The 72,089-nt window shown below is 37.1% G+C and overlaps 2 protein-coding genes across 12 annotated transcripts in view; both read right to left on the reverse strand.

Moving 5' to 3' along the window:
- The window catches only part of LOC145041229 (agamous-like MADS-box protein AGL70), a 13,624-nt gene extending 4,167 nt beyond the window's left edge, over nucleotides 1–9,457 (reverse strand). The window contains exon 1 of one of the 6 annotated variants that reach the window (XM_078989225.1): nucleotides 9,142–9,457. In XM_078989225.1, the coding sequence (XP_078845351.1) occupies nucleotides 9,142–9,338 (197 nt within the window). In that variant the 5' untranslated portion in view covers nucleotides 9,339–9,457. The remainder of the gene's footprint in view (nucleotides 1–9,141) is intronic. The other 5 variants (XM_078989226.1, XM_078989223.1, XM_078989224.1 and 2 more) reach the window with 5 other exon arrangements.
- Nucleotides 9,458–32,932: 23,475 nt separating this feature from the next.
- Nucleotides 32,933–46,599, reverse strand: LOC145041230 (agamous-like MADS-box protein AGL70). Of its 6 annotated transcripts, none has more exons than XM_078989232.1 (6): nucleotides 46,252–46,599; nucleotides 33,891–33,960; nucleotides 33,758–33,816; nucleotides 33,532–33,628; nucleotides 33,366–33,407; nucleotides 32,933–33,257 (listed from the first exon to the last, which is right to left on the reverse strand). In XM_078989232.1, exons 1-6 carry the CDS (start codon nucleotides 46,446–46,448, stop codon nucleotides 33,111–33,113), a joined length of 612 nt encoding a protein of 203 aa, XP_078845358.1. In that variant the 5' UTR covers nucleotides 46,449–46,599; the 3' UTR covers nucleotides 32,933–33,110. The 6 variants fall into 6 exon arrangements, with proteins under 6 accessions (XP_078845358.1, XP_078845359.1, XP_078845356.1 ...); XM_078989233.1 differs by having other exon boundaries at nucleotides 33,532–33,625; nucleotides 46,252–46,597; XM_078989230.1 differs by having other exon boundaries at nucleotides 33,366–33,449; nucleotides 33,891–33,939; nucleotides 46,252–46,596.
- Nucleotides 46,600–72,089: the final 25,490 nt, after the last annotated feature.

A 72,089-nucleotide genomic window follows, 5' to 3' on the forward strand; every position in this document is an offset into this window, starting at 1 on the left:
GCAAATTATGGAATAAGTGGATTTTTTTAACATAAAAGAATGACCAAGAACTTATAGGAATCATACTTTTAAGTTTTAACACATCATTTTTTATTTGTCCTCTGCGGAATCTAAACTTGATAGTACTTTGGTCTGAAGTTAGGCTTAGAGAAATATTAGGTTGTTCCCAATTGATCAAATAATTTCAAAATTAAAAGGATACTTGTTTTATCTCCATGACCTTGCTCAAAACTTGAAAACCAATGCATATTCATTAAGAATCAATCATATTTTGTTAGAATAAGATCATTCAACCATAGAGGTCCATCGATGGTTAATTTACCCTTATCATCTTTAAGTTGTTTCTACAACAATTGTAACTATGATCGTGCCATACAAGAAGGGGATTTGGAAGTTGGCTTGGAATCTAGTTCCAACTCGATCCACCTTCGGTCTTGTGGAAGCTTCTTAGGAAACTCCTTATGCCTCACATCCTTAAACTCACCATGAAGTTGCTTGATTTTCTTTAGGACTATTTATATTATCATAATTTTTCCTAACTCCTCCTTTATATCCACTAAATAAAAGGACTTGTTTCGAAGCCCTAACTAAATTGCATAATGTATACCATATTCATTTCGTTCTTAACAACCCTTTTCCTAAAAACCATGAAGATACTTATTGAGTTAGCAAAAGGCATTTGGAAATCACATACTTTGTGAAAAACTTTAACATAAGCACGAGTTAGAAGCCATCTATTGGAACCGCTAATAGGGTGATCATCTCTTCACACTCTCTAATCTTTGCACGTATATCGTGTGGCACCCCATAGTTAACTGTGTATTTGAGTTTGATCCTTTGTGAAGCAACTCCCTTCATGATATTGATACCCAACTGTTTTGCTTCGACAAGAGACACAAAATTGTTACACCACTATGGACAGTAACAAACCAGACTGCCTTAAATGGTCGATTCCACAAATTAAAGTCTTGTTTCTTACTTTTGGAGTCTCCATCTTGGCATTAATTCCATCAAGGATTCTCAATACTCCCATGGAAAAAAATATCAATTCATAATTGCGACTCTACAAAAATTTGTTGTTATTATGAAAAAATAAGATTAAAACACTTCACATTATAGTCATATATGAGTGTTAAATAATTTAGATAATATCTTGCCATTTCCATTTACCATTGTTAAATTGCCCCCCTAAGGCCAGATTAAGAATATATATATTGTAAGGGGGGGGGGGGGAGAGAGAGAGAGAGAGAGAGAGAGAGAGAGAGAGAAGTTAATATAATCTATGTAATATACAATAAAATTCCACCAAAACAACCTAATTGGTCTGAGAAACTAAGTCTGAGGGGTGTTTACTACCAAGTCCCCAAATCCAACTAGGTGGCGAGTTACGGACCTAATTCCTGCTACACTAGTCAATCAACACTAGCCAATCAGAACACCATGCGCAAGCAATGAGCTAAAATAAAAAAAAATAAACATTAAATCATAGAAGCATGTAAAATTGCAAAAGGATGCCATGAACATGTACTAAGAATACTATACTTATGTTTTATAACCTTTGAATTCCATGTTAAGTGACATGTTCATTAATAAATAGTAAACAAAATCATGGAAGCATGTAAAAGTGCAAACATAGGAAATAAGCATTTACTAAGAAATTATACTTGTGTCATAACCTTTGAATACTCATTTAGGTATAACCTTTGAATACTCAGTTACATATGGGCACATGTTTGTTAGTGTGCTTATGGGTAAAAGCAAAGCAAATAAGTTAAGTGGTATATTGAGAATATGTTTAACATTAAATCATTGAACAATGAAGTAGGTTATTGAATTGAGTAATTATAGACTATGGCTATGTTTGGCATACTAGCTGAAAAGTTGGTTGTTAGCTGAAAAGCTAGTTGATAGATGAAAAACTAGCTGTTAATAAAAAAGCTAGTTTATAGCTGAAAATCTAGCCGATAAAAAATGATGTTTGGTAAAACTAACTGAAAAGCTAGCTGAAGAATATGAAATAACATAGAAGGACATTTAAAAAATGTGTTTTTATAATTAATTAAGAGGTATATTTGGAAATTTAAAAAAAAAAAAAAAAAAAAAAAAAAAAAAAAAAAAAAACTCCTAAAAAGCTAGTCTAAGTAGCTTTTTAAAAAGCTAGCTTATAAGCTACGTTTTGGCTTGCCAAACATCAGAACTTAAAAAAACTCGAAAAATAAGCTAGCTTTTCAGCTAGTTGTGGCACACCAAACACAACCTATATAGGTTGTAAAATGCTTTTAATCCTTGTTACATAGAGCCTACCTTATAACAGGTAAGGAATAAACTGTGGAGGTTTGACTAGTTAATTTGACATGTTAATTTTGTGGCCAATTTGTTTGTGTTGTACTAAAGAGACCGGTCCCTTCAGAAAATCAAAAAAGCTACGTAAAAAAATACCATAACGTATAAAAGAAAGAAATGACAAATGTTTAAAAGAGAACCTAATAAAGTTGAAAATGGAAAATCTAAAAGAGTATTTGAGGCTATAGTTTGCAATAATTATGGTAAAAAAAGTACTATACAAATTATTGTTGGTCTAAAAGAAAGAATGATTATAAGAAAAAGATTTAAGAACTACAAATTGATGAAAATATAAAAAAGAAATTGAGAATTAATAGAAAACATTGATAATGAATCATTGGTAACCATATAGATAGTGAGAGTTCATATATGATCTCAAAAAGCTCATAAAATAGTACTGTAATAATAAGATTTTATTGTAGATATGAATGGTTTGAACATAAATGTATTCAATAATGAACAAAAGTTTATCCTATATTTAGTTGAACAAATAGAAGAACTTCAAAAATATGAGATGCTTTAAACAAAACTTATTGAACATGAAAAACAACAACAAAATAATAAATTAAAGAATAGAAAGACTTAATAATCTTTAGATGAAGTTCTAAACAAATTTCATGGTCAACCTACCAAAAATTCAACCATTAATGATTTGAGAAATGAAATAAATATACTAAAAGAATGAAGGATAGGAATCAAAACCAAACTTAATAAGATGGAAAAAAGAAAAAGAAATTATTATATAAGATCTTCTAAAGAATGGATTTTAAAAAACAAAATAGAAATCAATAACCTCCTTCTTTAAGAGATAAATTATCCAAAATGGTATATTAAAATTAACTTAGTTATAAATAAGGCATATAATTCAGAACTAATATATATGTTGATAGTGGTGTTGATATAAATTGTACAAAAGAATGGCTAATCCTAACTAAATATTTTGATAAGTTTATATAAAAAATAATATCACTATATATAGCTAACGAAAAAAAATGATATTATAATAAAATGTTTTTAATTTATTTTTTTGTAATGATGAAATATGTTTAACGAAAAATTTTACAATTATAAATAGATTATCGCAGGATTTAATTTTAGAAAATTCATTCCTACACCAAATTAAACCTATTGAAAGAATAAAGTCTAATTGAATACTTATAATTTTGTAAGAGAAGAAAATTTTATTTAAATTTATTATGAAACTTAGAACTAGTAGAATAAATGAATTAAAAGGGGAACTTGTTTTTTTAAAGAAAATCACATAAATTTTATAGAAGAAGTAATAAAGATTTGCAACCTAAAAACAAATTTATAAAACCCTTCTAATAAAGAAAAAAAAAATCAGAACTTTAGAAAATAGAATGACAGAACAAATTTGTAATGAAATTCCTTCAACATTCTCGAAGAGGAAAAAAAACATGTGGTTCGTCTACCATAAAAAAAAATTAATGAAAAATATATTTGCAAAAAAGCTCATCGTATACAAAAGAATAAAGTGATGATTTATTTTTGTAAAAAAGAAGTTCAAGGATTATTAGAAAATATTTAATAAGAAAAAGTAAATCTTCATGGAGTTGACATTTTATGTAAACAACAATTCTAAAAAAGAAAGATGGGTCCCAAGATTAGTGACAAACTATAAACCTTTTAATTAAATTAAAATGGATCTAATATCCTATTCCTAAAAAAAAGACCTTTTAAGTCTTTGGATGAGACTTTTATTTTATTTAAAATTTTGATCTAAAATCAAGATATTGGCAAATTCAAATTCATGAAAAAGAAAGACCACTTTTATGGTACCTTGAATGAAATGTTATGTCATTTGTACTAAAAAAATGTCTCTTTCAAAATATTATGAATGATATATCACATGTTTACTTGATTGTTTATATTGATAATACTATGATATTTTCTAAAAATAGTAATCAATCTTGTAAACATTTGAATATTTTCTTCTAAACTATCAAACATAATCTTTTGACTATTTCATGAAAGAAAATAAATTTTTTTTTTCAAAGAAACGTTTGTTTCCTTAGTCATGAAATTGAAGAAGGAAAAAAACTTCTCACTAACATATTTATAAACTTTGAAAATAAATTGTCTGATGAGATTAAAGATCAAACTTAATTACAAAGGTTTTTAAGAAACATAAATTATATTTTTGACTTTTATAAAGATCTTACTATAGATAGTGTCATTTATAAAAAAATCTTTCTTCTTGTGGAGAACATATGAAAGCTGTAAATTAAGTAAGTTTAAAGTAAAAAAAAATCTCATGCTTTTCGCCAATAATAATTCGGAAAATGTAGTAGAAATAGGTGCTTTTAATATCAGATGTGATGCAGATGCATTCTGAAACAAATAAATCCTCACAAAAATAAAGAGGAATTGATCCTATTCAATTCTGGTAAGTGGAATGATGCTCCCAAAAATATTCAACCATTAAAAAAAGATGCTCTCTATTATTGAATGTATATCCAAATTCCAAGAGGAGTTGCTAAATGAAGAATTCATATTAAGAACTGATTGGAAATCAACAAAATAAATTACAAAAAAGAGGTTAAAAACCTTGTCTCTAGATTGTTATGAATAGATTTTGAAAATGACATGATTCACGATTTGTCATCATAAAATAAAAATTATCTAGAGGTGTTAGGAAAAAATCGCCTCCAATAAGGCAAGAATAGAAAAATAAAAAAAATATAAAAAAAGCCCTTGAATGAATGAGGTACAAGCCCATACCAATTAAGGATTATAACAAGCGAAAATTTTGAAAACCAATGTAGTATTACATATTATAATTATATCAAAGCATGGAAGTATGTTTTTCGTCATCATAATTCAACAAGAAATCATAGCTTGTTCTTTATGTTTGTTAAAAACTTTGATTTTAACACATATTTTTCAAATTGATTCTTATCAACATGGGAGAGATTGTGCCATCTACAAGAAATTTTCCAAAAAGATCTAGAAAGGGAAAATATGTTCTTATTTTTAAACAAATTCGTGCTTTTGACTATCAAAATACGAGGTGTCATGGATAACGATCAATAGACTATATATTTTACAAAATTATGCAAATATTCTCTCTTTGAAGAGAACCTATTATGTCAAATGGTGGAAAAATTCAACCCTAAATATGTTATTGGCCAAGTCATGGTTGTTATCGTAGAGCACGATAATAATAAAAAATTAAAATCTTATGAGGTAGATAACTATGCGAAAACGAAGATAAGTTGTTATAGTCTATTACACGGAAAAAAATAATAAGAGAAAATCCAATCATTTCCCATGATGAATTAAATAAACTAATCCAAAAAAGAGAAAAAAAATGTTTATAGAATTCTGTATGGAAGATGATAATAATATGTCTTCACAGTGATATTTTTATAATGAGGATATGGATGGTATCAATCCTAGTTTGGAAGAACAAGGAGATTAACTAACAAATGAACTTGCAAGTATCAATTCCAAAGATGGTGCATTTAGCAAGAAGAACGAAAAAAATACGAAATCAATAAAAAAAATTCCAAATCCAGCCAAAGAATGTAGAATCTCTACAAATCAAGTGGAATCTTTACGGTCACTTTTTAGAGAATTTGATTGAGAAAATAAAGACAAATGATTCTTATGCTGAAAGAAAACATAAAAAACATTTTCCAGTAAAGAACCAAGTTGATGTCCGATTTTCAAGTCCTACGCTTGATTATAAATAGAGTCTTGCCTAGTTGAAGAAGGCATCCGTAAAATTTCATCTCTCTCTTTAAATTTCCTTAGTTTTGTATTTGAGTTTCAAGTTGTAGAAGTTTTTCAATTCCATAGAAGTGTGTAAGGATCTCATATCCATGGATCCATATTGTAAGTTTTCTTTTCTTTAATCTTGTAATCTTTTATGTATTATTTTTATGTTTTGTTAATTAATTTAATAAATTTTTATTGTTATTTAAATCTTTAGTCGACATTAGATTAAATTATATAAAAACAACACTTTTATTTAGTAAGTTTTCTATTTTGGGAAAACGACCCTAATGTATATTGGTAAAAAGCTATATAATGGGAAAAATCAGCTCATGTGGAACTCGTATGAGCAACTTACGGTTGTTAAAGTTAGACAAATTATTCTGAAAAATGTTAGAGACAACCCCAAAAGCTCATGTTTAGGGTTATGTAACTAAGTCATCCTAGAAAATTAAGGTAATTCAACAACCTAAAAAGTAGCCATAATAGAGAACTACATGTTGGAAAAAATAAGCTAATTCAAAGTTCGTATTAACAAGTTAAGGCTATTCAATGTTGGGTAAAAAATTATTCAAACAGTTGTAAACAACCCCCAACATCCTTAAAAACCTTTATTTAGCATTGTCTAACTCTGTAAAGTCTTAACTAATTAAGGTGATTCATAATATTATAATATATCATAGACATAGAACTGCATGTTGGGAAAAAAATCAGCTCATTCGGAATTTGTATGAACAAGTTATGATTGTTCAAAGTTAGGAAATCAATTCTGGTTCCAAACATGAAAAAATCGAGAAACGTGGGACCGAAATATAATTTTTATGAAAAATAGGAACTAAGAACCACACCATTTTTCATATTTGGTCTCGATTCGGTTCTTTTGAGTATTTTGCTCATCCCTACAAACATGGATCGATCGACATAATCGTGAGAATTTCTATACTCATGGATGCAACTACAAAGAACTCACAACTATTAGTCCTTCTAAGTTAGTAAGAAAAGGAGGACACATAGCCGCTATGAGTTGTCTTGATGGCATGGAAAGTTGTTTTTAAACCTACCAATGAACCCTCAATCAACGAGTATGGTTTGATTCAACTATGTTAAAGTTAAACGATCTCCATTGATTTAAAACTATTCCATTTAGTTATGGTATCATATAAGCAACACCAATTTCATTGTATTCATAGATAAGGTGGTCACATAACCTTGTAATGTAGTCTTTTTCTGCAAGGTTTAAGAATTTATTTACGAAATTTTGTCAATATATGTTGACCAAAACCTCTCAAGAAGTCATGTAATTAAAAATCTTTGTTCAGAAGCATGGTTAAGTACCAATCAATCGTCATCTAAATGAGAAAAGAAAGTTCGAATGGAGGAACTCTAGTCAAACATTCAAGAATCCATTAAATGAAGGCGTAAGTACACTTGATAAACCAAATTGTTCCAAATGTAATAAGAATCATGCTAAAAAATGCATGATAGAACATTTGCTATAAATATGGTCATCTTGTCCATATGATGAGTAATTGTCTTTACAAGAGAGTCTGTTATAACTAAGGTTCAATTCGACAACGTACAAACAACTACCCAAAGCCTATGAAATAAGGGTAGCTATCTACTTATAAATAACATATTGGACTTATATGTGATTTCTTTTAATAGTCTTTATGTAATGTAAAAACCCGAATTTATTATTTTATAGTTTCGTTGTAAGTATAACATTATATAATATGATTTGACATCTTTTTATAGTGTTAAAGTATATCACTTTGTATGAAAGATGTTTTAAAAATGATTTTATTTTTGTGTTTTGTGTTAAAATTGAGGTAACACCCGAAAGTTGAACAAAGTTTTTAAAGAAGTCCATTAAAAGATCAAAATTGGAAAGTCTCCTAATGCTCAGTCTACCCCTAAGCAAGGAGTAAAAGTGTTTAAACAAGCAACATTATGCTAATTTAGCATGAACCATGCCCTTTATCGCCAAAATATAGAACGAAAAATACACCACCCTTATGAGGTACTCAATAATTTTTCAAAAAACCAACTTAACAGCTGAGGGATTTTTTTTCATTTGGTGGGGGTCGGGGGAGGGGGATTAGTCATAGGCAACATGCAACTTTTGATTTGTTAATTTTTCATCAATTTTCTCCTTTAATTCATTAGTACAATCTATATTATTAGTTTAAGATGCGTAGCTAAACTTTTATTTCCAATAATGGGTTTAATTAGTGGTACTATTAGTTAATTAGGAATGAGTTGTGTTTGTTTTTATTAATTTCTATGAATAAAATCATTGCTTGAATGCTAACTTGTTTATATATTTTTAATCAAGCTTCAAGTTTGAAGAAAAAAAATAATTACTGTCAAATGATTTATGATAATTACTTAATTGATTAGGAATTAGTGATTGTGACAATTGGTTTGAGTGAAATACTTGATAGACTTTAATAGTTAAGAGAATTTGTAGTGGAACTTTTAGATAGTGAAGTTGGTTTTTTTTCAACATTAACCCTAATAAATAACATGATTAATAATTGTTAAGAGTAGAGTGTTTCTAATCAATGTGTAACCACTATCTACACCTCAGGTTCCTACTAACAACGTGCTCAAAACCATTGAACCAAAGTAACAACTAGTTAGTATACTATAAAACCTACAAGGACATATATATGTTGTTACTATCATGGAAAAAATGGAAACAGATACTAAGCAAACATGTACATTATTTTCACCACAAGTGGCTTTGAATCTCCACATGCCACCAAGAATAGGTGGTTAATTACTACTTGGATAGTCGGATGAATAAAATGGACCATAAGATCTACATGCATTTCTAATTATAAGAGTATGGCATTAAACATATCGTTAGTTCAGACAAAAAATCAGTTGTGAAAACCCTAGAAATGCCATCATGTAGTTCAGAGATCCCATATTTATATCTAAATTAGAACAGCATGTATAGAGAAAGATACAATAAAAACACATATGTAGGAACAGTTTTTCGGAAAGAAAATCAAAAAAATCATGCTGGATAATGTACAAAACAACGAAATGCACCTGTTACTATTATAGCCACCGCTGCAGAACTCATAGAGCTTGCCGCTATCGGAGATTACAAAAGCGGCGACATCAACATCACAGATCACGGACAGGTGTCGTGCTTTCTTAAATAATCCCGTTCTCCGCTTTGAAAATGTCACTAACCTGCTACTCTTATCTTGGATCCGCTTAATTTCGAGTTTCCTCCGCCCCATTTTCTCTCTCCCGGCCGATGGATGAATCAATCTTCTAACCCTAAGTTCTAACTTCTGATCACCGGCGTCTCTCACTAAAATACTATTTTTATCTCTCTGTTATATATATGTATAATCCGGTGCAAACTATTGTAAGCGATTGAAACGAATGCACCTTGTGAAAGATGACCTTAGTCCGTACTACTCCTTATTATTTATATAATTATTTCCCTAAAAGTCTTTGTCGTTTAATGTCGGCAACGAAAAAATAGACTTCTCCTGTTCAAGATTTGTATTATGTCTTTTCAAATGATGTTAGTTTTATCAATTTTTATGAAGTGAACCAGTAATATTGTTACATATATTTTTAGGGTTTAAGAGAAAAATCGTTGGCTACCTCTACATTTACATTTACAGATAATAATTAATATTGTTTAGTTTCTTTAAACGTTTTCTCCTAAACCTAATGCATGGTTATTAAAGGTAGATATTAATTTATTATAAGTTTGTAACTTGTTTCATACAAGTTATAATATATCAGTTAGCAACAGATACATTCAAATGAATGTTTACCAATTAGCCTGATTAAAACTTTGAACTTATTTTACAAAACATAAATTTGATCATTTCATCTCTAAAGTTCTTATATAATGCGAACATAATATCGAACGTATAAAAATTACTTTCATGATTGCTATATTTTTAACAGCCATGTATACAATTAAACTTCTTAAACCATCTAATCATAATTAATCAATTGTCAAAAAGTATAGAAACAAGTTACTGTTAAATGTGGAAAAAACCCCATTGATTATGGTTTAATATCACCACAAGGAATGAGGCCTATACCGACGACACTTTCAGCAACTATGTAACTGACATCTCGTCGGAAAAGCCTATACCGACAACTTGTCATCTGTACAAAGTCGTCGGTAAAAGTGGAAAATGTCCTTAGGATAAATGTCGTCGGTACACAGTCACTAATGCCGAAGACATGTCATCTTCAAAAGATTGTCGGGACTGACTTTTAAGGAAGAAAAAGTTTTATTATAAACCTATTCCGACAACATGTCATCGGTATAAAGGTCACAGTTACCGACGACATGTCGTTGAGACATGGTTAAGCAATACAAACGATATGTCGTCTGGAAAAGCAGTTGACAGACAACTTCCATTTTAGTAATAAAGACGGCATGCCATCGATAAAGGTGAAATAGTTATTACAGTTATAAAGCTATGTCGACAATATGTCGTTTGTATAACCTTTTTTAATATTTTCATAGATTTTGTTATATATACCAAACCTATTTTTTAAAACAAATCCAAACAGTATGTATGCAGAATAATATCAAACATTTAATAACCATAACACACCATTAAAACTTAAAAAAAAAAATCTACTACATAGCAAAAATAAATAAATAAATAAATAAATACAAGTCTTCAACAAACATTGTTCAAAAATAACATAAAAGATCAATTAGAATCTTCATTGTTCTCGTTCTCATTGTCGTCCTCGTTCTCCTTCTCCTCAAGCATGTTGGTCTGTGTATTGGGATTGCATTGGAATTGTAGCGTTGGTTGTGGTTGGAAGTTAGGATTGATGGACGTAAATGTGTTACTACACATTTGTTGTTGCATGTATTGCATTTGTTGAGTTAATACAGCAATTTGGGAATTATCTGAAGATTGGGATGTGGAAGTTTTGGAACGGTTGGAATGTTCATTTGGAAATACATTATTGTTGATGTTTAGTTTCCTTCCAACACTGCGAATATATTCGCGTCTCCTACCGAGGGCACGAGTGAGACAATGCTCTTCATTTAACTTTTCGTTATCCTTAAGCCCTTCTTGCATCAACATCTCCTCTCGTTGAATATTTTCCTAAAATAAAGAAAACAATAAACATACATTAATTAAAACAAATTACTAAATTTATACACTAAAATAATAATAATAATAATAATAATAATAATAATAATAACATGTTTATCAAATAACGTATTAACTTTGTTTATTACTTATCCAAGTTGTTTCTGCTTGCAGTGAACACCAACCCCGACTTTCTTTTATCTTTGGTTATGGTTGCTCAGTCATGGATGAGCTTGTTGGTTTTGAGGTATCGAGGGTTTTGCTCAAGGTCATGCATTCGAGCCGCAAGACTCAAGGATGACCATTATGATCAGTTTGGGAATTGCAGTTGGAAGTAGAACGGTTGATTGATGAGTTGGTATGTCATTATTAATAACAACAATTTTTCCCTTTCAGTCTTCCGGGTTTGGAGGAGGAGTAATCAGGCTTATAAATTTTGCGTGTTGGGATGTAACCCGGTATGGGGACTGTTGGTCGCGGTGTTTGGAGACCGACTGTCAGCGCGGTAGTGTCCATGTGGGTTGATGTGATATGGATGTTGGTGATGTGATCAAGGATCCGTGTTCTTAGGTGATATGTAGGCCAGGTACCGGTTTGGCGGTTGGAATTACAGGAAAAGAGTGTATGTGTTGGATCATAAGTCGGTATTGGGTTATGCTCTTGTAAGGGAACCTCAATGTTAAGTGGTCATGATTGGGAATTTCAAAGGCATTCAACTGAAATTCCAGATTCTCTTTGGATTTGTTTGATCCTTATCTGGAGGATCATCATGTGTGTATTATTCATTCTCGGGGGTCAGGGATGGTTGTACCCGGTTGAACCGGTTTGAGTTATGGTTTAGTTTCAACACCTGTGGGTGGTAATTCGAACCCTACGTATGGGAGAATTGGGTATTCTGTGTGACGACCGTAATTTCAAATCTTCTAAAAGTTAATCTTGGTCAACGAAAGTCAAACATATCAAATAAAGGTCAAACTTGTTTCTTAATTACCTTAATATGGTTAGATTAATGAGTTATAGGTGTATAAACCTTGTATCCAAAAGTGTTGTGTGTTTTGGAGGGAAAACACTTGGAACCGAGAACCTTCATCCGAGCCGCAAACCGTCGCATAGCTTGAGACTTCATACCGCAACGGTTCGCAACCGCAAACAGTTTGCAGCCACAAACGAGGTTCACGGTCGTAAACTTTGGTCTTATCCATTCGGTGTGGTAACCAACGAAGGTGTCCCATCATTTTTGACCCTATATAAGGGTTGGACCGTGAACACCTCCTCACTTCTTCTTTTCTAGCCGAAAAACACACCCTTCTCTCTCAAGAACACCAACCGAAAACCCTCATTCTCTCTCGACTATCATCCTTCAATCCTTTGAATCTTCTTATGATCTTGCTTGGTTCTTTAAGTGTTCTTAATTTCATCAAGAATGTCCAACCGTAAACCCTTAAATCTCCTTCATTTTTCAAGAACACCCAACCGCAAACCCAAGAACACCAAGATCTTCTTGGGCCGTAAATTCCAAGGTTGAGCCGTGAACTCCTAGCAGTCACCCATTTTGCTTCTAACACTCTTATTTGTAAGTTCAACTTACAAATTAGCCGATTTCCTTAACATGTCTATGATTGTATACACTAATTGTATACATATATATCACATGAAATGCATTTTAAGACTTTTTTTGTCTCGGGATATAACTCATGGAAATACCATCCTATATCGAACACCAAACCGAATAACTCACATAAGGTGAGTTCATACCCCTACAATTTACCTTTTTAAATGCTTTTAAGGGGGAATACAACTAGAACACAATTTAATTTTGTTAACATTTACATGTGAAAACAAACAAAGGATTTCTTATACTTTTAAAGGTTGTTAAAATCATTTCAAAAACTCTTTTAAACTATTTTAGATTGCTTTTTATTTATCAAAATCTTATTCGCTTATATATTCATGTATAAGTATGCTTTAACAGACTTAGGACTATTGCTAGATATCTTGACTCATGTTCCTTGTTTGGTTGTGGGCTTAGGGTAGGATCACTAGTCCGACTGTTGGATAAATCATAATTATGCATGCTAAATATATACATGAATATTAAATCTCATTTTCAAGGACATACTTAACTCATTTGTATATGCTTATCAAATGAGTCTTCACTCCAAATCATTTACAGTTCAAACAAACATACTAGTAAACTATAATAGGTATAGTTTAGAGATCAATACATACTATTTTCTAGAACAGAGAAACAATACATGAATCAATACATAGATACTATTACTATTCATTACAAAGTATACTATCCATTTACAAGAACAAAAAGGAACTTACATACTATAACAAGACCAAGATAACTAAAATGTGAGATACTACTTCATGGCATAACAATCTTCTTGCTATGTCAAGTTTTGTAACCAGAGTCTCCTGGAAGGAGAGCATGAGTTTGAGTATAGATCTATACGGGATTGACCATCCCACACATTGTTGCTAGCTACAGTATGACCTGCAGGTCCACGAAATGTCATATCATTTTTGACGCCTGAAGAACGTCGTGTTTTATACTAGTCAATGAAGCATGGTTATAACCTACTCACATTTAAAACCTTAAATAACCAGTTTGGTTACAAGGTAGTTAATGCATCGGTAGTATATTTTATACAATACTACTGTAAATCTTCATTTTCCATTACATTCATACAGTGATATTCTCACATAATAAATGTATATTATTTTTCTAGTAAAGATGGTTTACAAATATGGAAAACATACATTTTATACTATTTCAAGTACAAACATACATTTTATACTATTTCAAGTGCAAACTTACATTTTATACTATTTCAAGCACAAACATACTTTTTATACAAAACAAATACAAACATTTTTATGAAACAAACATAGACATTTGGCATTAAATACTTATGAACTCGTCAACTTAAATGTTGATACTCTCTTTCAAAATAACATGTATTCTAAGGGAAATAGTAGGCAGGTACATTGGCACAGGTTTTGGAGAAGACGAAGCATGTTCATACTCGTCTTTATATTTTGATATATTTTTTGTGTCTTACAATTATATAAAGAACACACATATATTAATTATTCTATTAATGCAATGGATGTTGTTGCTTGTTTTACTATTGTGCATTGTTATGATATTGTAAATAACGTCCTCCGACCCGAATGTTTCCGCCGTTCTGGTTTGGGGGTGTGACAGATTGGTATCAGAGCATTGTTTATAGTGAACTAAGTATGTCAACCCATAAAAGATATACAACTATAAACATAACGGAACTAAAACACTCTGACCAAGAGATTATACTTTTTAAATAATAAAATATTTTACTAATGTATATATACATGCGTTAATACTAGGAACAATGTCATACTAGAACATAGTAAGAGTATTGTGATTGTTGAACAGCACAAGTAAGCATGGGGACATATAATTAGGTTTGGGATTGATATAGCTTGATCAACTATATCTATTCGAGAAGTGATTAGCATGAGCCTAGGAATGGTTATGGTGTTGTAAAAAGTCTGAAACTTACCAACTCTACTACAATGAAACACTAGAACATAACATAAACCTAAACTACTATAAGAGTACTTTGTGGTACTATAATTAACTTATGTGAAAACTAAAAAGGTCTTTACTAGTAGGTCTATAGTTGCTGAGTGGATACACTAATGTTATATATAACTAAGATGATATAGACTTAGAATATATGATCTTTTCTTTACTTCCTGTTCCTTGTTTGGTTGTGGTCTTAAAGTTAGATCACTTATTCGAAGGTCTATTCAATCTTGGTTATATATAGTTGGTATGCACTACGTAAGTATAGAAGTATCTAGTAAGGATCATCCTATAAATATATTTAGTAATACATCTATTATATTTCTCTTACACCCTTTTTCTCGCTTAGATAACATGGCTGGATTTCATCTATCGGGAGACCCATACTTTCCTGATCAAGGGAACGGTGGATGGCTTGAAGTTGAACAGGAAGAAGATGACCCTAAAGTCCGAGTAGAAGAACACGGTAGCACCTGGTTCTTGGTACGTATTCCTTTATTTATATTTTTGCATTTTGGCCTTGGACTCGGCGAGTTGTAGGACCAACTCGCCGAGTAGAAGCGTGATGAGGTGCAAGGTTTAAGCAATGGACACGACGAGTCGGGTCCCGGACTCGGCGATTAGGCCTTGTCTGGACAAAAACCCTAACCCGAGGGTTTGCACCCTATTTAAACACCTTAACTCGGCCTCCTTCGTCCCATTTTCTCCCAGAAGACCCCCATAGCAAATCCTAATTGTTATTGAAGAAACCTAAGACATTTGGAGTGATTTTGGTGCTTTTGTGACCAAAGGAAGGAAGGAGAAGCTTGAAGGATCAAGAAGAGGCTAGAAGGATCCGAGTTTGAGCATCATTTGCAGTCTACAAAAGGTATAAAGTCTATACCTAGTTTGTTCTTTTGATAGATCCCATTTCGTGGAGTTTTAGGTCTTTTCTAAGCCATTTTGGTCACCAACCATGATGGAAAGCATGGTTTGGAGTTGATGTTTCGGATCTAGGTCTTTAGAGGGGTTACAAGGCAGAAAAGAGTGGCTCTTGCACTCAAAGAAGGCCCCATGCATTGAAATAGCTTGTTTAAGGACCTTTTGAGCTCAAAGTCCCATGCAAGCACGTAAAGGTTGTAACTTTACGTGCTAGATCGATTGTAGAAGCATAGATCTATCTTTTGATCAAGGGTTGTACATCAGAAATCGAAGATTTAGTGAGAGTATGTGACCAACTCGACAAGTCCATTCTTGGACTCGGTGAGTCCAAGGTTTCTGTCCCATATCAGTTGAGGTTCATAAGGACCCAGTTGAGTGTGGAAAGGTTTTAAGGGGGTCCCGGGGAGTGAACCAACGTTCTGGACTAAGCCATTGTTCTGGAAGTTCATGGGACTCGGCGAGTGCATGAGCAGACTCAACGAGTCCAAGGCAAACCTCTTAAGGATGAAAATGAACTCGACGAGTTGTTCATACAACTCGGCGAGTCAAGGATAGGACCTGTGTATCACTTGAAGATGAACTCGACAAGTTGTTCATACAACTCGACGAGTTGGATGAGGATTCAGTCGATGTTCATTTAGAAGGAAAACTCGTTGATTCATCGCCTAACTCGCTGAGTAGAGACGAGTATAAGGACAAATGGAAGGATAGGGACTCGGCGAGTCAAGTCACTAGAAGTTGACTTTGAATTTGATTTGGTCAGGGGTAAAATGGTTGTTTTACTCTAAGAAAAGTTAGCAGTGTATGACTAAGTGTTTTATGGGAATTATAGCCGGAGGATTTATGGAGCAGCAGCGATAGCCGTCAGAGGATTCCCGCACAGATCAGCAGCTACTACGAGGTGAGTTACCTTCTAGTAATGGTGGGTCTATGGCCGTAATGCCGGACCACCAGTTGGAGTGGTATGATTAGATGATTGTCTTTGTGATATCATCTAGGTTTGCTACTACTTGATATGTTATATGTTGGCATGATATGTTATATGTGATAGTAGTAGAGTTCGGTTGTTAGGACCGAAGGGTAGGTCAGACACCCCGGATATGTATGATAATATGTGCTGATATGTTTATATGATGGCATGATATGTTATATGTGATAGCGGTAGTAGGAGGGAAATAGTCCCCAAGTTCTGTTGTTAGGACCGAAGGGTAGTTCGGACACCCCAGATATTTCTGATAGTATGTTTATGTTATAATATATGTGATAGTAGCAGTAAGGGGTGGAATAGTCCCCGAGGGTCGGTTTTTAGGACCGACAGGTAGGTCAGCACCCTAGAATGGCTTGAAATGGGTAGGATGGTACCCCAGAATGGCCACATGGGTAGGACAGCACCCCATAATGGTCGCATGGGTAGGTCGGCACCCCAAAATGGCCGTACCAGGTAGGTCGGGCACCCCAAAATTGCCCGGCAGTATGTATGCTATGTGATTGTATAGTATGTGGTATGATGGGGGAACTCACTAAGCTTCGTGCTTACAGTTTACAGTTTTGGTTTCAGGTACCTCTACAACAAAGGGGAAGGAGCTGGCGCGGTAGCAGCACATCATACACACACTCTTTGTTTTCTACATTATGAGTTATTCTGGGATTTGTACTCTGACATTATTATATTTTTACAATTCGGTTTTCAGATACGAGACATGCTTTTATTAAATGACATGATCGGTTGATATTTTGATACAAATGTTGTGAAAATCACTTAATCAAAAATGAAATTTTTGGTCATGAAAATTGGGCCGTTACAAGTTGGTATCAGAGCCCTGTTTTGAGGGATTTGGACACACCTTCGGGGGTGTCTGGACTCAAACCAAGGGATTAAAAGATTTTTACAAGGAAAATGACTTTCTAAAAGCTAAGATGAAAGAGTTTTGAGAAGGAACAAGTGTGTGATGTGCACAACCGGACGAGCTCAAGTAAGTATTCCCCATAGTACCCATACCAGTTATCTTATGTTTATCAGTTTTAGTATAACAACATGCTAGAATAGGACTAAGGATCTAGGAATGATGCCTTATGTGCCTGCTTTATGTGCTTCAGCTTATGAGAATTCCATGCTAGTATTGAGTAGACAGTAGTAGGATAGCATGTTTAGGTTATGTCTGGTAGTATGAGCTCAACATTATATGCTAGTTCAACTTCTCATTGTGAGGAAAAATTTGCTTGAGTAGTTTTCCTGTGTCCGAATTCTGCTTGCTTTGTGCTTTGTGGGACTTTGAGTTATGGGAGTTAGCCATTAGGTGAATACGTCACGTCACATGTGATCAGGGTTGAATAATCTCAGAGTGTTGGATTTGGCCCTATTGCGCGGCTCTCGTTTGAGTCTAACCGTTGTAGGGATGAGTCTGTTACTCGAAGGATTATCTGAGCCTCATCACATGTGATGGTATTTAGGTAACGGCTAATTGGCATTACAAGGAGGCCTTCAGCAGCTGAGGACCGGTTTGTGTGGAGTTAGAGATTTTCCCTATGGTAAGCCTATGATGGGAATAACAGAGAATTAGCAGTGGTGAAAGGGACTTGGTGGAGTCAAGGCAGTCCTTGAGGAAGGTACAGATAGATGTGGAAGGAAGTATGGGCCCGTACTACTGAAATCAGAGGATCCGTACCTAAATTGAGGAAGGCTGAGACAAGACCAGGGAACTTGTAGTGGATGTGATCTCTCGAGATGTATCGGTATCACTAACGGTTGGTATTATGTTTTGCAGAATGGTAGTACTACGGAAGAGGCCAATAGTTGGCAGTTCAGGAGAGAGATTGGGTTCGGGATCAGGTTCAGAGCCAGTAGATGAGAGACTACATGAGTTCATCACGCTAGACATCACCGTAGGCATCCTTGAGTCGAACCCCATCATCTTCGGGTCGATCAAGGAAGCGATAGTCGAGCTGATGGAGGATCGCCTCAGGGCGTTCAGGAGCGACATGGCCTCTGGCCAATCAGGATCCCGCACGCTGTCCTTTAAGGAATTTAGGGGAAGTGGTGCACCAGATTTCCACGGGGCGAAGGACCCCATTTCTGCTAGACGATGGAATGCGGACATTGAGTCCACGTAGCTGACCAGCTTCTGCCCCGAGGGGTCGAAGGTACGATTTGTAGTAGGGTGTTTGAGGGAGCGGCCTAGGGATTGGAGGGAGTCGGTTGGTGACTCTCTGGGAGCCTCGGCTGTTGAGGCTATGGCATGGTCAGATTTTGTGACCTAGTTCCGAGTAGGGTTTGCGCTAGCTGTAGAGCTTCAGCATTTGGCCAGGGAGTTTTTGGACATGAGAAAGACTATAGAGACTGTGGCGGAGATCACCGCAAAGTTCCGGGAGAGGGCATTGCTGGTGCCCCAGTATGCGGGAGATGAGGATATGAGGAGGACCCGCTACCACGACATGCTACAAGCCGACATTCGAGAGCATGTTAGTTTTTCAGCGTGCCCTACCCTGGATTCCATGATTGCCAGGGCAAGGGAGAGGGAGATTGATCTGGAGCATGTTAGGAAAAGAAAGATAGAGGAGGGTCAGACGACTGGGGCTTCGGGGAAGATCCCAAGGGATCAGACGGCAGGCCGAAAGGCTAGTCAGGACCGGGCCGCTACAGGAAATGCGGCAGGCCACATGAGGGGGCATGTAGATTAGGATCGTCGGGCTGCTACAAGTACGGCAAGACGGGGCATTTCAGAAGGGATTGTACTGCCCCTGCACCGGTTATTCAGACGTCTGAGTTGCTATGTTTCCACTGTAACCAGAAGGGCCACAAGAAGGCCAAGTGCCCCCAGTTGACAACAGCATCAACACTAGTGAAGGCGCCAGCTCCAGCAACCCTGTGGATCACTGATGGCCAACAGGGCAAGGCAGAGGCTCCAATGGTGAGGAGCAGGGCATTCCAGTTGACTACCGAGGAGGCGCGCGCTGCACCCGATGTGGTGACGGGTATGATTTCTTATCATTATGCTTTATGATGTGCTGATGTGATTTTGATAGGTTATGTATGTGCTCTGTTTAGGATCGTTCCATGTGTACGGTATCCCAGTTCAGGTACTATTTGATTTGGGGGCTACCCGATCATTTGTCTTTCTTGCGCTTAGCAAGAAGTCTCCTGAGTCTTTGGGCATGTTGGATTTCCCTTTAGAGGTAGAGATTGCAGATGACCGATCGGTGCGAGCATCGACAATACTCCGAGACTGTATGCTGAGATTATTTGAGGAGTGTTATCTGGTGGACTTGGTTCATATTCCGTTGAGAGGGGACAAGGTGATTATAGGCATGCATTGGTTGAGCCCCAATAGGGCAGTGATAGATTGCGCGCAGCAGCTGGTTCGGATCAGGACCCCAAGTGGGGGAGAGTTGGTAGTTCAGGGCGAAAGGCCACAACAAGGACCAACGGTATGTTCAGCAACGAGAGATAGGCGTTACCTTCAGCAGGGTTGCGTAGGATATGTCGGTAATGTTATGGACATCCGGGAGGCGGGTAAGGTGACAGTGGGCGATGTGCTCGAAGTGCGAGAGTTTACGGATGTATTCCCCGAGGAGTTGCCAGGGATACCTCCGGAGAGGTAGGTGGAGTTCAGGATCGACCTAGTCCCTGGTGCGGCTCCGATAGCCAAGGCACTGTATCGATTGGCTCCTCCTGAGATGTAGGAGTTGTCTATACAGCTGCAGGAGCTGTTAGACAAGGGATTCATTAGACAGAGTAACTCTCCCTGGGGAGCCCCGATTCTGTTTGTTAGGAAGAAGGATGGGTTGCATCGAATGTGTATAGATTACCGGGAGCTGAACAAGGTAACGGTGAAGAACCGTTACCCACTCCCGAGGATTGATGACCTCTTTGACCAGCTACAGGGAGCATCTTGGTTCTCCAAGATTGATCTGCGTTTAGGATACCATCAGATGAGGGTCGGAGAGGAGGGTGTACAGAAGACTGCGTTTCAGACGCGTTATGGCCACTACGAGTTCATGGTGATGCCCTTCGGGCTCACCAATGCTCCTGCCGCGTTCATGAACCTCATGAACTACGTGTGTAGATCGATGTTAGACCGGTCTGTGATAGTGTTTATTGATGATATCTTGGTTTAGTCCAAGAAGTAGGAGGAGCATGAGGAGAATATGTGAGAAGTTCTAGGGACTTTGAGGAGGGAGAGCTTGTATGCTAAGTTCTCCAAGTGTGAGTTCTGGTTGTGCGAGGTGCAGTTCCTTAGGCATCTTGTCAACCAAGACGAGATCTTAGTGGACCCGGCCAAGGTGGAGGCCATGATGAGATGGGAGGTTCTGAAGTCTCCATCCGAGATTCGGAGTTTCCTAGGATTAGTCGGCTACTATCGGAGATTCATCCAGGATTTCTCCAAGATAGTCGTACCTCTGACCAGGCTAACAAGGAAGGTTGTGCTCTTTCATTGGGGGCCTGAGCAGCAGGTATTGTTCGAGACATTGAGACAGAGATTGTGCGAGGCACCAATCTTAGCCCTGCCAAAGGGCATGGAAGATTTTGTTGTGTACTGCGATGCATCCATCTCAGGTTTGGGCTCAGTATTGATGCAGAAAGGACATGTCATCGCCTACGCGTTGAGGCAGTTGAAGCCTCACGAGGCGAACTACCCGACGCATGATTTGGAGTTGGGGGTTGTTGTATTCGCCCTCAAGATTTGGCGTCATTACCTCTATGGGGTTCACTATACCATCTATATGAATCATAAGAGTTTGAGGTACCTCATGGATCAGCCAAATCTAAACATGAGGCAGCGTCGGTGGATGGACGTGGTAAAGGATTCGATTGCGAGATCCTTTATCACCCAGGTAAGGCCAATGTGTTGGCCAACGCGCTCAGCTGCAAGGCAGCGCCGATCAGGGATATCTGCCTGAGGATGAGTGTGGTGACTCCGCTGTTTGAGCGGATTCGGGAGGCCCAACAGGAGGCCATGAAGGAGGAACATCGGAAGAGAGAGCGAATCGTGGGGCAAGTTTCCTCCTTCGACTATGACAGCCGAGGATTACTGACACTACACCATAGGGTGTGGGTGCCATACCACGGGGGTGTGCGCCAGGTTCTGATGGAGGAGGTGCACAAATCTCGGTTCTCCATTCATCTCGGGGTGATGAAGATGTATAGGGATCTTCGTCTGGACTATTGGTGGCCCTGCATGAAGCGGGATGTGGCATGGTTCGTGGAGCGGTGCTTGAAATATAGGAAGGTCAAAGTTGAGCATCAGAGACCTAACGGCAAGATGCATTCGTTGGATATTCCGCTATGGAAGTGGGTCACGATGGATTTTAACACTAAGCTTCCCAAGACCGTGTGGGGAGTGGATTCGATCTGGGTTATCGTCGATCGATTGACCAAGAGCGCCGATTTTATCCCGATTCAGGAGAGCATCTTGGCCGAGAAGTTGGACGACATCTATATCCGGGAGGTGGTGGCGCGGCACGGTGTGCCAGTTTCTGTGATTTCAGACAGGGATGTGCGGTTCACTTCCAGGTTTTGGAGGAAGTTTCATGACGAGTTGGGTACTCGTCTGCATTTTAGCACCGCCTTTCACCCGCAGACGGATGGTCAGAGCAAGCAGACCATCTAGACCCTGGAGGATATGCTGCGGGCATGCGTATTAGACTTCACAGGTAGTTAGGATACCTACCTTCCATTGGTAGAGTTCTCCTATAACAATAGTTATCATGCAAGCATTGATCATCCTCCCTTCTAGATGCTATATGGGAGGAAGTGCAGGACCCCGATATGTTGGGGCGAGGTTGGACAGAGGGTAATGGGGAGCACTAAGGTAGTGCTCAAGGTAACAGAGAAGATTCAGCAGGTCCAGAGCAGGCTTCAGACTGCTCAGAGTCGGCAGAAGAGCTATGCTGATAAGCGTCGATCAGACCTGGAGTTCCAGGTCGGGGATACGGTTCTCCTGAAGGTGTCGCCTTGTAAAGGCGTTATACGATTCAGGAAGCAGGGCAAGTTGGGCCCCCGATACATTGGACCGTTCAGGGTTATAGCCTGGGTGGGCAAGGTGGCGTATAAGCTGGATTTGCTAGCTGAGCTCAGTCAGATACACAACACTTTCCATGTTTCCCAGCTATGAAAGTTCCTAGTGTACGCCTCATCAGTGGTACCCTTGGAGGACATTCAGTTTGATGACAGCCTGAACTACATTGAATGACCGGTGGCAATCCTCGACCGGAATTCGAAGGATTTGAGGAACAAAAGAGTGGAACTCGTGAAAGTGCAATGGCAACATCGGAAGGGGTCGAAGTGGACTTGGGAGTCGACAGACGAGATGATGGAACATTACCCTGAGCTGTTTCAGTATCGAGCAGCAGACTTCGAGGACGAAGTCTAAAATAAGTGGGGGAGATTTTTGTAACGCCCGTAGTCCGGGCTAGTCAATTTAGAGACAATAAGTGTCGAAAATGACTTTTTGAAAAAAGATTATTTATAATAAATAGTCTTAACCAAGTTGTAGGATATGTCTCAAGGTTTCTGTACATATAAAGAACGCCAAAATTCAAGTTATAACGAAAAAGTTATGGCTCGTCGAAGTTTTACGGCAAAACCGGCACGACACCGGGAAGCGTAAATATTAAATTTATGATGGAGCGATTTTAGCCTTAGTGATCTAAACAAAAGTCTTATAATATGTTAAACCAAGAAAATCCATAAAAAGAACGCCCAAATCTGACTTCGTATGAAGAAGTTATGATTTTTCTAAGATTCGGCTTAACAGTGCATGGCCCGAAACTCGAATTTTAGTTCGAGCAGGTTTTAGCTTACGCGACCTAAATGAGAGTTGAAGATCTCATTAATAGGAACTCAACGGTAAAAAGATAGACAAAAACGGAGTCCGTATGAAGGAGTTACGAATTCTTTGCGGTCATTTAACAATCTAAACACCTCCTACTGTTAAATTTAAGATCGGTCGAGAATTATCCGATGGAGTCTAAATAAAAGTCGTAGATCTTGATCTTACCTACGCGTGGATATAAAGAATGTTGAAAACATAGCTCGTATGCGAGATTTATGATTTTTCTAAGTTTGAAGGCTGATATGCAATAGGGGGTGACGTGGCACCACCAGAGGAGGACACATGGCACCACCAGAAGGGTGCCACATGCACCAACTCGGCGAGTCATGACTCATACTCGGCGAGTCCACCAGTCAGGCCTCCTATAAATAGAGGTGTTGGGCATTCACTTATCTTCACACCTCTCCAACATTCTTTCTCTCTCTAGTTTCTCTCTCTAGCCTCCCAAACCCCCCTAAAGCCTAGGTAAACCCCCTAGCACCCGAAGGAAGCCCCGAGGCTCCCAGAGTCCCGAGAAAAAGGGTATTTCGGCTCGGAAACGGAGCTCCAACGAAGCCCGACTTTCGAGAAAACCCGCTGTAAGTGAGCTACGTCTACCCTATCTTTAGCATAGCTTATGTTTCGATATAGTAATGTTATTAGGACCTTAAAATAATTATTTGAGCTATTATTATGAGTTATATTGAGTGTTATTTAACGCTTATATAATAGTAATAATATCTAGACTATTAAATAGTCGCGGTTAACGTTAGACTAAACTCTAATTGTAATGATACTAGGTTTTGTCCGAGGAAAATTGTTTTAACATTAACGAGGTGCTATCCGAGTACTGAGTCATCACCTACTCAGGTGAGTGCATAGTTACTTTCATCTTACACATAGATATGAAGTATTTTATATAAATTACATGCTATATGTGCATATTATCTGAGTACTTGCTATCTATGCTGGATGAACGTTTTTATACATGTTTTAAATGATTTTTAAACTGTATACGTTTTTATATATACAAATATGTTGGGGGATGACATGGGTAGATGAACGATGAGAGAGAAAAGATGATGTGAGTAAACATAAGCAGCTTAGTAAATAACACAGGCAGCTATGGACTTAGTGCCTATTGGACAAACACTGGTAGCTATGGACTTAGTACCTGATTGGAATTGGTAGCTATGGACTTAGTATCTATTCAATAAATGCTGGTAGCTATGGATTTAGTACATATTAGGAATTGGTAGCTATAGACTAAGTACCTATTAGATAAACACTGGTAGCTATGGATTTAGTACCCTATGAATAAACTATAGCAGCTATAGAATTAGTGCTTTACGAACGAGCATTGGTAGCTATAGATTTAGTGCCAGTCCTATAACCCTGGAAGTAAAGGACTTCGGAATAAACGATTGCAGGATAGATGACTCTTAGGATAAATCCTTAAGAGTAAAGAAGATAATGGGGATGGGTAATTAGGTTGATTGTTTGATTGTTTAAACATAATAATTATATTATTGTGGTTTGAAAACCCTATGTACTCACCAGGTTTCCCAACCTGACCCACTCAGTCTATTTATATCACAGGTATCGATACGAAGTGACATTACACTGAGAGATTAAAGAGATGTAGATCACTAGTGTAAATAAATGTAAGTTCCGTTTATGCTTATGTTCCTGTATTGACGATGACATCCCAAACGTTTTAAAATAAATAAAATATGTTTCTTCGAAAATGTTTTGATAATGTATTTATCGTATTTTTCTGGGAACAACTACTCTGATTTTTATAAATCATAAACAAAATCGGTCTTTTTTGGCCGTGAAAATGGGGATGTCACATATTTGTAGCACCTGGTTCTTGGTACATATTCTTTTATTTATATTTTTGCATTTTGGCCTTGGACTTGGTGAGTTGAAGGACCAACTCGCCGAGTAGAAGCGTGATGAGGTGCGGGGTTTAAGCAATGGACTCGACGAGTCGGGTCCCGTACTCGGCGAGTAGGCCCTGTCTGGACAAAAACCCTAACCCGAGCGTTTGCACCCTATTTAAACACCTTAACTCGGCCTCCTTCGTCCCATTTGCTCCCAGAAGACCCCCATAGAAAATCCTATCCGTTATTAAAGCAACCTAATACATTTGGAGTGATTTTGGTGCTTTTGTGACCCAAGGAAGGAAGGAGAAGCTTGAAGGATCAAGAGGAGGCTAGAAGGATCCGATTTTGAGCATCATTTGCACTCTACAGAAGGTATAAACTCTATATCTTGTTTGTTCTTTTGATAGATCCCATTTCGTGGAGTTTTAGGGCTTTTCTAAGCCATTTTGGTCACCAACCATGATTGCAAGCATGGTTTGGAGTTGATGTTTCGGATCTAGATCTTACGAGGGTTTACAAGGTAGAAAAGAGTGGCTCTTGCACTCAAAGAAGGCCTCATGCATTGAAATAGCTTGTTTAAGGACTTTTTGAGCTCAAAGTCCCATGCAAGCATGTAAAGGTTGTAACTTTACGTGCTAGATCGATTGTAGAAGCATAGATCTATCTATTGATCAAGGGTTGTACATTAGAAATCGAAGATTTAGTGAGAGTATGTGACTAACTCGGCGAGTCCAAGGTTTCTGTCCCATATCAGTTGAGGGTCATAAGGACCTAGTTGAGAGTGGAAAGGTTTTAAGGGGGTCCCGGGGAGTGACCCAACGTTCTGGACTAAGCCATTGTTCTGGAAGTTCATGGGACTCAGCGAGTGCATGAGCAGACTCGGCAAGTCCAAGGCAAACTTCTTAAGGATGAAAATGAACTCGATGAGTTGTTCATACAACTCGGCGAGTCAAGGACAGGACCTGTGTATCACTCGAAGATGAACTCGACGAGTTGTTCATACAACTCGGAGAGTCGGATGAGGATTCAGTCGATGTTCATTTAGAAGGAAAACTCATCGAGTCATCTCCTAAATCGACGAGTTGAGACCAGTATAAGGACAAATAGAAGGATAGAGACTCGGCGAGTTGGCGAGCCAACTCGGCAAGTTAGGTCACTAGAAGTTGACTTTGACTTTGATTTGGTCAAGGGTAAAATGGTCATTTTACTCTAACAATAGTTAGCAGTGTATGACTAAATGTTTTGTGGGAATTATAGCCAGAGGATTTCCGGAGCAGCAACGGCAGCAGTTAGAGGATTCCCGCACAGATCAACAGCTACTACGAGGTGAGTTACCTTCCAGTAGCGGTGGGTCTACGGCAACAATGTCGGCCCACCAGTAGGAGTTGTATGATTAGATGATTGTCTTTGTGATATCATCTAGGTTTGCTACTACCTGATATGTTATATGTTGGCATGATATGTTATATGAGATAGTAGTAGAGTTCGGTTGTTAGGACCGACGGGTAGGTCAGACACCCTGGATATGTATGATAATATGTGTTGATATGTTTATATGTTGGCATGATATGTTATATGTGATAGCGATAGTAGGAGGGGAATAGTCCCCAAGTTCTGTTGTTAGGACCGAAGGGTAGTTCGGGCACCCCATATATTCCTGATAGTATGTTTATGTGATAATATATGTGATAGTAGCAGTAATGGGTGGAATAGTCCCCGAGGGTCGGTTTTTAGGACCGACGGGAAGGTTAGCACCCTATAATGGCTTGACATGGGTAGGACGGCACCCCAGAATGGCCGCATGGGCAGGACGTCACCCCAGAAAGGTTGCATGGGTAGGTCGACACCCTAGAATGGTCGTACCGGGTTGGTCGGGCACCCCAAAATTACGTGGTAGTATGTATGCTATGTGATTGTATGGTATGTGGTATGATGGGGGAACTCACTAAGCTTCGTGCTTACAGTTTAAAGTTTTGGTTTCAGGTACATCTTCAGCAAAGGGAAGGAGCTGGCGCGGTAGCAGCACATCATACACACACTCTTTGTTTTCCACATTATGAGTTATTCTGGGATTTGTACTCTGACATTATTATGTTTTTACGATTCGGTTTTCAGATACGATACATGCTTTTATTAAATGATATGATCGGTTGATATTTTGATAAAAATGTTGTGCAAATCACTTAATCAAAAATGAAATTTTTGGTCATGAAAATTAGGCCATTACAAACAACCCAAGGAAAGTTCTGAGGAAGAGAACAAATAGGAGGTTCAAGAAGACTCTAACTCCGAACCCGAGGTCTATAATCCACCTCAAGTTGCCCAAAATCTTAACCCTCGACAAGATTTTCAAGGCCTGGTGCCTCTGTCGGCAGTGAACTTGCAACGGTGGAGCCACGATCAGGGACAACCACCTCCTCATAATGGAGACCGAAGCTTCTACAACTTGAGCGAGGGAGGCTTGATTGACAGAATCCTCCCTATCCTGGTTCGTAGTGTTGCTCGCAATGATTAACAAGGAAGAGCAACCATCGACCACGTCATGGAAATTAGGGCTAACTCAGGTTTCAACACAGTGCACCTCCACCATCTGACCGATGACCAGGACTTAACAAGGACTCACACTAATGCACTATAGATGGAACTGAATGCCAGCCGATCCGAAGTTAAATAACTTCGACAGATCCAAGTTATATTGGAAAGGCGTGTGTGGGAAACAGAACACCAGCTGACAAAATTCAGGGCAGGGTCTAGTACTAACCAGAACAACACTCCTCGCAAGTAGATCATACTCTACTCACTCTTTTGGATATAGCTTAGGTCTACTTTTAGACTCTAGTATTATTTTCCTGTTTATTTCTAGGCCTTGAACTTTCAATTCGTTAGGTCGTCAAGTAATGTTCCTAGAGAGAAAAACTCATATGTAAAGAAGTTAGTGGGAGTGGTATTTATCTTGAGAGTTTCAAGAGTCAATTGATAGTGATACTTTTAGTTATCACTCGCACGTAACCTGAGGTTGAAAACTTGTTGTGTTTAATGTGCACATTCTTATTTCTGTACACTCCTAGTTATGTTGGAAATGCTTGTGAGTTCTATATTTTCGTTTAACTGCAAAAGCAAAGCATGTTGGTAAGTGAAGGTACACTGATCAATATGGATGAACTATTAATAGCATGGAATCGTTGGTAGGCTTTTAAGCTGCCAGAAGGCAAGAGATCAAGAACAACAGAGTTCAGTTCATGATGGAAAATTGAGTTTGAATTTGGTTTGTCCTAAACCTTGTCTTATGATTGTAGGTTGGAAATGAAAAGTTCACACGGATTGGAATGTATGATCCTTCAAATCCAGCTGACAAAAAGTTTCACTCTGATTCATGAAAATGATTATGAGGAAACACATTTGCTGATAGTTTTTAAAGATCAATATGGATATTGGTTATATTAGTTGCATTCTCTTATTCACAATATGATTACAACATCCTTCTTCATATTTCGAATTATGAGGCATGGAAACGAATTGTTTGAACTTACTTAACGAAGCATCGCGTAACAAAAATATGCACTTATGTATGAAAGTTAAAGGGCATTGATTTATAGAAGTCTAGTTGATTTCTGGGTACATGTCAAAGCTAGTGGGAGCATAATTGTTTTGCTGAAATTGTATGAGGACAATATTTTTCATAGGAAACAACATCTATGGTTTGCAAATTGAAAATTTTGAGAAATGTTTCACTATGGTAGACTTGGGTAGAAGGAACTCATACTTCATTTCAAATGTAAAGGTTTAGATTGTATAATTTAATATAACTTAGTTAAAGACATATATGAATATCATGTTGAAATATTTCAACATAGGCGATTCGATATATGAAAATATTATAGTAAAAAATTGAACATATATTAAATCCTTGTACAGGTAATAATGAGTCGAGTGCCATATATTTTGGATATATGATCGATCACATATGCTATAATATTTGATTATTCTAATTTTTCAAATGCCTTTAGCTTTGTAAGAAAAAGATTAGAATTTTATGTGACTAAAGTTGTTAAACAACTGTCAAGAACATTCTTAGGTTTACCAAAGATTGGGTGATGGTGGATAGTTAGAAAATGATGTTATTTAGGACGAACCACAGTGACATGTTTTGGATTGCGATGATTGCTGGTCAGAATTGATGGGCATGTGGGAATATGGAAATGTTTCCATAATGGGAGATGGTTGTAAAGTCTACATGTAAGTTGGAAACTTTAATGCAAGAGAAATGTCCAAGGAATGTACCTTGATTTTGAAACTTCATAACCATGGAATTGTTTCAAATATCCAGTTCCAGTGAAACATTCTACATTATCGATAGCCCAGTCTATCTGACTTTGAAACCTCGACATCACAGAAGGTCCATGCATGTAAAGATGGAATTTGGCTACATCTTAAATAACAATAAGAATTGGGAATTGTGAAAATGAACATCGTTTAATTAAATTTATTATTTAATTAATTCAAATCTAGATTCATCTGCAAGTTATGCAAACTATAAATAGGACTCCATGGCTCTTAATTTTCATGGCTTTTACCTCACACAAAGGGGAGAATGAAATTTCTTCTTCTTTCCTCTCACCTATCTTCATTCTATGTTTTCTAGGGTTTTAGGAGTGAGTCATTAGAGGCATCATGCTTTGGTGCTTGCTTTCTAAGTTCAATGAATAATTCAGAGAATTGTTTACATTAACAATTCGAAAGGCATGTAACACTAATCTCATGAATTATAATTATGACCTAGTGTTCTAGTAGTTCATTGTATGTTTTTATTAATTTTAAGGACATAGATCCTTAGGTTGCATATATCCTTAAGTGTTCAGAGAATTTTTGCAAGTACATAGAATTTGTAACCTTAAAATTCCATCACATGCATACATATATACATAAAAAGTATAAAATAAATTAAAGAGAAAGAGTGAAAGTAATAACTCACCTTGTTAGTTGGTGAAGATTAATTGTTTCGTTCTCATCTACTCTGCCATTGATGCATTCTGTATCCATCTTCTTTCTTTTAGGCATAATCATACATATATAAAAGTTCTTATTACTTGTATTAGCTTATTAAGAGCTTAATGACTCTTAAGGTCAAAGTGACCACTTAATGGATCAAAACTCTATCTTTTCATTATCTATCTCTTAATCTCAATCAATTAATGAATTAAACATCATATTATACTTAATTCATTATAATCTACATCTAATACATCAATTAAACATAATCACTACTTAAGGTTTCAACCCAAACTTTTATTGGATTGATCCCATTCCTGGGATTACATAAAAAGCTTGTTTAAGGCATCTAAACATCGTCATTAACACTAGTAAAAAGCTTTCTAACTCTAATATAATATAGCTAGCTCAATTCATCAAAAAGACCATTAAAACCATACTATATTAAAATGGAGAAGATGATTACCTCATGAGCTTTTCATCTCTAATCCAAGCCTCAAACACCTTTAATAGCCTCTTAATCGTCTAGTTACCATGTCATGGTGACCACTTGAATCGCAGTGAAAGGCAGCTTACTTTGTGCCACCGTGCCATGGGGAACATATTGTCACGCCGCGATAAAGTTCAATCTATTTCTTTCTCTATCAGACGAACATGTTTGAATCCTTCATAATTCTTACCATACCGTGGTGATTTATTCACCACGCCGCAATGACTGCTTGAGTGTAGCTCTTTAGGCTGATTCAATACAAGCTTTGGGACAAATTTGTCCCAATTTCTAACATTCATAACTTCTTAGTTTCTTATTCGTTTTTTATGTTATTTATATCCACACGAAGGTGGGAACATATTCTACACATTTGTTAAGTCATATCTCACTGACTTAATACGGGTCTTAATCTGTTAAGTTACAAAGCTGTTCTAAAAAGTATAAAATTCTCATTGTACCATTTTGACCAAAAATGCATATTTTCATACATTCTTTCTCTTGAACTTACTCATCTACTCTCATATTAATGACTAAAACTCTTATTATCCATTTTCATAAAGTCACAACTTCATAATCTCATCTAATTCTCATTATTGGCCCTTTTGCCCTATTGGTTAATATGTGACTAAAAGTCAACTCTCTCTAAGTTTCAGATTATTACATATAGTGGATCTTTATATAGGAGGTCCCACGTTTTAATCCCCAAAGCGATGACTTTAACGAAAGCAAAAAGCAAAAAAAAAAAAAAAAAAAAAAAAAAAAGAAAAAAAAGACGTTTGTACATATTCATATTCATAGAAGATAATAAAACCATCTCCATGGTCGCTACTCTAAGCGGAAAACCTATTTTGAAAGTAATAAAAAACAAAAAACGTACTTAAAGTTGTTTGAGGTAGATTTACAGTTATATACAAAGCTTCTTATTTATTTATTTATTTATTTGCAAAAAGTTGAAAATCACAAGTGTTATAATATAATATCTATAATCAGATTTTAACATATTAAATGTCAAATAAATAAATAAATAAATAAAAAGTCGAGCTTTTTAATAACTTAACCAAAAGTAATTATTGAAACCAGGCATATATGCATTCATTTTGCTTTGAATGGGCTGCATAATCATGACCCATCTATTCTTTAGTAGCCTATTAACCCATTTAAACTATTTTCACATTCAAATACGAGGTTCTCATTAACAATGTTGTAATTATCTTGTCTATATCTTTCTTGTTCGTTTTTTTCCCGGAATTCGAAAAGAAAAGCGAAAGCCATACCGTTTTGTTTCTTTCATCTTAATTTTTTTATTGTTTCGGTTTTTTACTTTTCTATGCTTTTTGTAGGCGTCCTTATATGATATCCCTGATGATGTAGATTACATTTAAAAAAAATTAGAAAAAAAAAAATACATACTAAGTAAATAAGCTTCCAATCTGATACCAAAATCTGTTCAAATATGATATTACAAAAAAAAAAAATGATGTAATCACATGTGAGATAAGAGAAAACAAAAACAAAAAAAACAATTATGCCATACGCGATTTCATGTATGGACGAAATGACCATCCAACTTTTTTTTTTTTTTTTTTTTAATGGAAAATTTGAAATTGTAGATGGCTCGACGAAACCACATATGTGGTTTTTATGGCTAGTTTTTGAAAAAAACTTAATCTTTATCTATCTTATGGAAAATGATTAAAAAAGTGGCTACACTTTATAAATTCCTCTCCTGTAAAGGTTATGGGAACAATGAGATTAAAAGACAAACTCAGCCCATACAACTACAAGAATAACTTTGTTCTGATCTCAATCCGGCCTGGCCGTTTAACCAACAATGGGACATACACGAAACTACTCAAAACAAACCTTTCTTCCAGGTGAAGCTCTCCCATGCTAGTTGACCATTATGACTCTTTCCACTTACACATCATGACCACACTCCTTCTAATCATCTCCATGACACCCACCTTATATATTTAAACCACAAATAAATTATTATTTTATATGATAAACACCCAATACGAAGAAAATCGTCACATTTACAATGTGGAACTTGCATTTTCACATCATTAAACACAATACTAGCTCTCGATTAAGTTAATACCCATTCTCTCATACAACTTTTATAATAGGGACCAACCAAACCAAGGCATGCATAGAAATTGGAAGTAGAGGCTTTTTTTATTTTATATTTAATATCTCCTGGCTTTCTAAAGACATCATCTACATACAACAAAACATCATCTACTACTTGAAGAGAGGAAGTGTTAAAAGTGGTTGTGGTGGATATATATTGGTCTGGTCATAACTATGGCTATTTGCAGAGTGGTCAAGACCTTCACCACCATCATCAACATCATCTTTCTGGTTCTTCTTTGCTGATGCCACCTGTAACTGTAAGTCGACATCTCATCAATAATTCTTCCATGGCAACTCCACAACAAGATTGAGGTGAAACAATTGCAGTTTTCATGTTAATAAGATACGTATATATATATTTACCTGCTGTTTCAGTTCTTCCTTTTCCTCAGTTAATTTCCTTTCCTGTTCATGAAAGTTCGACATACGCTCCATCATCAATTGAGTCTGTGCAAACAATATTATAATTATTGTCAATTTACAGACTCAATGAGAGAGCAGAAAATCAGTTAGTTAGACAATGAATCACCTTTTTAGATCTTGTATGCAAAATTGCAGCATGAAGTTCCTCCTCTAACTTTGTCATGTCACCCACAGAGACTTCATTTGGTTCTTCGTCAACCCTGCTGTCAAGCTCTGGGATTATCTTTGAATTTTGAAACTACTTAATGATCCCTATATTACTACTTGATTGACCATACATCATATACAGACATATTTAGTGCTTCCATGATATGTGTATATATATAATATACCTTCTTACCAACTTTAGAAGCTCTTTGCATGTTCGGAATCTTGTGGACTTGTTAAATGCCTACAGATATCTTGCAAATTTAATGTTATATGGTGAGATCAAGTTATGAATAGACAATTATAGTCATTACTTACCATATCTTCACAAGCTCCTTCTTGGGTGGTTCTCTCTTCTGCCTGATACCTGGAAAGGATAAGCTCCACACTGAACAATAGCTGGTTAGATAGATAACATTTAAGTCTAATGATTACTTGTAACCTTAAAAATGGTAACCGTATTTGGTTGTGTTGCATAATTTAGTATTTGATTAGAATGGATTGCATTATAAATGGAATCAAAGGACAAAGGCCTTGCTTGATTAGCTATCTGTGGGCTTAGCCCTGAAAATACAAGGAATAATAAGCTCTACAACAACCATAGCCAGTTAGATAACATCCAAATCCAAAGATTAGATTACAACCTTTAACTACAAAGGATTGAAGTAATTGACACATTGTCATAATAAAATAGGGAGAATTCTGTATATTTCTTTATTAAACATCAAAATATCATACTTTCCTAACTTAATTTCTATATATCATGTTTACCCTTCATAAAATTTTAAAGTATTGTATATGTTTTTTTCTAATTATCAATATATATATATATATATATATATATATATATATATATATATATATATATATATCTTTTTTAAATATCAAAATATCATATATGTCCTTAAACATCAAAATATCAATGGATATCTATCTACATCATGACAATATTCACCAACAACAAAAATTAAACAATCAATACATATATTCCATGGAGAGGTCTAAAGATGAAGCATTTTGCTTGTCAAGAGAGCATGATTTCAACAATCTAAAAGTAATGTTTCATTATTATAGACGTAGGGATAATACAGTTAAAGTTTTTTTTTTTAATTATTATAATAATTCTAAAATATAAAAAATGATTATTAACTATTAAAAACATTGTAAAAAAAGATTTGGGGAAATATGATATTTTGAAGGTTTTTATAAAGGGTAAATATGATATTAAGTAACTACATTAGTCAAATATGATATTTTGATGTTTAAGAAGTACATATATGAAATTCTCTCAATAAAAAAATAGTCCAGAACCAAATTGTGGTGCATGAAGTATAAAGCTCCAAGTGTAAAGGATGAATGACCACCCTTGACCTTTACTAATAAAAATTATGCCGGTAAATAGTGTGTGTGTGTGTGTGAGAGAGAGAGAGAGAGAGAAGGATTATGTTCAAGCACCATCTAATGGACTTGTTCAAACTCACCATGCAACATTTAGTCCCCCAAACTCAGCCAACTATGGGTCATAAACACCAAATAAAGGAAACAAAGCCAAGTAGCCAAATGCTTGAATGACTTAGAGAACGAGTACAAACGAAATGGGGGAGCCTTATTATACTTGAGGCTTTTTGGAAAATATAAAGGAAAGCAATTAAAGCATGTTGCTTCTTGAAGACGATTATTCAATATCCTTCTACAAGCTCAATGTCTCCATCGTGCCTTCCTCCTTGTTTCCTTGTAGTTAGGTCCAAATAAATCTCCCCAACCTCTTGATTGAAAGAGGTCATTACTATCGTTGGTGCTTACTTAGACACTCCTCAATCGGGTCTTCCAAGTCTTTGTAATATGAATTGCAGATGTTCACATAGAAAACCGAGTGGCTCTTCAAATTAGGCGGGAGTTGGAGTTGGTATGAGATTTTCCAACTATCCTTATCATCGGGGAAAAGACATTCACATTGGCGCCCTAGGCTCTTGTGTACCACTCCTTTTCCGACTTATAAGAAGTCATTATATTCCGTTCATAAGGTGTGGCCAATCATATTGTTCCATTATTATGTCTAAAGTAAAACACTCACCATCTCTATTTTCCATAGGATAGAAGCTTATGAAAAAGTTTAGCTTTGTTCCTAGTTGTTTGAATAATTTTGTCTAAAACTACCCTTGAATCGTAGATCTCGACCATCTATGATAATCATCTATGGTATACCCCAATAGCCCTCTCATCAACAATGTAACTGACTGACGCTACAATAGAAGATGCATAGTATGATAATTGATCAATGCCCACAATGATGTTGATACATCCTTCCAAGGTTCGCAATCATGTGATATATTCCATAAGTATACTTTCCCATGGACCCGCGAATGTTGGTAATGATGCTAATAATACTTTTGGTTGGTATAGCATGACTTTGTCTTTGTGTTACACCAAACACGTTAACATCTACTTCTACATCATTCCATATGACAATAAGTATTAGATCAATGTTAATGATTGTCTTATCCATGCAAGTACAACACTTTTGGAATCAAAACTCTTTTGCAATGCTCCACGTAAGGTTATCATACTTAGGCATGAATAACCAATCTCCCTTGGTGAACATCATGTCACCCTTTTATCAAAAAACATCAAGTTTTCCTTTCTCGATCCATTTCCATTAGATTCTTAGCCAAATGATTTTGTGTTAATACTTCTTTAATTTGGTAATGTAGAAAGAATAAGGATTACATAACTATTGCAATCTCCACCTTACAACTTAGTGCATTTGTCACTATGTTTGTCTTTGTGGGGTTTCACTCTAGTAAGTAAGAAATTACAATAGAGAATCGTTTTTGAAGCTTGATTTGGACTCAACATTTTTTAGGTTTAGAAATAGCTCATGAAAATATTATACTTCTAGATCATAAACTTTTCCAGAGCAAATCATGCCTTAAATCCGCAAGGAATGTATAATCACATTTCATCTCTTTTCATTGAATGTTACAACACCACTCCAACTTATTCAACTTTCGATTTTCAAATGCAATTGAGTGTCTCATGCAATAGGACATACCCAAAGTCTGATGTATCTATATGTAAGTTGAATGATTGAGCCTTATCTAGTAGTCTCATCACTCGTTCTCACATTACGATACCCTTCAACTCTTGGATAGCTACTTAACAATTAGCATCCTACTCCCATACTTAATTATTTTTCAAGATATCCATAAAAGGATCTACCCGACTCAAGCATCATTGGATAGAATTCTATTAATGGTTCACATGCCAAAGAAAAATCGAAGTTACTCAACCTTTGTTGGACCCATCCAATATCCAATAACTTTCATTTTGGATTCACCCATTCTCGACCATAAATATTGATCTTGTATCCTAAGATTCCATCTGCTTCTACATACATAAGCATTTCAATTTCTCATAAAGCTCGTTATACAAATAAACATATAATACACGTGTCAAGTGAAAAACATGCTCCTATAAAGATGACTATAAACGTTGATTTTGTCCAAGTAAATCACCAAAAACTTGTCATGCAAATTATGGAATAAGTGGATTTTTTTAACATAAAAGAATGACCAAGAACTTATAGGAATCATACTTTTAAGTTTTAACACATCATTTTTTATTTGTCCTCTGCGGAATCTAAACTTGATAGTACTTTGGTCTGAAGTTAGGCTTAGAGAAATATTAGGTTGTTCCCAATTGATCAAATAATTTCAAAATTAAAAGGATACTTGTTTTATCTCCATGACCTTGCTCAAAACTTGAAAACCAATGCATATTCATTAAGAATCAATCATATTTTGTTAGAATAAGATCATTCAACCATAGAGGTCCATCGATGGTTAATTTACCCTTATCATCTTTAAGTTGTTTCTACAACAATTGTAACTATGATCGTGCCATACAAGAAGGGGATTTGGAAGTTGGCTTGGAATCTAGTTCCAACTCGATCCACCTTCGGTCTTGTGGAAGCTTCTTAGGAAACTCCTTATGCCTCACATCCTTAAACTCACCATGAAGTTGCTTGATTTTCTTTAGGACTATTTATATTATCATAATTTTTCCTAACTCCTCCTTTATATCCACTAAATAAAAGGACTTGTTTCGAAGCCCTAACTAAATTGCATAATGTATACCATATTCATTTCGTTCTTAACAACCTTTTTCCTAAAAACCATGAAGATACTTATTGAGTTAGCAAAAGGCATTTGGAAATCACATACTTTGTGAAAAACTTTAACATAAGCACGAGTTAGAAGCCATCTATTGGAACCGCTAATAGGGTGATCATCTCTTCACACTCTCTAATCTTTGCACGTATATCGTGTGGCACCCCATAGTTAACTGTGTATTTGAGTTTGATCCTTTGTGAAGCAACTCCCCTTCATGATATTGATACCCAACTGTTTTGCTTCGACAAGAGACACAAAATTGTTACACCACTATGGACAGTAACAAACCAGACTGCCTTAAATGGTCAATTCCACAAATTAAAGTCTTGTTTCTTACTTTTGGAGTCTCCATCTTGGCATTAATTCCATCAAGGATTCTCAATACTCCCATGGAAAAAAATATCAATTCATAATTGCGACTCTACAAAAATTTGTTGTTATTATGAAAAATAAGATTAAAACACTTCATATTATAGTCATATATGAGTGTTAAATAATTTAGATAATATCTTGCCATTTCCATTTACCATTGTTAAATTGCCCCCTAAGGCCAGATTGAGAATATATATTATAAGGGGGGGAGAGAGAGAGAGAGAGAGAGCGAGAAGTTAATATAATCTATGTAATATACAATAAAATTCCACCAAAACAACCTAATTGGTTTGAGAAACTATGTCTGAGGGGTGTTTACTGCCAAGTCCCCAAATCCAACTAGGTGGAGAGTTACCGACCCAATTCCTACTACACTAGTCAATCAACACTAGCCAATCAGAACACCATGCGCAAGCAATGAGCTAAAATAAAAAAAATAAACATTAAATCATAGAAGCATGTAAAATTGCAAAAGGATGCCATGAACATGTACTAAGAATACTATACTTATGTTTTATAACCTTTGAATTCCATGTTAAGTGACATGTTCATTAATAAATAGTAAACAAAATCATGGGAGAATGTAAAAGTGCAAACAGAGGAAATAAGCATTTACTAAGAAAATTATACTTGTGTCATAACCTTTGAATACTCATTTAGGTATAACCTTTGAATACTCAGTTACATATGGGCACATGTTTGTTAGTGTGCTTATGGGTAAAAGCAAAGCAAATAATTGATTAAGTGGTATATTAAGAATATGTTTAACATTAAATCATTGAACAATGAAGTAGGTTATTGAATTGAGTAATTATAGACTATGATTATGTTTGGCGTACTAGCTGAAAAACTGGCTGTTAGCTGAAAAGCTAGTTGATAGATGAAAAGCTAGCTGTTAAATAAAAAGCTAGTTTATAGTTGAAAATCTAGCTGATAAAAATGATGTTTGGTAAAACTAACTAAAAAGCTAGCTGAAAAATATGAAATAACATAAAAGGACATTTAAAATAATGTGCTTTTATAATTAATTAAGAGGTATATTTGGAAATTAAAAAAAAAAAAAAAAAAAAAAAAAAAAAAAAAACTCCTAAAAAACTAGTCTAAGTAGCTTTTTAAAAAACTAGCTTATAAGCTACTTTTTGGCTTGCCAAACATCAGAACTTAAAAAAGCTCGAAAAATAAGCTAGCTTTTCAGCTAGTTGTGGCACACCAAACACAGCCTATATAGGTTGTAAAATGCTTTTAATCCTTGTTACATAGAGCCTACCTTATAACGGTTAAGGAATAAACTATGGAGGTTTAACTAGTTAATTTGACATGTTAATTTTGTGGCCAATTTGTTTGTGTTGTACTAAAGAGACCGGTCCCTTCAGAAAATCAAAAAAACTACGTAAAAAAATACCATAACGTATAAAAGAAACAAATGACAAATGTTTAAAAGGGAACCTAATAAAGTTGAAAATGGAAAATCTAAAAGAGTATTTGAGACTATAGTTTGCAATAATCGTTGTAAAAAAAAGTACTATACAAATAATTGTTGGTCTAAAAGAAAGAATGATTATAAGAAAAAGATTGAAGAACGACAAATTGATGAAAATATAAAAAAGAAATTGAGAATTAATAGAAAACATTGATAATGAATCATTGGTAACCATATAGATAGTGAGAGTTCATATATGATCTCAAAAAGCTCATAAAATAGTACTGTAATAATAAGATTTTATTGTAGATATGAATGGTTTAAACATAAATGTATTCAATAATGAACAAAAGTTTATCCTATATTTAGTTGAACAAATAGAAGAACCTCAAAAATATGACATGCTTTAAAGAGACTTATTGAACATGAAAAACAAGAACAAAATAATAAATTAAAGAATAGAAAGACTTAATAATCTTTAGATGAAGTTCTAAACAAATTTCATGGTTAACCTACCAAAAATCCAACCATTAATGATTTGAGAAACGAAATAAATATACTAAAAGAATGAATGATAGGAATCAAAACCAAACTTAATAAGATGGAAAAAAGAAAAAGAAATTATTATATAAGATCTTCTAAAGAATGGACTTTAAAAAACAAAATAGAAATCAATAACCTCCTTTTTTAAGAGATAAATTATCCAAAATGGTATATTAAAATTAACTTAGTTATAAATGAGGCATATAGTCCAGAACTAATATATATGTTGATAGTGGTGTTGATATAACTTGTACAAAAGAATGGCTAATCCTAACTAAATATTTTGATAAGTTTATATAAAAAATAATATCACTATATATAGCTAACGAAAAAAAATGATATTATAATAAAATGTTTTTTTTTTATTTTTTTATTATTTTTTTTGTAATGATGAAATATGTTTAAAGAACGATTTTACAATGATAAATAGATTATCGCAGGATTTAATTTTAGAAAATTCATTCCTACACCAAATTAAACCTATTGAAAGAATAAAGTCTAATGGAATACTTATAATTTTGTAAGGGAATAAAATTTTATTTAAATTTGTTATGAAACTTATAACTAGTAGAATAAATGAATTAAAAGGGGAACTTGTTTTTTTTTAAAGAAAATCACATAAATTTTATAGAAGAAGAAATAAAGGTTTGCAACCTACAAACAAGTTTAGAAAACCCTTCTAATAAAGAAAAAAAAAATCAAAACTTTAGAAAATAAAATAACAGAACAAATTTGTAATGAAATTCCTTCAGCATTCTCGAAGAGGAAAAAAAACATGTGGTTCGTCTACTATAAAAAAATAATTTAATGGAAAAGATATTCGCAAAAAGGCTTATCCTATACAAAAGAATAAAGTGATGATTTATTTTTGTAAAAAAGAAGTTCAAGGATTATTAGAAAATATTTAATAAGAAAAAGTAAATCTTCATGGAGTTGACATTTTATGTAAACAACAATTCTAAAAAAGAAAGATGGGTCCCAAGATTAGTGACAAACTATAAACCTCTTAATTAAATTAAAATGGATCTAATATCCTAGTCCTAATAAAAAAAAGACCTTTTAAGTCTTTGGATGAGACTTTTATTTTATTTAAAATTTTGATCTAAAATCAAGATATTGGCAAATTCAAATTCATGAAAAAGAAAGACCACTTTTATGGTACCTTTTGGTCAATGTGAATGAAATGTTATGTCATTTGGACTAAAAAATGTCTCATTCAAAATTTCAAAATATTATGAATGATATATCCCATGTTTACTTGATTGTTTATATTGATAGTATTATGATATTTTCTAAAAATAGTAATCAATCTTGTAAACATTTGAATATTTTCTTCTAAGCTACCGAACATAATCTTTTGATTATTTCATGAAAGAAAATAATTTTTTTTCAAACAAAAGCTTGTTTCCTTAGTCATGAAATTGAAGAAGGAAAAAAAAAACTTCTCTCTAACATATTTATAAACTTTGAAAACAAATTATCTGATGAGATTAAAGATCAAACTCAATTACAAAGGTTTTTAAGAAACATAAATTATATTTTTGACTTTCATAAAGATCTTACTATAGATAGTGCTCCACTTTAAGATCATTTATAGAAAAATCTTTCTTCTTGGGGAGAACATATGAAAGCTGTAAATTAAGTAAGCTTAAAGTAAAAAAAAAAAAAACAAATCTCATGCTTTTCGCCAATAATAATTAGGAAAATGTAGTAGAAATAGGTGCTCTTAATATCAGATGTGATGCAGATGCATTCTGAAACAAATAAATCCTCACAAAAATAAAGAGGAATTGGCCCTATTCAATTCTGGTAAGTGGAATGATGCTCCCAAAAATATTCAACTATTAAAAAAAAGATGCTCTCTATTATTGAATGTATATCTAAATTCCAAGAGGAATTGCTAAATGAAGAATTCATATTAAGAACTGATTGGAAATCAACAAAATAAATTACAAAAAAGAGGTTAAAAACCTTGTCTCTAGATTGTTATGAATAGATTTTGAAAATGATATGATTCATGATTTGTCATCATAAAATAAAATTTATCTAGAGGGGTTAGGAAACAATGGCCTCCAATAAGGTAAGAATAGTAAAAATAAAAAAAAAATATAAAAAAAGCCCATGAATGAATGAGGTACAAGCCCATACCCATTAAGGATTATAACAAGCGAAAATTTCAAAAACCAATGTAGTATTACATATTAGAACTATATCAAAGCATGTAAGTATGTTTTTTGTCATCATAATTCAACAAGAAATCATAGCTTGTTCTTTATGTTTGTTAAAAACATTGATTTTAACACATATTTTTCAAATTGGTTCTTATCAACATGGGAGAGATTGTGCCATCTACAAGAAATTTTCCAAAAATATCTAGAAAGGGAAATATGCCCTTATTTTTAAACAAATTCGTGCTTTTGACTATCAAAATACGAGGTGTCATGGATAACGACCAATAGACTATATATTTTACAAAAATATGCAAATATTCTCTCTTTGAAGAGAACCTATTAGGTCAAATGGTGGAAAAATTCAATCCTAAATATGTTATTGGCCAAGTCATGGTTGTTATCGTAGAGCATGATAATAATCAAAAATTAAAATCTTATGAGGTAGATAACTATACCAAAAACGAAGATAAGTTGTTATAATCCATCACATGGAAAAAAAATAGTAAGAGAAAATCCAATCATTTCCTATGATGAATTAAATAAACTAATCCAAAAAAGAGAAAAAAAATGCTTATAGAATTTTGTATGGAAGATGATAATAATATGTCTTCACAATGATATTTTTATAATGAGGATATGGATGGTATCGATCTTAGTTTGGAAGAACAAGTAGATTAACTAACAAATGAAGTTGCAAGTATCAATTCCAAAGATGGTGCATTTAACAAGAAGAACAAAAAAAATATGAAATCAATAAAAAAAAATCCAAATCCAGCCAAAGAATGTAGAATCTCTACAAATCAAGTGGAATCTTTACGGTCACTTTTTAGAGAATTTGATTGAGAAAATAAAGACAAATGATTCTTATGCTGAAAGAAAACATAAAAAACATTTTCCAGTAAAGAACCAAGTTGATGTCCGATTTTCAAGTCCTACGCTTGATTATAAATAGAGTCTTGCCTAGTTGAAGAAGGCATCCGTAAAATTTCATCTCTCTCTTTAAATTTCCTTAGTTTTGTATTTGAGTTTCAAGTTGTAGAAGTTTTTCAATTCCATAGAAGTGTGTAAGGATCTCATATCCATGGATCCATATTGTAAGTTTTCTTTTCTTTAATCTTGTAATCTTTTATGTATTATTTTTATGTTTTGTTAATTAATTTAATAAATTTTTATTGTTATTTAAATCTTTAGTCGACATTAGATTAAATTATATAAAAACAACACTTTTATTTAGTAAGTTTTCTATTTTGGGAAAACGATCCTAATGTATATTGGTAAAAAGCTATATAATGGGAAAAAATCAGCTCATGTGGAACTCATATGAGCAACTTAAGGTTGTTAAAGTTAGACAAATTATTCTGCAAAATGTTAGAGACAACCCCAAAAGCCCATGTTTAGGGTTATGTAACTCAGTCGATCCTAGAAAATTAAGGTAATTCAACAACCTAAAAAGTAGCCATAATAGAGAACTACATGTTGGAAAATAATAAGCTAATTCGGAGTTCGTATGAACAAGTTAAGGCTATTCAATGTTGGGTAAAAAATTATTCACACAGTTGGAAACAACCCCGGACATCCTTAAAAACCTTTATTTAGCATTGTCTAACTCTGTAAAGTCTTAACTAATTAAGGTGATTCATAATATTATAATATATCATAGACATAGAACTACATGTTGGGAAAAAAAATCAGCTTATTCGGAGTTTATATGAACAAGTTATGATTGTTCAAAGTTAGGAAATCAATTCTGGTTCCAAACATGAAAAAATCGATAAACGTGGGACCAAAAATTGATTTTTATGAAAAAGAGGAACCAAGAACCACACCATTTTCATATTTGGTCTCGATTCGGTTCTTTTGAGTATTTTGCTCATCCCTACAAACATGGATGGATCGACATAATCGTGAGAATTTCTATACTCGTGGATGCAACTACAAAGAACTCACAACTATTAGTCCTTCTAAGTTAGTAAGAAAAGGAGGACACATAGCTACATGGAAAGTTGTTTTTAAACCTGCCAATGAACCCTCAATCAACGAGTATGGTTTGATTGAACTAAGTTAAAGTTAAACGCTCTCCACTGATTGAAACTATTCAGTTTAGTTATGGTATCATATAAGCAACACCAATGTCATTGTATTCATAGATAAGGTAGTCACATAACCTTGTAATGTAGTCTTTTTCTACAAGGTTTAAGAATTGATTTACGAAAGTTTGTTAATATGTCTTGACCAAAACCTCTCAAGAAGTCATGTAATTAAAAATCTTTGTTGAGAAGGATGGTTAAGTGCCAATCAATCATCATCTAAATGAGAAAAGAAAGTTCGAATGGAGGAACTCTAGTCAAACATTCAAGAATCCATTAAATGAATGCGCAAGTACACTTGATAAACCAAATTGTTCCATATGTAATAAGAATCATGCTAGAAAATGCATGATAGAACATTTGCTAGAAATATGGTCATCTTGTCCATATGATGAGTAATTGTCTTTACAAGAGAGTCTATTATAACTAAGGTTCAATTCGACATCGTACAAACAACTACCCAAATAGGGGCAGCTATCTACTTATAAATAACATAGTAGATTTATATGTGATTTCTTTTAGTGGTCTTTATGTAATGTAAAAACCAGAATTTATTATTTTATAGTTTCATTGTAAGTATAACATTATATAATATGATTTGACATCTTTTTATAGTGTTAAAGTATATCAATTTGTATGAAAGATGTTTTAAAAATGAATTTTATTTTAGTGTTTTGTGTTTAAATTGAGGTAACACTCCAAAGTTGAACAAAGTTTCTCAAAGAAATCCATTAAAAGATCAAAATTGGAAAGTGTTAAAAAATTGTCATAATCTCCTAATGCTCACCTATCCCTAAGCAAGGAGTAAAAGTGTTTAAACAAGCAACCTTTATAGCCAAAGTATAGAACGAAAAAATACACCACCCTTATGAGGTATTAAATAATTTTTAAAAAAACCAACTTAACAGCCGAGGGATTTTTTTTTCATTTGGTGGGGGTCAGGGGGAGGGGGATTTGTCATAGGCAACATGCAACTTTTGATTTGTTAATTTTTCATCATTTTTCTCCTTTAATTCATTAGTACAATCTATATTATTAGTTTAAGATGAGTAGCTAACTTTTATTTCCAATAATAGGTGTAATTAGTGGTACTATTAGTTAATTAGGAACGAGTTGTGTTTGTTTTTATTAATTTCTATGAATAAAATCATTGCTTGAATGCTAAATTGTTTATAAATTTTTAATCAAGCCTCAAGTTTGAAGAAAAAAATAATTATTGTCAAATGATTTATGATAATTACTTAATTGATTAGAAATTAGTGATTGTAACAATTGGTTTGAGTGAAATACTTGATAGACTTTAATAGTTAAGAGAATTTGTAGTGGATCTTTTAGATAGTGAAGTTGGTTTTTTTTTCAACATTAACCCTTATAAATAACATGATTAATAATTGTTTAGAGTAGAGTGTTTCTAATCAATGTGTAACCACTATCTACACCTCAGGTTCCTACTAACAACGTGCTCAAAACCATTGAACCAAAGTAACAACTAGTTAGTATACAATAAAACCTACAAGGACATATATATGTTGTTACTATCATGGAAAAAATGGAAACTGTTACTAAGCAAACATGTACATTATTTTCACCACAAGTGGCTTTGAATCTCCACATGCCACTAAGAATAGGTGCTTAATTACTACTTGGATAGTCGGATGAATAAAATGGACCATAAGATCTACATGCATTTCTAATTATAAGAGTATGGCATTAAACATATCGATAGTTCAGAGATGCCATCAGTTGTGAAAACCCTAGAAATGCCATCATGTAGTTCAGAGATCCCATATTTATATCTAAATTAGAACAGCATGTATAGAGAAAGATACAAGAAGAACACATATGTAGGAACAGTTTTTCGGAAAGAAAATCAAAAAAATCATGCTGGATAATGTACAAAACAACGAAACGCACCTGTTACTATTATAGCCACCGCTGCAGAACTCATAGAGCTTGCCGCTATCGGAGATTACAAAAGCGGCGACATCAACATCACAGATCACGGACAGGTGTCGTGCTTTCTTAAATAATCCCGTTCTCCGCTTTGAAAATGTCACTAACCTGCTACTCTTATCTTGGATCCGCTTAATTTCGAGTTTCCTCCGCCCCATTTTCTCTCTCCCGGCCGATGGATGAATCAATCTTCTAACCCTAAGTTCTAACTTCTGATCACCGGCGTCTCTCACTAAAATTCTATTTTTATCTCTCTATTATATATATAGGTATAATCCTGTCCAAACTATTGTAAGCGATTGAAACGAATGCACCTTGTGAAAGATGACCTTAGTCCGTACTACTACTTATTATTTATATAATTATTTTCCTAAAAGTCTTTGTCGTTTAATGTCGGCAACGAAAAAATAGACTTCTCCTGTTCAAGATTTGTATTATGTCTTTTCAAATGATGTTATTTTTATCAATTTTTATGAAGTGAACCAGTAATATTGTTACATATATTTTTAGGGTTTAAGAGAAAAATCGTTGGCTACCTCTACATTTTCAGATAATAATTAATATTGTTTAGTTGCTTTAAACGTTTTCTCCTAAACCTAATGCATGGTTATTAAAGGTAGATATTAATTTATTATAAGTTTGTAACTTGTTTCATACAAGTTATAATATTATCAGTTTAGCAACAGATACATTCAAATGAATGTTTACCAATTAGCCCGATTAAAACATTGAACTTATTTTACAAAACATAAATTTGATCATTTCATCTCTTAAGTTCTTATATAATGCGAACATAATATCGAACGTATAAAAATTACTTTCATGATTGCTATATTTTTAACAACCATGTATACAATTAAACTTCTTAACCCATCTGATCATAATTAATCAATTGTCAAAAAGTATATAAACAGGTTAATGTTAAATGTGGAAAAAACCCCATTGATTATGGTTTAATATCACCACAAGGAATGAGGCATATACCAACGACACTTTCAGCAACTATGTAAGCGATATCTCGTCGGAAAAGACTATACCTACGACTTGTCATCTGTACAAAGTCGTTGGTAAAAGTGGAAAATGTCCTTAGGATAAATGTCGTCGGTACAGAGCCATTAATGCCGAAGACATGTCATCTTCAAAGGGTTGTCGGGACTGATTTTTATGGAAGAAAATGTTTTATTATAGACCTATTCCGACGACATATCGTCGGTATAAAGGTCACATTTACCGATGACATGTCGTTGGGACACCATTAAGCAATACATACGATATGTCGTCCGGAAAAGCGGTTGACAGACAACTTCCATTTTAGTACTAGAGACGACATGTCTTCGGTAAGGTGAAACTATATCAACAATATGTCGTTTGTATAACATTTTTTTAATATTTTCATAGATTTTGTTATATATACCAAACCTGTTTTTTAAAAACAAATCCAAACAGTATATATGCAGAATAATATCAAACACTTAATAACCATAACACACCATTAAAACTTAAAATAACATAAAGGACAAGTCTTCAACAAGCATTGTTCAAAAATAACATAAAAGATCAATTAGAATCTTCATTGTTCTCGTTCTCATTGTCGTACTCGTTCTCCTTCTCCTCAAGCTTGTTGGTTTGTGTATTGGGATTGCATTGGAATTGTGGCATTGGTTATGGTTGGAAGTTAGAAATGATGGACGTAAATGTGTTATTATACATTTGTTGTTGCATGTATTGCATTTGTTGAGTTAATACAGCAACGTGGGAATTATCTGAATATTGATGTTTTGTTTCCTTCCAACACTGCGAACATATCCGCATCTCCCACCAAGGGCACGAGTGAGACAATGCTCTTCATTTAACTTTTCGTTCTCCCTAAGCCCTTCTTGCATCAACATCTTCTCTCGTTGAATATTTTCCGAAAATAAAGAAAACAATAAACATACATTAATTAAAACAAATAACTAAATTTATACACTAAAATAATAATAATATACATAATAATAATAATGATAATAATAATAATAATAATAATAATAATAATAATAACATGTTTATCAAATAACATATTAACTTTGTTTATTACTTATCCAAGTTGTTTCCGCTTGCGGTGAACACCAACCCCGATTTTCTTTTATCTTTGGTTATGGTTGCTCAGTCATGGATGAGCTTGTTGGTTTTGAGGTATCGAGGGTTTTGCTCAAGGTCGTGCATTCGAGCCGCAGTGTAACACCCCGAAATATCAAGAGTAGAGTTGAAGGGCTAAAAGTGTAAATCTTGAAGGGTAACTCGGCGAGTCCATGGATGGACTCGGTGAGTAGGGTCACGACTTTGGTCGCGTATCAAGTGGCCTGCTCGGCGAGTCCAAAGATGGACTTGGTGAGTAGGTGCTGAGTGGAGAAAACCATAAATCCGGGGAATGAGCCCTATTTAAAGAACATCACACCCTCTCCCCAACCTCTTTGATTCCCCTTGAAGTCCAGAAACCCTAGAAAGCGTGATTGTGGAAGATTGGAGTGCATTTGGAGCTTGGGGAGGTGTTTGTTGAAGAAATCTTGAAGGAGAAGAGGTTTGGATCAAAGGGCTTTGTTTAGATTCGGATCTCTTGCTGTTGGAGGCTTCATTTTGAGGTAATATCTCATTCTTGGGCTGTGTTCTTCTAGATTCTTCATTTTGGGGTTGTGTGGGAAGCTTAGATTATGGCATCTTGAGTTTGAAGGATAGATCTGAGGTTGCTACCTCAGATCTGGAGTGGAGAAGGTCTTAAGAGTAATAAAGTCCCTGTTCTTGTGTTGTTTATGGAGCTATCTTGTCCCAAACCCCAAACCCTAGAGTAAAAAATGCCTAGATCTCTTTGGATTCATGTAAAGTTTGCCACTTTACGTGATGGATGGGTTGTAGGAGGCTAGATCTATGTTTTGGATAAATTGCATGGCCTGGAAAGCTTCTGTATGGATTCAGACTGGTGGCACTCAACGAGTCACAAGGGTGGACTCGACGAGTTGCTTGAAGATGAATTGGAACTCGACGAGTTGGATGAACAACTCGGCGAGGAGGTTGAAGATAGCCTTAGACTCGGTGAGTCTATTCTTGGACTCGGCGAGTCTTGTCGAAGAGTCCTAATATTTCTGGTTGAGTCGAGAATCGGTGAGTCAAGGGATGACTCGGTGAGTTGGGTGCGAGTGGACTCAGAGTTGTTGGACTCGGTGAGTCTCGGGGTAACTCGACGAGTTAGGTCGCGGATTGAGGGAAGTTCTGAGCTTGGGGACTCGGCGAGTCATCGGGTTGACTCGGCGAGTAGAGTTAGTCAGGGGTTGACTATGACCTTGTCCAAGGGTTGACCAGTTGTCTTCCAGGGGTATTTTGGTAATTAAGGGTATTTATTGAGTTGAGTGTTTTGGTGTTCAGTGGAGAAGTTCGTGTCGGAATTTGGAGCAACGGGATCTTATCCTTTCTGCCGGCAGTTTCGAGGTGAGTTATCATCACTATATCAACAAGGTCTAAGGCACCATGGCCGGCCCTTTATCGGATTGAGATCCGTGTATTTGTTGTTATGTTATTGCTTTGATATGTATGAATCCGGGTAGTTAGGATGGTATTCGTTAGAGACCTGGTTAAGGTCGGTATCCTGGTATGTAGGGTGAGGCTATGCTAGTGACCGGTTAGGTCGGTATCCTGTTAGAGTATGTTGTGTTATGTGATCTGCTAAATCGGTTTGCCTGAATATGAATTGTTATGTGATTGTATGTTTATGTGCACATGGTTGTTTGGACTGGAGTTGGGTTGAGGCGGGTCCTGCTTCGTGCTGTAGGCCAAGATACCCAGGGCGGACCGGTTATTCCGAAGGCCCAACGAGCAGTCCGGATAGGCTGTAGGCCCCACGAGGGCGGACCAGACGTGCTGAGGCTCGGAGAGTGGACCAGGCCGACTGAAGGCCCGGGCGTGGGCGGACCAGTCATACTGTAGACTCAGAGAGTAGACCAGGTGAGTTGAAGGCCCAGTGCGGGCGGACCAACCACATTGTAGACTCGAGGGACATGATTGGACTCGAAGGGTGGACCCGGTGGACTGAAGGCCCAATAAGGCGGACCAGTCCCACAGTAGATCCGATATGCATGGTTGTTTTGTGATTCGTTATGAGATAGCATGATATGGGTATGGTATATGTGGTTGGTATTTTGGGGGTATCTCACTAAGCTTTCGGGCTTACAGTTGTCGTTTAATGTTTTTCAGGTTCTTCAGGAGACCGTGGCAAGGCAAAGGCGTGATCGTACTGATCCTCATGATTTTGTAGTAATGTGATTCTGGGAATACTCTAAATGATTTGTATTGAAAACTTTTTTGTAATAATTTAATGGAATCGGGTTGTTTTTGAAAAATTTAAATTGGTTGGATTTTTCGGTCGTTACAAGTTGGTATCTGAGCCTTGGTTTGAGTGAATTGGAGGAACAATCGTGTGACTCCAGTCTCAAATCGAGGAGGGTTTTCAAAAGAGAATTTAAAATGGTTTTCAATATAAGTAAAGGAGGACGCGGAGGTACGATCAGCTGGAGCCAGTAAGTAACCTCAAAATACCATACATGATATTTGTTTTATTGAGCTTTGATAGAACTGCATGCTAGAGTTAGGCTAGGGATCTTTAGGATTTCATGATGTGTTGCCTTATTTATGATGCCTGCTAGCCTAGGGTTTCCTTGTGAGAGATTTCTAGTGTTCCTCTAGTAGTGAGGATAGAGCGTTGTTATGTGTGTTTTCTCTAGGGTTTTGTGGTAGTACTTCATACAAATATGGGTAGGTGTGGAAGGTAGTATGGGCCCATACTACTGGAAGCATAGGACCCATACGCGTATCAGGGCAACCATGACCTCTGGGGTTGGGTTGAGAGTTGGTTCCCGGGTTAGTGGGAAGTGTCTGAGATTTTGGTGGCTTATTTTCAGTATGGAGATTTCAAGGCATGCTGGGAGTGGATCCGGGTCAGGATCAGGAGCAGGAAAGGGAGTTTCGGGCGGGTCCGTACCGCCCGAGGTTGTCAGTCAGATGAGTACGCGCGAGTTGGATGCGAGGATTCGTGAGATCCTGCATGATGAGGTTGCTGCATTATTTCGGGCCGAGCTGCCGGAATTGTTTGGGTCAATCAAGACCGCCATGGTGGAGTATTTTGATGAGCGCTATGTGGCTCTCGTGGACACGGCTGCCGCGGCAGCTACAGCGGCTGTAGCAGCGGCAGGGGGAGGAGCTAGTAGAGGTTTTCGGTATTGGGACTTCGATAATACGAAGCCTCCCACCTTTGATGGAGTTCAGGATCCGATCGTTGCTATGAGATGGTTATCAGACGTGGAAGGGTGTTTCTTCACATGTTCATGCCCTGCTGATCAGAGGATGAGGTGCGCTCTAAACCTGTTAAGGCTCGGGGCAAAGGATTGGTGGAGATTGACCATGGGGTCATACTCGGATGCGCAGAGGGCTGCGATTTCATGGGATCAGTTCAGAGAGATGTTCAGCACTCGTTATGTTCTGCAGGTCGAGAGGGAGAGGTTGGCTCAGGAGTTCCTTGAGCTGAAGCAGGATTCAGAGTCGGTGACGGAAATCACCAGGATGTTTACTGAGAGGGCGATGTTTTACCCTGAGTTCGCTTCGGAGCAGGCTCAGATGTCCCGATATCTGAGTATGCTAAAGAGAGACATCAGACAGTTTGTGTCCGCACAGAGGTGCGAGACCTTGTTGGAGTTGCAGGAGGCCGCCAGGCGGCGTGAGTTAGAGATTGAGTTGCAGTTGCGTGAGCTGAGGCAAGCTCCGGTTCAGTCGCAGCCGACGACACAACGGTCTAAGACCATTGATTCCAGGATGGGAGATCAGGGCAGCCACGTTTGTGGAAAGTGTGGAAGGGGTCACGTCGGAGTTTGTCGGTCCGGTGGTTCATGTCGCAAGTGCGGAAAGGAGGGACACTATGCGAGGGATTGTCAGCAGTAAGTGTCGGTTCGGGATTTGAGGATATGTTATCATTGTCATCAGGTTGGACACTTGAGGGTCAACTGTCCACAGCTTGCTGCAGGACCGGTGTAGGCTCCAGCACCAGCCACGTTGAGGATCACAGGTGCAGGTCAGGGTGGAGTGGAGCCCCCAAGGGCTTAAGGTCGCGCTTTACAGCTTTCAGCAGAGGAGGTCAGAGCAGTATCGGATGCAGCTGCGGGTATGTTTCTTTCTTGATGTAATGATTATTTATGATTATTGTGGAGTATCATTTATCTGCTAGTCTCGTTGGGTGGTTTTCGTTTTGGTATCCGTTGTTCCTTGAGGGTTTGGCATGGGTATGGGTTAGTATTTTGGGTTTTCGCTGGTTATCTTTTGTGAGGATTATTGGTGGATGCGGCGTTGGTTTGAATGTCGGGTAGCATCTGCAGTTTGAGGAATGGGTATTGAAGATTGGGTTCCTTTAGAGTGGGATGATCGGTGTGGAAATGTGTTTTTGCGAAGGTTGCTAGTGCTAGTGGGAATCAGTCTGAGTGTAAGTGTTGAGTTTTGTGCAGGGTTATCTTGGGAGGTCGGTGATAGCGACCGGTGGTTGGTAGTCAGTGCCCTAAGTGGGGGAGAATTGGAGAATTCTCCGAAGGATCGACGAGTATGAAAGGTTGTTTACCTGCATGGGATTCAGTAGTGTCTCGGTAAGCCAAGGGCATTGGTTGGTATGAGTAAATGGCAGGCGTGCGGGGTGGGATACAGACCAAGAGCTTGTTTGTGCAGGGCCTGGGATCAGGCCGGGATCGTGTATGTATGATGGAGATAGAGTTCGAAACCCCTAGGGGGATTGAACAGTATGCATGGGAGGATTTCCCGGAGAGGTAACTCGAAATGTTGGTTGCTAGTTGAGCGGTCCGGATAGACTGAAGGCCAATGGGCGTACCAGTCAGGCCGAAGGCTCGGTGAACAGTCCAGCTAGACTGAAGGGCCTGGAGGGCGGTCCAGGTTTGCTGAAGGTTATGAGAGTGGTCCAGTTGGCTGAAGGTCTGGTAAGGCGGTCCAGTCATGCTGAAGACTTTGTGGGTGTCGTTAGATTGGTGCGAGGTAATGAATTGAGTATGCTGCGATGTGTTAGCATCAAAAGGTCTGGCCCCGGGTATTGATCTTGATTAGTGGAGATGGTGCATGGACTCGAGAGTCCTTGCGAGCAGATTCAGGGCATGTGTGTTGCATGGATAGCGGTTATGCTATAAAGGGGTGGTGCAGCGTTGGGTGAGCACTGTGGCACTTGTCATGGTGACAAGGCAGCTAAGTGGATTTCCTTGGTAAGGAAAGAGGAAGAGAGGAGTGCAGCTCCGAGAGAAAGAGTAAATTTGCGGAAGTGGAAGCGGCAGTGTAGAGTTATGATCGGAGTGGTCTGACGGTGGTCATTGAGCAGCGTATGCAGCGGCGGTATGGCATGACATCATGAGGGGATGTCTGCTGAGGTCGCAGAAGGAAATTCCAAGGTTGTAAAGTCAAGAGGCTCGTAAGGGATGCATGTATGGAGTTTTGGATTCCCATCTTGTTTTCGGTGAAGGAATTGTGTAGCAGTGGTTCATCCTGAGGGATGTTTTGAAGGTCGTCAGTGTGATGGGTTTTCCTCACCCGAGGGTGCTAGAGCTAGTTCAGCATGTGCATGCGATTGCAAGAAGAGAACTCATGGGAGTTGCTCTGAAGAGTGTGTCTTTCTGTCAGCATGGAATGGATAGAGTGGGATTCGGATCAGGGATCCGGTGGTTCATGGTTTTCTAGCTCATATGGGTGGAGTGATTGTTGAGAATTGGAGCAGTAATGCATCATGGGAAGTACTCGGTTGTTGAGTACGATTATCAGAGGGTACAACCGGTGCCCGGTTTGAGACGATGGTCAGGACACCGCAAGGAAAGAGAAAGCGAGTTCGAGTTTCGATGGGTATGCCTTGAGGGACCCGGTCGGGTTACGGCCAGGTGGCATGTTGTGGGAGTATTTTTGGAGTTGAGTTGCCGTAGGCTTCGAGGATGAAGCCTAATTTAAGTGGGGGAGAATCGTAACACCCCAAAATATCAAGAGTAGAGTTGAAGGGCTAAAAGTGTAAATCTTGAAGGGCAACTCGGCGAGTCCATGGATGGACTCGGCGAGTAGGGTCACGACTTTGGTCGCGTGTCAAGTGGCCTACTCGGCGAGTCCAAAGATGGACTCGGCTAGTAGGTGCTGAGTGGAGAAAACCCTAAATCCGGGGAATGAGCCCTATTTAAAGAACATCACACCCTCTCCCCAACCTCTTTGATTCCCCTTGAAGTCCAGAAACCCTAGAAAGCGTGATTGCGGAAGATTGGAGTGCATTTGGAGCTTGGGAAGTTGTTTGTTGAAGAAATATTGAAGGAGAAGAGGCTTGGATCAAAGGGCTTTGTTTAGATTCGGATCTCTTGCTGTTGGAGGCTTCATTTTGAGGTAATATCTCGTTCTTGGGCTGTGTTCTTCTAGACTCTTCATTTTAGGGTTGTGTGGGAAGCTTAGATTGTGGCATCTTGAGTTTGAAGGATAGATCTGAGGTTGCTACCTCAGATCTGGAGTGGAGAAGGTCTTAAGAGTAATAAAGTCCCTGTTCTTGTGTTGTTTATGGAGCTATCTTGCCCCAAACCCCAAACCCTAGAGTAAAAAATGCCTAGATCTCTTTGGATTCATGTAAAGTTTGCCACTTTACGTGATGGATGGGTTGTAGGAGGCTAGATCTATGTTTTGGATAAATTGCATGGCCTGGAAAGCTTCTGTATGGATTCAGACTGGTGGCACTCAGCGAGTCACAAGGGTGGACTCGATGAGTTGCTTGAAGATGAGCTGGAACTCGACGAGTTGGATGAACAACTCGGCGAGTAGGTTGAAGATAGCCTTAGACTCGGCGAGTCTGTTCTTGGACTCGGCGAGTCTTGTCGAAGAGTCCCAATATTTATGGTTGAGTCGAGAATCGGTGAGTCAAGGGATGACTCGGTGAGTTTGGTGCGAGTGGAATTAGAGTTGTTGGACTCGGTGAGTCTCGGGGTGACTCGACGAGTTAGGTCGCGGATTGAGGGAAGTTCTGAGCTTGGGGACTCGGCGAGTCATCGGGTTGACTCGGCGAGTAGAGTCAGTTAGGGGTTGACTTTGACCTTGTCCAAGGGTTAACCAGTTGTCTTCCAGGGGTATTTTGGTAATTAAGGGTATTTATTAAGTTGAGTGTTTTGGTGTTCAGTGGAGGAGTTCGTGTCGGAGTTTGGAGCAGCGGGATCTTATCCTTTCAGCCGGCAGTTTCGAGGTGAGTTATCCTCACTATATCAATAGGGTCTAAGGCACCAAGGCCGGCCCTTTATCGGATTGAGATCCGTGTATTTGTTTTTATGTTATTGCTTTGATATGTATGAATCCGGGTAGTTAGGATGGTATTCGTTAGAGACCTGGTTAAGGTCAGTATCCTGGTATGTAGGGTGAGGCTATGCTAGTGACCAGTTAGGTCGGTATCCTGTTACGGTATGTTGTGTTATGTGATTTGCTAGATCGGTTTGCCTCAATATGAATTGTTATGTGATTGTATGTTTATGTGCACATGGTTGTTTGGACTGGAGTTGGGTTGAGGCGGGTCCTGCTTCGTGCTGTAGGCCAAGATACCCAGGGTGGACCGGTTATTCCGAAGGCCCAGCGAGCGGTCCGGATATGCTGTAGGCTCCACGAGGGCGCACCAGATGTGCCAAGGCTCAGAGAGTTGACCAGGCCGACTGAAGGCCCGAGCGCCGGCGGACCAGTCATACTGTAGACTCAGAGAGTGGACCAGGTGAGTTGAAGGCCCAGTACGGGCGGACTAACCACACTGTAGACTCGAGGGACATGATTGGACTCGGAGGGTGGACCCGGTGGACTGAAGGCCCAATAAGGCGGACCAGTCCCACAGTAGACCCAGTATGAATGGTTGTTCTGTGATTCGTTATGAGATAGCATGATATATGTATGGTATATGTGGTTGGTATTTTGGGGGTATCTCAATAAGATTTCGGGCTTACAGTTGTGGTTTAATGTTTTTTAGGTTCTTCAGGAGACTGTGGCAAGGCAAAGGCGTGATCGTACTGCTCCTCATGATTTTGTAGTAATGTGATTCTGGGAATACTCTAAATGATTTGTATTGAAAACCTTTTTGTAATAATTTAATGGAATCGGGTTGTTTTTGAAAATTTTAAATTGGTTGGATTTTTCGGTCGTTACGCGCAGGACTCAAGGATGACCATTATGATCAGTTTGGGGATTGCAGTTGGAAGTAGAATGGTTGATTGATGAGTTGGTATGTCATTATTAATAACAACAATTTTTCCCTTTCAGTCTTCCGGGTTTGGATGAGGAGTAATCAGGCTTATGAATTTTGCGTGTTGGGATGTAACCCGGTATGGGGACTGTTGGTTGCGGTGTTTGGAGACAGATTGTCAGCGCGGTAGTACGCATGTGGGTTGATGTGATATGGATGTTGGTGATGTGATCAAGGATCTATGGTCTTAGGTGATAGGCAGGCCAGGTACCGGTTTGGCAGATGGAATTTCAGGAAAATAATGTATGTGTTGGATCATAAATCGGTATTGGGTTATGCTCTTATAAGGGAACCTCAATGTTAAGTGGTCATGATTGGGAATTTCATAGGCTTTCAGCTGAAATTCCAGATTCTCTTTGGATTTGTTTGATCCTTATCTAGAAGATCATCATGTGTGTATTATTCATTCCCGGGGGTCAGGGATGATTGTACCTGGTTGAGCCGGTTTGAGTTATGGTTTAGTTTCAACACCTGTGGGTGGTAATTTGAACCCTAAGTAGGGGAGAATTGGGTATTCTGTGTGACAACCCGTAATTTCAAATCTTCTAAAAGTCAATCTTGGTCAACGAAAGTCAAACATATCAAATAAAGGTCAAACTTGTTTCTTTAATTACCTTAATATGGTTAGATTAATGAGTTATAGGTGTATAAACCTTGTATCCAAAAGTTTCGTGTGTTTTGGAAGGAAAACACTTGGAACCGAGAACCTTCATCCGAGCCACAAACCCTCACAACCGCAAACCCTCGCATAGCTTGAGACTTCAGACCGCAACGGTTCGCAACCGCAAGCGGTTTGCAGCCACAAACGAGGTTCACGGTCGTAAAATTCGGTCTTATCCATTCGATGTGGTAACCAACAAAGGTGTCCCATCATTTTTGACCCTATATAGGGGTTGGACCGTGAACACCTCCTTACTTCTTCTTTTCTAGCCGAAAACACACCCTTCTCTCTCAAGAACACCAACCGAAAACCCTCATTCTCTCTCAAATATCATCCTTCAATCCTTTGAATCTTCTTGGGATCTTACTTGGATCTTTAAGTGTTCTTCATTTCATTAAGAATGTCCAACTTTAAACACTTGAATCTCCTTCATTTCTTCAAGAACACCCAACCGCAAACCCAAGAACACCAAGATCTTTTTGGGCCGTAAACTCCAAGGCTGAGCCGTGAACTCCTAGTAGCCTCCCATTTTGCTTCTAACACTCTTATTTGTAAGTTAAACATACAAATTAGTCTATTTACTTAACATGTCTATGATTCTATACACTAATTGTATACATATATATCACGTGGAATGCATTTTAGGACTTGTTTTGTCTCAGGATCTAACTCGTGGAAATGGCGTCCTATATCAAACATCCAAACGAATTACTCACATAAGGTGAGTTCATACCCCTACAATTTACCTTTTTAAATGCTTTTAAGGGGGAATACAACTAGAACACAATTTAATTGTGTTAACATTTACATGTGAAAACAAACAAAGGATTTCTTATGCTTTTAAAGGTTGTTAAAATCATTTCAAAAACTCTTTTAAACTATTTTAGATTGTTGTTTATTTATCAAAATCGTATTCACTTATATATTTATGTATAAGTATGCTTTAACGGACTTAGGACTATTGCTAGATACCTTGACTCATGTTCCTTGTTTGGTTGTGGGTTTAGGGTAGGATCACTAGTCCGACTGTCGGTTAAATCATAATTATGCATGCTAAATATATACATGAATATTAAACCTCATTTTCAAGGACATACTTAACTCATTTGTATATGCTGTTCAAATAAGTCTTTACTCCAAATCGTTTACAGTTCAAACAAACATACTAGTAAACTATAATAGGTATAGTTTAGAGATCAATACATACTGTTTTCTAGAATAGAAAAACAATACATGAATCAATACATAGATACTATTACTATTCATTACAAAGTATAGTATTCATTTACAAGAACAAAAAGGAACTTATATACTATAACAAGAAAAGATAACTAAAATGTGAGATACTACTTCATGGCATAACAATATTCTTGCTATGTTACGTTTTGTAATCATAGTCTCCTGGAAGGAGAGCATGAGTTTGTGTATAGATCTATACGGGATTGACCATCCCACACCTTGTTGCTAGCTACAGTGGGACCTACAGGTCCATGAGTGACAAATGTCATATCATTTTCGATGCTTGAAGAACGTCGTGTTTTATACTAGTCAATCAAGCATGGTTATAACCTAATCACATTTAAAACCTTAAATAAATCACATTTAAAACCTTAAATAACCAGTTTGGTTACAAGGCAGTCAATGCATCGGTAGTATATTTTATACAATACTACTATAAATATTCATTTTCCATTATATTCAATCAGTGATATTCTCACATAATAAATTCATACTATTTTTCTAGTAAAAATGGTTTACGAATATGGAAAACATAAATTTTATACTATTTCAAGTGCAAACATACATTTTATACTATTTCAAGTACAAACATACTTTTTATACTATTACAAGAGAACAAACATACAAAACAGTCGCGTCTTAGGTAAAGGACTACTTTTCATTTTTAGAAGAAAATATGGAATTTTCTGGGAAGTATACAAACATTTTCACTAAACAAATACAAACATTTTCATGAAACAAACACATGCATTTGACATTAAATACTTATGAACTCACCAACTTAAATGTTGATACTCTCTTTCAAAATAACTTGTATTCCGAGGGAACCAGTAGGCAGGTACACTGGCACAGGTTTTTGAGAAGACAGAGCTGATGGGTTTTTAGCCATGAGAACTTTCCTATGTGCGCATGCAAAACCCTAATGCTTGGATCTAGGCTTTCTAATTAAACATGCTTTGAATCCAAGACTTCTAATGCCTAATTAGGTTAAATAACAACATTGAAATAGATCTAGAACCATACCTTTGAATTCCTTGATGATCTTGTAGTCTTGGAGCTTCTAGAGTCACAAATGTCACTCCTCTAATGGCTTACAAACACCAATAGCAAGGAAGATGATTTAGGAGAGGGGAGAGGGGAGGAAATCGGCCAGAGTTCTCTTACTTTAGATGAGATACCGATTTCCCTAACCCATAGGGTCTATTTATACTTGCAGACTCCTTAAGGGTTACAGTCTAAACCCTAATTGGATAATCTTCTCTTAAGGCTATCCAAATCCATTCCTAGATAACGTCATGGACGATTTTGAGCTATCCTTTAGCTCCTAGAATTCGTCCAATCCATATTTGTATGGACTTACAGTCTCAAGTTTAACTATCAAACAATTGACAGTTTATACCCTCTTATTTAATTAATCTCTTTAAGTCACCAAATTAATACTAATTAATCTATGACTTATATTAATCAAATAACTATATATTATTCCTTATAATATTTACTCTCTCTTAACAAATCATCCCATCAAGTTGCTATGGTGAAGGCAACCCAAAAGGACCATGCACAACCGGGTCAAATACTTGCATAATATAGTTGCAGCCTTAGACACTATTCCAACAGTCTCCCACTTGGATAAGTCTAGTAACTATACAAGTACAATTCGGTTTGCAATCGTAGCTCTCAAAGACGTTGTCAAACTCTGATCTAATCAATCTTGTCCTTTAGATAAGGGATCGTACAATCCTCTGTTAGCTATCATGCTGATAATCCTATGGAATGGTTAGTCTAGCATTTGATTTCTCGATCTTTGATTTATTCGACATAGAACTTAATCAAACACATCAATTTAGTTCTGACCGGGCCCGGCACATAAGTCAAATCAAATCATCGAGCGGCCGAGATATCGCTTTTACCTTTTTGATAAAAGTTACAGATAAACTTCGACTTATATGCATTTACTTATTCATTAACCAACTATACACAACAATGCGTTTTATAACATCGAGTTACTGATGCGTTTTCGCATTATCAATGTACAATCAATTAACAAATAATAAACCATATATCTAGGTTTTAAGACTATATGATATTATCGTCTTGCGATCACCTTTTATATCGTATTCCATAAAGTGATTCCAGCAAGCGCGGGTTTATTCCAATGCTCAAAACCAGTTCATAAGCACTCATGAACGTTGCAGCAACCCTTTGCTATGTCTAATACCATTTAGACAATCTACACACCAATTCATGGCAATCTTCATTCATATCTACTTCCAACATATGAACGATTGTGGACAATTTGAACAATTCGATTATTCCTAATAAATTCAATTATTCTGGAAGTCAAAACATGCAAAGTGAAACCATAGTTAAACGATTAACATAAGACAATAACATTACTCATAAATAAAACTCCTTTATTTAATCGCCAAATGTTAATTACATTTATCTATTACACGTTTCTAATACTATCTAATCTATACTAATATCATCCTTCAGCCCAATACTCCTAGCATGCTGCAAGTGCTTAACCCTACTCGGTCCCTTCGTAAGCGGATCTGTTGGGTTATCTTCTGATGATATCCTCTTAACTATGAGTTGTCCTTCTTCTACACGATGTCTAATGAAGTGATATTTTCTGTCGATATGTCTTGATCTACCATGATCCCTCGGTTCCTTGGTCAAGGCAACCGCACCTTCGTTATCACAGAAAATCTCCAAGGGCTCATTTATGGCAGGCACAACTCCAAGATCACCGATGAATTTCTTTAGCCATATTGCCTCCTTCGACACTTCGCTCGCTGCGATGTACTCTGATTCGCACGTTGAATCAGCTACGGTTTCTTGCTTGTAACTCCTCCAAGTTACTGCTCCTCCAGTTAGGGTAAAGACCAAGTCCGAATGCAAACGGTAGTTGTCCCTGTCGGTCTGAAAACTGGCGTCACTATACCCTCGCACCTTCAAGTCATCACTCCCTCCAAGGACTAAGAACCATTCCTTCGTCCTCCGAAGGTACTTAAGGATATTCTTCACCGCAATCCAATGTGCTTTGCCAGGGTTCCCTTGATATCTTCTAACCATGCTCAAAGCGAAGGCTACATCAAGGCGAGTACAAGTCATATCGTACATGATTGAGCCAACTACGGAAGCGTATGGTACTCGGCTCATTTCTGCTATTTCAGCTTTGGTACTCAGACTTTGAGTCTTACTCAACTTGGCATTACCTTGTATCGGCAGTTCTCCCTTCTTTGAGTTTTCCATACTAAAACGTTTTAGTACCTTCTCTAAGTAAGTATTCTGACTAAGTCCAATTAGTCTCTTACTTCTTTCTCTTACTATCCTTATTCCCAAAATGTAAGAAGCCTCTCCGAGGTCCTTCATAGCGAAACACTTCCCGAGCCAGGACTTGACTTCCTGCAGAGTCGGGATGTCGTTTCCTATGAGTAATATGTCATCGACATATAGAATGAGGAATCTTACTACACTCCCACTGGCTTTGACATATACACAAGATTCGTCTTCGCTTCGTACAAATCCAAACTCTTTGACTTTCTCATCAAATCAAAGATTCCATCTGCGAGACGCTTGCTTAAGTCCATAAATGGACTTCTCAAGCTTACACACTCTATTTGGATGCTTCGGATCCACAAACCCCTCTGGCTGAGCCATGTAAACATCCTCAGCCAACTTTCCGTTAAGGAAGGCGGTCTTGACATCCATTTGCCAAATTTCATAATCATGAAATGCGGCAATTGCTAGCATCACTCTAATAGAGGGCACATAATCAACCAAATTCCAAACTTGGTTATCGTACATGGATTGGATCTTGCTATCCATTGCCTCTTTCCATTTTGCAGACTCCGGGCCTGCCATGGCTTTCTTATAGCTATTAGGTTCATAAAGATTTACTAGTGTACCATCACTAATATACGTGTCCCCTTCGGTAGTAATATGAAAATCATAAAACTGGGGATGAACTCTAACTCTATCGGAACGTCTAAGAGGTAAGGACTCGTCAATCGGTTCAACCGGAGTTTCCTCCTCGGGTTGAGTGCCAGCGGTAGAGGTTCCTTCATCTATCGACTCTTGAATCTCTTCAAGTTCGATTTGCCTCCCACTGTCTCCTTGGCTTATGAGTTCTCGCTCTCAGAAAACTCCTCTCCTCGCAACAAAGACAACGTTGTCCTTCGGTCTATAGAAGAGATATCCAAAGGATGTCTGCGGGTAGCCGATAAAAATACATCGCTCACTTCGAGATTCAAGCTTGTCGTGAGTATCTCGTCTTACGAAAGCCTCGCAACCCGAAACCTTGATGTGTGCCAACGAGGGAGCTTTCCCTGTCCACATCTCGTGAGGTGTTTTGGCAACCTTCTTAGTAGGGACTCGGTTAAGGATATGGGCGGCAGTCTCTAAGGCATACCCCAAAAGAAGATAGGTAGTGAAGCACGACTCATCATAGAGCGAACCATATCCAATAAGGTTCGATTACGCCTTTCTACCACACCATTCAACTGCGGTGGCCTAGGAGGCGTCAATTGCGAAACTATTCCACACTCCTTGAGATAATCGTGGAATTCAAGACTTAGGTACTCTCCTCCTCGATCGGATCAAAGCATCTTGATTTTCCTGCCCAATTGATTCTCCACTTCATTCTTGAACTCTTTGAACCTTTCAAAGGTTTCTAACTTTTGCTTGATTAAATAGATATACCCATATCTACTATAATCATCGGTAAAAGTCACATAGAAGCGGTTCCCGTCCTTCGTGGTTGATCTAAAGGGTCCACATACATCGGTATGTATTAGGTCCAATAGTCCATCACCCCTTTCACAAGTACTCGTGAAGGGTGACTTAGTCATCTTTCCAAGTAAACAAGAATCGAATGTGTCATCTTCCCTAAGGTCGAATGACTCCAACACTCCATCCTTTTGGAGTTGGGCTATGCGTTTCTTGTTGACATGTCCAAGACGACAATGCCACAAGGATGCTTTATCCATACTAGTGGAAGAATCAATATTCAAAACATCATTTCCTAAGTTATCAACAATCATATCAGTTTCATATATTCCATTACATGGTACAGCTTCAAAGTAAAAGACACCATTTAGATAAGCCAAAATAGAACCATTCTCATTATTAAAAGAAAATCTAAATCCTTGTCTATATAAACCATGAAATGAAATGATGTTTCTAGCCATTTCTGGCGAATAGCAACAATTGTTCAAATCTAAACATAAATTATTCCTAAGCACTAAAGAATACACTCCAATCTTGTTCACAGGCGACGATCTTCTGTTCCCCATGATTAGATTGATCCTTCCTTGCTCCACATCCCTACTTCTTCTTAGTCCCAGCACATTAGAACAAACGTGATAACCACAACCGGTGTCAAGAACCCAAGAAATAGCATGATTAGAATCGTTAGATTTAATTGTGTATATACCTGCGAAAGATGGCTTGATCTTTCCTTCTTTGATTGCTTGCAGGTATTCTGGGCAGCTTCTCTTCCAATGTCCTATCTTGTGGCAGTGGTGGCACTCTGCCTCTTTCGGGTTAGGATAGGGCTTAGTGGGATCAACTTTGGTCCCACTAGAAGAGGCACCATCTCGGGCTTTAACCTTGCGATAGTTCTTCGATGAAGCCTTCCTCTTCTTTCCCTTTCCTTGACCAATTGCCAAGACAGGAGCAGCAGGCGGATTGGGAGTAGGTGCAACAGACTTGTCTTTGAAGTTGCTCTCATCGACCCTCAAGAGACCTTGGAGTTTGCTTAGGGTGACCTCCTCTTTGTTCATGTGGTAGGTCATCCTAAATTGGTTGTACATCGGAGGCAAAGAGTGAAGCACCATGTCGATCACCAAGTCTTCCCCAAAGTCAACATTTAACTTGCGAAAGCGGTCGACATACCTTTGCATCTTTTGCAGGTGCACGGTAACAGATTCTCCATGACCCATCTTAGTGGAAATCATGTTAGTGAAAATCTCATAACGCTCTTGTCTCGCGTTTTGGTGGTATCTCTCCAATAAGTCTTGATGCATCTCGTACGGGTACATGTCCTCGTAGGACTTTTGGAATTCGGAGTTCATGGTGGCAATCATGATGCAATGTACCTTCATTGCATCTCGCTCATGAGTCTCAAAAGCGGGGATTTCGGCCAGAGTAGCGATTACGGGGTTGATCTTTTCAAGCTTTTCATCGAGGACATACTCCTTATCCTCATAGCGAGCAATGGTGCGAATGTATCTTATCCATTCGCTAAAGTTCATTCCATCGAAGGTGACCTTTTGGCAAAGGCTCATCAACGTGAAAGAACTAGCAGCAGTGTTGTTTGCGTTCGACATCTATAGAAAGGACAAAGATAGATTAGAATACGAATCCCTAATTATCACCCAATAAGAAAAATTAGGGTTAGGATCCAACAATAACATTTACATACTAGAAAAGGGATTCCGTAATCTAACATGTAAATAAATTGAAGGTAAGTGAATGACGATTCACTAATTCTCAATCACAAAACCTAAACTATTTGTCCTAAGTGTATTGAGAATTCCTAGGTTCGGATGAGATTCATTGAAATTAATCAATGGCATGTTTAAATCTCGATATGCCCCTCTTCTTTGTGACTGGGATACCGAGGATCACAAAGCGGGTGTGAATTACCATGCAAATTCACATGGTGCCTTCATTGTAACGATCACCTATTCGATGTGCCGGTAAACCACACACGCTCCATCGAACTATGATAAACAATGAATCACCCTTTGCCACCTTCGCTTAGAACCAATTAGTGTGCCGGTAAACCACACACGCTCCACTAACTTCTTAGCAAGGTGCAAAGTGTAATTTTATGGGATTGCATCAATTCACTTTTCCTAAAGTAACTAAGATTGGGAAATTTTAAAACGTGTAGTTACTTTGTATTACTTATTATACTTTTAATGAGAGGATGAGGTTGCCCTATCCTACCCGTTCGGCTAACGACCCTCCACCAATCAAGCAAGCGGTGGGTGTGAGTGTACACCCATTAAGCGCCATTTTATAGGCCGCAACCTTATACCCACCTTATAGATCGGCTTCGTGAATGAGGCCTACTAACGGTAAGACTAGCGTTTAGTTATACATATATATATATTATTCTAGTAATATCATATTAGTATAGGGTTGTGTTTTAAACCTTTTAAAACGTACGGTTTGAAATTTAAGCTGTCTAAATTAAAACTTTTAATCACAAATATAAATTTCAAAACGTGAGGGCAAGTTTTAAACATTTAAAACATGGAGGATCAAATAACAAATAATTCCAATTAACAATTAATATCCTAATTATCTATATTTGATTTATCCAAGATTTCTTTTAAGATAATTACCAAAATAATTAATTAATTATCATATAAGGAAATTAAATATTTTATTAGATGATAAATATCTTTAATTAGATCAAGATTATAGTCATATATATCAAAAAAAACGGATTAGGGTTGATCTAATATGATTAAGGTAAGTTTTCTTAAGATAAACATGAAAAATCCCGGTTTTGGCTAATCCTGACGCCCGGACTCGCCGAGTACACAAAGGGACTCGCCGAGTCAGGCCTACTCGCCGAGTCCACTTTGGTACTCGCCGAGTCCATGACTCAGAACCCAAAAAATCGAATTTTGCAGGTTTGTTTCAGTTAATCAAGCAACAATTTAAAGAAAACCAACCTGGCTCTGATACCGCTGATGGTTTTTTAGCCATAAGAACTTTCCTATGTGCGCATGCAAAACCCTAATGCTCGGATCTAGGCTTTCTAATTAAAAATCCTTTGAATCCAAGACTTCTAATGCCTAATTAGGTTAAATAACAACATTGAAATAGATCTAGAACCATACCTTTGAATTCCTTGAAGATCTTGTAGTCTTGGAGCTTCTAGAGTCACAAATGTCACTCCTCTAATGGCTTACAAACACCAATAGCAAGGAAGATGATTTAGGAGAGAGGAGAGGGGAGGAAATCGGCCAGAGTTCTCTTACTTTAGATGAGATACCGATTTCCCTAACCCATAGGGTCTATTTATACTTGCGGACTCCTTAAGGGTTACAATCTAAACCCTAATTGGATAATCTTCTCTTAAGGCTATCCAAATCCATTCCTAGATAACATCATGGACGATTTTGAGCTATCCTTTAGCTCCTAGAATTCGTCCAATCCATATCTGTATGGACTTACAGTCTCAAGTTTAACTATCAAACAATTGACAGTTTATACCCTCTTATTTAATTAATCTCTTTAAGTCACCAAATTAATACTAATTAATCTATGACTTATATTAATCAAATAACTATATATTATTCCTTATAATATTTACTCTCTCTTAACAAATCATCCCATCAAGTTGCTATGGTGAAGGCAACCCAAAAGGACCATGCACAACCGGGTCAAATACTTGCATAATATAGTTGCAGCCTTAGACACTATTCCAACAAGAGCATGTTCATATTCGTCTTTTATTTTAGTATATTTTTGGTGTCTTACAATTATACAAAGAACACACATGTATTAACTATTCTATTAATGCAATGGATGTTGTTGCTTGTTTTACTATTGTGCATTGTTATGATATTGTAAATGACATCCTCCGCCCCCGAATGTTTCCGTCGTTCTGGTTTGGGGGTGTGACAGATTGGTATTAGAGCATTGTTTATAGTGAACTAAGTATGTCAACCCATAAAAGATATACAACTATAAACATAAAGGGAATAAAACACTCTGACCAAGATATTATACTTTTTAAATAATAAAAATATTTTACTAATGTATACATGCATGCGTTCATACTAAGAACATTGTCATACTAGAAAATAGTAAAAGTATTGTGATTGTTGAACAGCACAAGTAAGCTTGTGGACATTTAATCATGTATGGGATTGATATAGCTCGATCAACTATATATATTCGAGAAGTGATTAGCATGTGCCTAGGAATGGTTGTGGTGTTGTAAAAGTCTGAAACTTACCAACTCTACTACAATGAAACAGTAGAACATAACATAAACTTAAAATACTATAGGAGTATTTTGTGGTACTATAATTAACTTATGTGAAAACTAAAAAGGTCTTTACTAGTAGGTCTATAGTTGCTGAGTGGATACACTAAGGTTATATGTGACTAAGATGATATAGACTTAGAATCTGTGATCTTTTCTTTACTCCATGTTCCTTGTTTGGTCGTGGTCTTAAATTTGGATCACTTATTCAAAGGTCTATTCTATCTTGGTTATATATAGTTGGTATGCACTAAGTAAGTATAGAAGTATCTGGTAAGGATCATCCTATAAATATATTTAGTAATACATCTATTATATGTCTCTTACACCCTTTTTCTCGCATAGATAGAATGGCTGGATTTCATCTATCGGGAGACTCGTACTTTCCTGATCAAGGGAACGGTGGATGGATTGAAGCTAAACAAGAAGAAGATGACCCTATAGTCCCAGTATAAGAATACCCCAAGGAAAGTTCTGAGGAAGAGAACGAAGAGGATATTCAAGAAGATTCTAACTCCGAACCCGAGTTCTATAATCCAACTCAAGTTGCCCAAAATCCTAACCCTTGATAAGATTTTCAAGGCCCGATGCCTCTGTGGGCAGCGAAATTGGGATGGTGGAGCCACGAACAGGGACAACCACCTCCTCATAATGGAGAACGAAGCTTCTACAACTTGAGCGAGGGAGGCTCGGTTGATAGAATCCTCCCTATCTTGGTTCATCATGTTGCTCGCAATGCTAAACAAGGAAGAGCAACCATCGACCAAGTCATGGAAATTAGGGTTAACTCAGGAGTCAACACAATGCGCCTCCACCATCTGACCGATGACAGGACTTAACAAGGACTCACACTAATGCACTACAAATGGAACTGAATGTTAGCCGATCCGAAGTTAAAAACGTCGACAAATCCATGTTATATTGGAAAGGCGTGTGCGGGAAAGTGAACACCAGGTGACTGAATTCAGGGCAGTGTCTAGTACTAACCAGAACAACACTCCTCGCGAGCAGAGCATACTCTACTCACTCTTTTGGATATAGCTTAGGTCTACTTTTAGACTCTAGTATTATTTTCCTGTTTATTTCTAGGCCTTGAACTTTCAGTTCGTTAGGTCGTTGTGCAGTCAAAGTTTTCTCTATATTGGTATGTTGTAGACCTATTATAAGGTTAAGTTTTCCCAAACTCTAAACATCTACAATACCAATGATATTGACATGCACCCAATCCTCTTGGAAAATCTCTATCCAAATAATTTCATCTTTCTAATGTAGTTCTCTGTAGAAAACACTCAAACAATTACAGGTTGAACTATGGTGAATTAGTTCAAGGAACACTCTCATTATTCTCACCTTTGAATACTTACCATTATCTTCATTTTTATAAACTTATAGTTGAAATATGCCTCCTCGTAGATCGAGCAAACACAATCCACCAATAACTCCAACTCAACCACCACCTCCTCTACAATACGATCCTGCAGTTTTCCAAGCTGCAGTGACTGCGGCTGTAACATCAGCCTTAACTCAGATTAACGCTAGCGGTACTAGCAGAGGTGGAACGGGTGTTAACTCTACCCAAGGTGATAGTCACGGGCACCCTAGGGAGTGTTCGTACAAAGAATTCACCAACTGTAAACCCAAATCTTGTATCGGTAGTGGTGGAATCATTGCTCTATCGTAAAGGATAGAGAAGACTGAATTCTATCTTTGCGATTTACTCCTGCCCAGATGGAAGCAAAGTAAAATTTGTTGCCTGCACCTTCTCAAACAGGGCCCTCACATGGTGGAATGTCCATGTCAAGTCATTTACTCTCATAGTGGCTAACTCGATGGGCTGGAATGCATGAAAGGATCTGATGGTAGGAGAATACTTCCCGATGGGCGATGTTTAGAAACTCGAATAGGAACTTTGCAGCCCAACCATGAAAGGCTCCGACATAGTAGCCTACACGACTAGGTTCAGTGATCTGGTGTCTTTATGTCCAGGGATGGTCCCTACGGAGAGCAAGAAGATCGAGAGGTACATATGGGGACTGGTACCTCCATTTTAGGGGAACGTATTGTCTTTGAACCCCTCTACATTTAACAGTGCCAAACGATTGGCACAACGACTTATTGACAATGGAGTCCGCACACCAGCAACAACCCCTGTTGTCCAAGAACTGGCCAAATCAAATAACAACAAGAGGAAGTTTTAGGAAATAATGAATAACAAATCGACGCATAACTCTACCAAGAAAAAGCATATTGTTGTTGTTCATGCAGCAACAACCCCTGTTGCCCATACACCAGTATGCTACGGGTGTGGTGAAGTTGGACACTACAAGAGGAACTGCCCGAAAGCAGGGAATACTGGTGGATTAGGGAGAGTTTTGGCGATAGGCCATGAGGAAGCTGTGGCAGACCTACGGTGTTCACAGGTACATTTCTCCTCGATAACTTTTATGTATGCATACTATTTGATAGTAGAGCAGAGAGGAGTTTCGTGAATCAAAAATTTGCATACTTATTTAAGCTACAACCACAAGCACTGAAAGAAATGTTCACCATAGAAATGGCTAACGGGAAGACTGAGAGCACTAATGATATATACATAGGATGCACCCTCTCTCTAGATAGTTATTCATTCCAAATCGACATCATGCATGACTCAATTAAAAGTTTCGACGTCATTATTGGCATAGATTGGTTGAGTCTTCATCATGCTGACATCCTGTGTTTTGAGAAAGTCGTTCATCTTAATCTACCAAATAGCGAAACCATAGTTATCTATGGCGACAAACCAGGAATGAGCCTTCGAATCATCTCAAGTATTCAATCCCAGAAGTACTTACGAAAGGAATATCATGTGTTTCTTGCTCACATAGTTGATGCGACCCACGAGGTGAATGACATAGAGAACATCCCATAAGGCTGCGACTTTCCCGACATTTTTACCGAAGATCTTCCAGGATTACCACCACAACACCAAGTCGAGTTCAGAATCGACTTAGTTCTAGGAGCTACCCCAGTAGCCAAATCGCCTTATCGACTAGCACCAGCTGAGATCCAGGAACTATCTAGTCAACTGAACCAACTGCTAAGCAAGGGATTCATTATACCAAGCTTCTCACCCTGGGGAGCACCGGTCTTGTTCGTGAAGAAGAAGGATGGATCGTTACGTATGTGCATCGACTATCGCGAGCTAAACAAACTTAACATTAAGAACCGATACCCTCTACCACGGATAGATGACTTATTCGACCAACTTCAAAGAGTAAGCTACTTTTCAAAGATTTAAGATCTGGGTATCATCAGTTACGAGTTTTAGAGGAAGATGTTCCCAAAATAGTCTTCCAAACTCGTTATGGTCACTATGAGTTTGTAGTGACGCCTTTCGGATTAACTAATCCAAATGCGGTGTTCATGGACTTAATGAATCGGGTGTGTCGTCCTTAATTAAATAAGTTCATGATAATATTCATCGACGACATACTTATCTACTCACGCAGTAAGGAGGAACATAGTCAACACTTACGACATATCTTAGAAACACTACGAGCATAGAGGCTTTATGAAAAGTTCTCTAAATGCGAATTTTGGATTCGAAGAGTCGAATTCTTGGGTCACGTGGTTAGTGAAGAGGGAATTCACGCTGACCCTTCCAAAATTAAGGTCATTGAGAACTGGTCGGCACCAAATACACCTACGGAAATTCATCAATTTTTAGGCCTCGTCGGCTACTATCGTAGATTCATTCAGAGCTTTTCAAATATTGCGAAACCACTTTACACATTGACCTAGAAAGGTGTGACCTTTGGCTGGGAAGAGAAACAGGAAAAGGTGTTCCAAACGCTGAACCAAGCCTTGTGTAGCGCACCGATATTATCCCTCCCAGAAGGGATAGAAGATTTCGCGGTATATTGTGATGCATCCAACCAAGGGCTTGGTTGTGTTCTTATGAAATGGGGAAAGGTCATCGTCTATCCCTCAAGATAGCTTAAGACACATGAAGTCAACTATACTATACATGATCTTGAGTTAGGAGTAGTGGTATTTGCTCTGAAGATCTGAAGACACTACCTGTATGGTACGAAAGCACTATCTTAACAAACCACAAAAGCCTCCAACATATATTCGACCAGAAGGAGCTCAACATGAGACAACGAAGGTGGGTCGAGCTACTAAATGACTACGAATGCATAATTCATTATCATCCCGGCAAAGCCAATGTAGTAGCTGACGCCCTAAGTCGAAAAGAATACTCAGGTCATAGAGTTAAGTCATCGACTATGACAATCCATTCACATATGTCCACACAAATTAAGGAGGCTCAGCAGGAGGCCTTGAAACCTGAAAATATGGCAGGTGAAACCCTAAGAGGGATGGATAAGAACATAGAAGTCAAGGGTGACAGAGCCTTATACCTCATGGATCGGATCTGGACACCGAAGTTCGGTGTTTTCAGTGACGTTGTCATGAACGAAGCATACAATACTCAATACTTCGTTCATCCAGCTTTAGACAAGATGTATCTGGACCTCAAAAAGTTATATTGGTTGCCTAACATGAAAGCAAATATTGCTATGTTTGTAGGAAAGTGT

The sequence above is a fragment of the Lactuca saligna genome, chromosome 4, assembly GCF_052625555.1.
Source record: "Lactuca saligna cultivar CGN05327 chromosome 4, ASM5262555v1, whole genome shotgun sequence".
Classification (NCBI taxonomy): domain Eukaryota; kingdom Viridiplantae; phylum Streptophyta; class Magnoliopsida; order Asterales; family Asteraceae; genus Lactuca; species Lactuca saligna.

Bases quoted from the DNA above. Each gene is read 5' to 3' on its own strand.
- LOC145041230 (XM_078989227.1), bottom strand. From the start codon at position 46,448: ATGGGGCGGAGGAAACTCGAAATTAAGCGGATCCAAGATAAGAGTAGC. The intron at 33,961-46,251 runs GTGCGTTTCGTT...GCTATTGTTCAG, and splicing joins GGTGGCTATAATAGTAACAG to TGTGGAGCTTATCCTTTCCA. The intron at 33,629-33,757 runs GTATATTATATA...AGAGCTTGACAG, and splicing joins CTTCTAAAGTTGGTAAGAAG to CAGGGTTGACGAAGAACCAA.